General features: G+C 41.7%; 1 protein-coding gene and 1 long non-coding RNA gene across 4 annotated transcripts in view; one reads left to right on the top strand and one right to left on the bottom strand.

Moving 5' to 3' along the window:
• Positions 1 to 677, top strand: part of LOC110390357 — a 13023-nt gene extending 12346 nt beyond the window's left edge. For both annotated transcript variants that reach the window (XR_002433717.1, XR_002433716.1), the window contains one exon: positions 87 to 677. This is a non-coding gene — a long non-coding RNA (uncharacterized LOC110390357). The remainder of the gene's footprint in view (positions 1 to 86) is intronic.
• ELL2 (elongation factor for RNA polymerase II 2) lies at positions 4354 to 53497 on the bottom strand. 2 transcript variants are annotated; one of them, XM_021380446.1, is made up of 12 exons: positions 53283 to 53497; positions 43736 to 43783; positions 28125 to 28246; positions 23407 to 23570; positions 20613 to 20872; positions 17828 to 17952; positions 17422 to 17515; positions 15526 to 16090; positions 13258 to 13327; positions 8890 to 9061; positions 7835 to 7879; positions 4354 to 7705 (listed from the first exon to the last, which is right to left on the bottom strand). In XM_021380446.1, the coding sequence occupies exons 1-12, from the start codon at positions 53409 to 53411 to the stop codon at positions 7586 to 7588; spliced, it is 1914 nt and encodes a 637-aa protein (XP_021236121.1). In that variant the 5' UTR covers positions 53412 to 53497; the 3' UTR covers positions 4354 to 7585. The 2 variants fall into 2 exon arrangements, with proteins under 2 accessions (XP_021236121.1, XP_021236122.1); XM_021380447.1 differs by lacking the exons at positions 23407 to 23570; positions 53283 to 53497 and adding an exon at positions 45326 to 45375.

The following is a 64498-nucleotide window of genomic DNA, read 5'->3' as shown; positions in this document are numbered from 1 at the left end:
TCCTCCCCTTTTTTTTTGCATAGGAAAAATTGGTTATTTAAAATAAGAAGCCATGGTCAATGAAAATTCCTTTTTATTTTCAACAGCTAATTGCAGAAACTGAAGAAGATTTGCTGTGCTTCTGGAAGGCTCTTCTGATATCCTGCTCATAGGCAACTGTTGTAGAAGGAAGGATTATGTATATACATCTTTTCAGATAATCTGAATAAACTGTTTATGCAAGATGCAGACTGACAGTTGCTGAGGATATAAATCTCCTGTTTAGCAATCAGTCTGTTTGCCTACAGTGCTTGCCAGTGTGACTCTGGCCATTTCAGGAAGACTAGACTCAAGATGTGAAGATGTCTGGCCACCACGTCAATTTGGTTGCAACTCGTTTGCTGAGGTTTGCTGAGCCTCCATGTGTCATCCCAACTCCCTAACATGGAAGTAGCTGCTTAGCTTTGTCTCCTACCTCAGTATTTCTCACCCTCTGTCCTGTAATTGTCAGTGCCTTGGGTGCTCTGCATGCAGCCTACTTAAGGAGTTCTCAAGAAAGGAAGGGTGATACGGCCTGGATCTGATTGCCCTCCAGGGCAAGGTTTTGTGAGAAGAGAGCAAAGAGGGGCAGTGCCCCAAAGGCTGTCATCAGTAGCGTTCTGTAGCCAAATAAATAAAGACCTTCTTAGATGTCCAGGCCTGGGTGTCCTTCGATACTCTTCTTTCCATGAGTACTTTGGCTGGAGCTGACAGGTGGTCTGTTCTGTGCACCACTTTCTAGTGCAATGAGATGGGAATACTTTACAGAGTGTTGCCTTACTCAAGGTCTTCAGGGCTTTGGAGGTCAGCATCCTATACTCTGGTGTTTCGCTATTAGTAGCTCGTGTGTTTTCCTTATTTTTATACTGTGGCTGACATGAGCAAATGGACATGTCATGTAGGAGAGCAGGTGCTGCTACCACTGGCTCCTTGGCTGGGTGCAGTAGCATGGCACTAGTAAGTGTGGGGCATGAGCAGCAGCTGCGCAGGTGGTGCAATGATGCTGATCTGGGATGCATGCAAATCTTCCAAGACAGAAAATATACTTCTGGATGAAGCTGTGTCCCTTTTCTGCCAGATAGCTATTAAGTGGCTTTCATGGGGAAAGCACATAACAGTTGTGCTCTGGGCCACTGCCATTTTTCCCACACATCACACTATTGTTCTGCTGTCAATGCTAAAAGAAAGCTGAAAGGCCAACTCTGTGTGTACTGGTCCACATTTTTCTGCATTATCTTTATTTGCTACTGCAGCACTGCAAGATATTCTAGGGGCAACCTTCCTCTTGCACCTCTGAGGCACTGTGACCTCTTCTCTGCCAAACTGCAAAACTGCAGTCACCTCCAGCTCCCCATTCTGCCCATCCTGTTCTGTGATAAAGCTCCTCCTCAGACCTGGAGGAGCTTTATGAACACCACCTCTCTGCATTTGTTACCATCTGTCAGCCTTGTCCAGTGCTGTGAGTATGATCAGCATTTTGGTCAAGGGTCCTGCTTGCTTTATCTTATGTTTGCTGTCAATATTGTAAACCTGTGAGAACCCATTTGCCTTCTTTTTCTCAAAATATTATGTGGTGGAATTTTGACTGTGTTGTGACAAAAATGTGCAACTGCAAGCAATTTTCAGCAGAAAGAGCTGGATGGATGGTTAGAAATCATAAAGTTAAACAGAATGTGCAGACGGTAGTGGCGACAGCTGGCATCTTGTTTTCGACACTGGAAAAGATTATTCATCACCAAAGGCTATCTGGGGCCAGCTTGTGCCCATTGCTTAGTGGTAGTAGTAGATGATTTGATAGTGACAAGGTGGTTGCTGCCCTTGTTTGGAATGGTAGATCAACTTCTGGTTATTTTTCTACTCCAGATCAGCAATTATGGCTTCCCGCTGAAGAGATGTCCTTACAGGCTTTTTTGCTGAGTGGTTCTAGTATCCAATATTGTTACTAGTAAAACAAGTATGTTAAAAGTGTACATTTCATTAAACCTGCAAGGTTTTCCTAATCTGTGCATATGGCTGCCATGGTTAGAAAGGAGGAGGAAGCTCAGGCATAGTGGAGGAACACTGTGATGAAGCACAGTGAGGCCCAGAGACGCGGATGCCCTGTCCCTGGAGGCACTCAAGATCAAGTGGGATGGGGCTCTGAGCACCTGATCCAACAGTAGGTGTCCCTGTTCACTGCAAGGGGTTGGACTAGATGGCCTTTAAGGGTCCCTTCCACCTCAAACAAATTCTATGATTCTGGGAAGGCAGACCCTGGTTCTGGGCTTTGTGGCTGGGGAAGGAGTCCTGGTGTTTCCCAGTCTGAAAGATTATCCCGTGATCTGGACGTTTACCCAGGAACATCAGGGTGAAAATGAGCCTATCAAGTTCTCAGCAGACTTCATTCAGGATAAAGTCTTGAGTGCTGGCATGCATACAACAAGCAATTACATCAGTTCTTTTAAGCATTCAGTCACACTCTGCTAATGTGAAAAAACAGCCAAGAGAGCCTGAACCATGGGAGCCTCATTATCTGCAGAGGGCAGAGAAACTCATGTTCATACATGAGAAATTTCTAAAGACCACAGTATCTGTTTAGGTTTGTACATGCTGCTTTCAGTGATTTCCCATGATGAAGATCCTACCAGTGCCTTATGATCAAGCCAGTTTTGTAACATCGTAATGATTTTCTGAGTTGTGAGCACAGGTGGTTGGAGCACCAGAGCAAACCAGATCTGGTAGAGGCTGTGTTTACTGAGCTGTCAGAAAATCCACTGCTTTGCACCTTGGAGACTCCTGCTATGGGCACACCAGCAAAGAGAAGTGTCAGTGGCCTTCTGGCAGTGTCAGCGGGGCACAATGGGGCTGCAGATCCCAGTCACTGCCACCCCGAGGGGCACGGTGCTCAGCCCCAGGGTCCTGAGCATCTCCTGGCCTTTGGAAGGACAGGGTAGTTTCTGCTCAGCGTCCTATCTAGCACCATGTGTTAGCACTGTATAAAAATTTAAAATGTTTAATAATCGAATCATAAAAATAATGCTGAGCCCAAGTTGGATGGGACCCACAACAATCGTTGCATCCAACTCCCAGCTCCACACAGCACCACCCAGAATCCAAACCCTGTGTCTGAATGCAGTGTCCAAATGCTCCTTGAACTCCAACACTGGGGCGATGCCCACTGCCCTGGGCAGCCCGTTCCATGCCCACCACCCTCTGGTGCAGAACGTGTCCCTAGCCCCACCTCCGCCCCTCCCCTGACACAGCTCCATGCGGTTCCCTCGGGCCCTGTCGCTGCCACAGAGAGCAGAGCTCAGCGCTGCCCTCTGCTCCCTGTGAGGAGCTGCAGCTGCCATGAGGCCTCCCCTCAGCTCCTGTGCTCTGCGCTGAGTACACCCAGGGACCTCAGCTGCTCCTCATACATGCTGCCCTTGGAACTCTTCACCATCTCTGTATCCCTTGTAGTCCTGTTGCATGCACCTCTGCTCATGTGAAAAACATGACTGCATCTATATGTGTTATCAATTTTAAGATTTTAGACATGGCAAATATAACTTACTGGGTCAGCAACTTTTAAAAGTGAAAGCCTCAGAAGTGTTTAGGCTTTAGGTTTTCAAAGAGAGTTTGTGGTTTCTGCAGTGGCACGTGCATGGCTTCAGTTTTGGTTTCGTGCTGAAGAGTTTAGTTCTGAATGACAGCCAGAAATGCACACGGCTATCAAATACGTGGAATTTTCACACCCTAAAAGCAGTTTAAGAGTGCAGTGAAACATGAAGCAGACTAAGGATACCAGCTTGTAAAACCTTCATCTATGGCTCAGTTTTGCAACCAGCAATTAACTGTTCAGAGTGACGCAGCCATCTTGTACCAATAGCTACTGACCAACAGACAAACACATTCTGTAGCAGAAAACTCCGCATTTAGCTCACACAATTAGTGAGAGCCATAAGAGTACTGCCACCTTCTGCCCTGCCCCTAGTGTACACATTGGCTGGGCAAAGCCCCATGGCCTTCAAGAGCTTCCCGAACACCTGATTGCACTTGATATCAAAGTGTTTTGCCAGAATACTGCACTGTGAATGTAAAATAGAAGTAGACAGGAACCTCAGGCTCAGAAGGGTAGGAAAAAGAGCCACTGCAAATTGGCATGTGAACATCTTGCTTTTTTGGGTAAGGAACTGCACTAAGCATCATGGGTCATCTCCAGCCAAGGACGCCCTGGAGCAGGGTGCTCAGCGAAGGCTGCAGCAAAGCCCCTCCTGCTCTCTGACCTTGTTCTGCGATGGTGCTCACTTCCCTGCCTTGTCCACACCCCCCAGCAGTGCCACTCCCAGACAAGGACAGCCCCACACCTCAGGGTTGCAAAGTGAACATTTTTATTGAACTCAAGTTGATGCAGAACAGAAGGGCTACAATGGCTCAAATGTTCATTGACAGAATGCCCCGAGATGTTTCACGCGCGGAGTTTTAATACAGTTTGCATGGAAACAATTGAAAAAGTTTTACAATACTCTCTGAATCAGAAAGGGGAAGTCACAGCTCTGTTGTAAACCTTCATGTTTCCCAGATGCTGCCCTCCCTTAAACGCTTCCATATCCTTCCCCAGAAGGCAGCTATGGGACTGCTGGCCACATCCCTCTCCCCTCAGGTATACGAACAGAGTAGAGCAAAACTTCTGCGAAGAATTGTACTTCAAAGTAGCCGTAAGTCTTCACATGAATCCACATTAACATATCCAGAAAGACTGGTTGTAACAACGCTATTTAAAGAAAGCTAACGAATGAACAAGGTTACAATATCAACACTTTAATCCAACTTGTTAAAACTTATTGAAACAACTTTGCTTCCAATACTTACATACACGTTTTACAAAAAGCTTTCAAATATTTTTACTTTTTGATAAGTGACAAGATCAAATGAAGACTTGGAAGCAGTCAATAGTTATCTGCTTCCTGTGATGGTTTAAAGCATAGCTACTATTTCAAAAAAAGTTTTCTTTGGGCATAGTTTTCCCCCTACAAACCATAGCAAGATGGGAAACCAGTCATCATAACTTGTGATTTTTTTTTTTTTTCAGACAGCTGGAGAAGGCTGATGCCCCCTCATGTCTTGATGTTTTTTGAAACCGCAGTGAGATCCAGCTTCCTTTCGGGACAAGGAGCATCTGCCCCTCTACATCAGTCATTTGCTCCAGACCTGTTGTAGTGTATCCCCAGCCAGCATGCCGCCATCTGCAGTGCTTGCTCCTCTGAGCAAGCAGGACACTTGTATGGGGCAGGGCAATAAAGTCACAGGCCTAGAGTCAGTGGGCTTTTCCATGTCTGCCAAACAGGAATGGCAGCTCAAGGGCAACAAGAGATATGTATTGCAAAACAGTGCCGCAAATTTACATAGGCTGTTTGGTATACTTGCAAGGCTTAAGAAATGCTTGATGCAAATGAGCAAAACCTTCAATTAAGGTCTTTACAGTAGGTTGTCAGATCTCACGGTGATGCACAGTGGTGGACCTCTCAAGTAGCATTAACCTCCAGCTGCAACAGATACACAGGTAGTAAACCAGAAGATGCATGCAAATACAGGTCAATCTTTCACATAAAAGGAGGAGAAAAATTTGTTAACTACACTAATCTCAGTTACACAGTAGTAGTACAATGAATGGTAACAACACATTTGGACAGCTGTATACCAGCACTGCATGTCTCACAATGGCAGCTGAAGTCAGATCTGTACATACAGTTTAGATAAAGAGCACTGCACTACCAAAACAGATTCCAGAATAAGAAGCTTCCTACTATTTTAATCTGAGAAGACACTTCGTTGAAAGTTGGGTGGAAATCCAGCCATCCAATGCAGATGCAGCGCAGTTACCAACTCCTGCACTTAGACCTAGGCACGGCTGTCTGTATGCCTCAATGTTTGAGCCCAGATGAATGCAGCTCTTACTATTAAGCAAGAGGTCATCCCTTCACATTGCCATTTGAAATGTGTGGCAAGGGATGTGTTAAGCCAAGGGATCCAGAGTCAACTTGGCCTCAAATATGTCATACAAGTCATGCAACAGAAGGGAATGCCTCTGCATGCTACTTCATCTTCATGACTGCAAGATATCTGAATTGACAAATTTAAGGCAAAAATTCAAATTCTCATTTACTTGAATGCATATTTTCAAACATTTTCTGGTTTACAGTGATATACAACAGTTTGCGTTGTTTTTTGTTGTCGTTGGTTTTTTTTGTTGTTGTTTTTTTATGCTGGAGATAAAGTTTATTAGAGATACTACCACTATTTTGGCAAACATTCCAAAATCATATTTGTAAACATAGTGCTTCCCTTTTCAATTGGCTGCATTTTGAAAAGACAAACATAAGACAAAGTAAGATTTTGCTCTATTCTGACCAGATAACCCGTGTTTTCACATGACAAAGCAAGCGATGACTTAAATCAAAATAAAATAAAAACTGCATGAAATGAAAATTTGTGCTGTTTTGTGATCACAGTATTTCATAGTTAAATACATCTGTTCTTTGTTATATTCCTGGCACCCAGGACAAAAATCTTTAAATATACATTTCATGTAGGCAATAGCTTCTTTGCATAACTCTCTTCAAAAAATACTTTATAGCAGTATATAAATAGGTAACCTACATGTTTAGTTTTATAATCTTGCCCCAAAACTATATATCTGTTTAATTTTTTTGTAAAGTATCAATTTTACCAACATTAATAAAGCTGACAAACTATTGAAATGGAAATGCTCTCATCTTCCACAATAGAAGTAGCAATTTTATAGGAAAAAAACCTAGAGCAACACTCGTCAGTTGTTTTAACCTGAGCGTTTGGCCTACTTAGAGTAGTTGGAGTAGCAGCTTTTTTTTTCCCCCCCCTTCCTCATCATGCATGCTCACACCCACACATTTTTGCATACACACAGAACAGGCACACACTTTCAGACACTTGTAGGCCATGTAGTGCTTCCCAGGTGTTTCAGCAAGGTGGGAAGCAGTGTAGCTAATAATTTAACTACACTAAATACATGCAAGCAAACACCTTAAGGCAACCATTGCGATGGGGGCTTTAAGTTGCAGTTGTGAGTTTCTCTAGTAATGACGACGGGCTGTATATAGACTTATATACAACACCTTTTTAACCCTCCAAAACAATGTTTTTTGTGTTTTGTTTTTTTTTTTTTTTGTGCAAATTTCTAAACCTTCTACCATTTAAGGCAAAGAGTCTGCATTAACAAGAAAGGTCAGAAAAATAGCCTTATATTTATCCAAAAGTATTTCAATTCGCTACACTATTTTCTTAAAATGTGCACAACTTCACAGTAGGTGTACTGGGTCCCAGCACCTACTGATAAAATGATTTCAATGGACAAACATAAGTCTTGAAGAAAAAAAGGGACCAGAGAAAGCAGCTTCAAATATGCATATAAACAACATATAATCAACAACAACAGAAGTAGTCAACTCAAGTATACTAATACTGAAAAACGCAAAAGTTCAATCTTCTTAGCATCTTAGAGCAACTCATCTGGAATTTTAAATAAATAGGTTTCCATTCATTCACATGTGCTGGTCCAAGCAGAAGGCTAGTGCCGTAACTCGGACTGCTGTTGTTGGTCAAATTCACCTATAAGTCTTTTAATGTGAGACAGCTTGTTATGGAGATATTCACATCTGTGTTTCTCTTCATGGTAGTTGGGACTAGACTGTAAAGATAAAAAGAAAATTAGGGCACGAAAATATCTGAAGTTTCTTATTTCATGTCTTTTGCTTAAAAATGGCCAAAAGCCCATTCCAGCAATTTCTAATACCCACAGACCTGGTGCTACACATACCTGTTGTATCTTTCGATACTCTTCTAGGACTTCCTCATGAAGCATCTTAAAAAAAAAAAATGAAATGTGGAAACAATATGAAGAACATTTCATTACTACTAGAAAATACAACCAAGTAAAGCATTAAAAAGGAGTTTTACTCAAGATATTTTCTTTTCTAAGAGTCATCACTCTTCTGAGTCACAAAAAAAAACCAGATCAACAAACACAGAACACAGCCCAGATCTGCAATTAAATCTGTAAACAAGCAACAGGAAGAGAATGTGTTTGAAGATTCTCTTTGTGAAGTCATTCACGCCACAGTAAAATACTTGCTTTTACTCAACTGGGTGGAGTTCAATAAGGGCTAAATGACTTGTTACATGGTTTTGTGAAGCCACAGAAGTCAAGAGTTAGCCCATGTAGGGTCAAGACCACGTATGTGAGTTGTGTAAACCTTCTTTCCTTCGTCTGACTGAGCAGTACCAGCGATTTTAAAATACTCCTTGTGCTCACAAATACATTTGCAATCTGTGCAAAAACTTATAAAAGCTAGCCACATGCCACCAAACATCCTCACAGCACACACAAAGAATTGAAGAATTCTAGTACTGAGCATTTGGAATTTGCATGTCCAGATAATGTTAACTCAGGCTTGAAAGCTGGAATACCAATTATTTATACCCTCCTTTGCTAAAATTTACAGTTAGAAGCCAAATAAGTTTGTGGCTGTACATATTGTTAAATATACAAAATAAACATTTCCTCTTCAAATAATGGGAAATAGCAGGTTAGCAAAGCTTGGGGATGGTCCTTTGGTTCTTTTCCCTTCTCATCAGTGTAGCAGTACTCTCCTACCTCACCAGGATGCTGTGAGGTGGTCAGTAAAACTACAGCCAACCTGGTAACTCCTGCTATACAACTAGTTACTTGGTCTCTCTTGGACACTTTAAAATCATGTCAGAGTAATTTAGTGGAATACTAAACTGAAGCACCTGCCTATGCTGAAAATACAAAATCCTGTAGGAGGTAAGAGGGAAGTAAGACACAGTCTTCATGGTTTTACTTTTCTTTACCTGATATTCCTTGGACCCTGGAGAAAGCTGCTTTCGTTGTTCATCAAGCTTCATGAATTTTCTGGTAATACTCTCCATTCGAGCATGCAAACTCCTGTATTCATCGTACTCTGCATTGAAGTCATCCTTATAACTCTGGCGTTGCTCATAGGAGACTATAGCTATGTATTTTCTAGTAGAAAACACAAGTGCATATTCAATCTTATACCAAAGACACTTCATGGTATCAAACAGATGCATTGAGGGAAAGGTTAACTGCTGAGCCCTGCCCTGCCTTACCTCCTCTGCAAGGAAGGATCTAACCGTTCTCCTGAAGGTTAGGAACTGATTGCTTTGTCTCTGCCCAGAGACACCAGCAGGGGCCCAAGCATTTCTGCAGGATGTGCTACAAGCAACAAACTGATTACGTGACAAAACCACCAACAGATTCTCAAAACAGAACTTCAACTCCAGAGAAGAGCAAGGACTCATGGAGACATAAAGAAAAGACTGGAGCCAACCTATGGCTGTCCTATGCTGGAAGCCCTGCTGGGCATGACAACGAAGGAAGATGATTTGTGGACTCAGGACTGGTGTTATAATATGACTAGTCATGTTTGAACACAAATGGAATGGAATAGCTCAGTTGGAAAGGACATCCAAAGATCATCTTGTCCAACCGCCTGACCACTTCAAGGCTAACCAAAAGATAGAGCACGTTATTCACAGTATTATCCAAATGCCTCAAACACAGTCAGGCGTGGGGTATCCACCACCTCTCTGGGAAGCCTGTTATGGTGTTTGACCAACCTCTCGGTAAAGAAGATTTTCCTAACGTTCAGTCTCAACCTTTCCTTGGCATCTTTGTGCCATTCCCATCAGATAACAGGAACACAGCCCAGTGCCTCCCTCTGCTTCCCCTCCTCAGTGAGATGCAGAGAGCAATGAGGTCACCTTCTTACCTTCTCTGGACTAAAGAACCCAATTGCCCTCAGTCTCTCCCCACAAGACATGCCTTCCAGCCCTGGTAGCAGCTTTGCTGCCCTCCTCTGGATGTTTTTGAGGATCTTAACATCCTTTTTAAATTGTGGAGCCCAGAACTGTAAACAGTATCAAGGCAAGACTGCACCAATGCTAAAAGTAGTGGAGAAATCATCTCCTTTGGCTGGTCTGCGGTTTCTAATGCACCCCACAATGTAGGTTGCCTTCCTGGATGCCAGGGCACACTGCTGGCTCACAGTGAACTTGCTGTCAACCAGCAACTCCAAGTCCCTTCTCAAAGAGCTGTTCTCCCGCCACTTGTTTCCTAGACTGTGCCTATGTCTGGCATTACTCCATCCCCAGGTGTGGAACCTGGTGTTCTCCTTTGTTGAACTTCACGCCATTGATCACTGTAGCCCCATTCCCTACAACCTTGTGAGCTCTTCTGTTGAGACAGTTCATCAGCCAGTGTAGTGTGAACCTGTTTATCTCACAGTTGGACCGTTCCAAAGGCCTTACTGAAATCTTGAAAGATTACATCCATTGCCTTCCCTTCACCCACCGAACAGGTGATCATATCAGAGAAAGAGATTAAATTATTAAGGCAGGACTTTCCCTTCACAAGCCCACATTGACTGCGACTTTTAATAGCTTTGTTCATTAACTGACTTCCTATTTCCCCAGGACAATGTTCTATGTAACTTCTCCAGGGATTGAGGTTAGATTTACGACTCTGTAGCTTCCTGGCTCCTCTCCTATGCTCTTTTTGTAGATGGCTGTAATGCTGGCTAGTTTCCAAGTTTAGGCTAGTCAGCAGAGATCTCCCCAGACTCTCATGACCTTCAGTAGATGGCTGAGAGAAGCGCAGCATTAATGTTCATAATTCCTTCAGCACTCCGAGGTGAAACTCACCTGGTCCATGGACTTATGAACACTGAGCTGCTGCAACTGTTCCTGTACAATTTTAGTGACCACAGATAGAAAGTCATTGCTCCGTCAGTCATGATCCTCCATGTCAGAGGAACAGGCAGATGAAGATTTGCCATTATTATTAAATACTGAGGCAAAAAGGGCATTAAATGCTTCCACCTTCTCTTCTTTTGCTGGTGATCACCTGTATCAACTAGCAGTCCAGTGTTTTCCTTTGATCTCCCTTTGCTGTTGACATACTTGAAAATGCCCTTGTTGTCGTCTGACTCTACAGTGGCCAGCATCAATTCAAGTTGAGCTTTTGCTTTTCCTGTTTTCTGCCTGCTGCAGATGCAACTGAAGCTCTGTACTCTCCCCATAAATCCTGACTTTGCTGCTTGAGATTCTGTGTTTTCTGCCCTAATTCCATGATGGCTTCCCTGTTCAGCTAGTCCTGTCTTCTGCCCTGCTTGCTTGCCTTGCAGCAGAATGGAATTGACTGATTCTGGGCTTTCAAGAGGTGATTCTTGGAAAGCGACCAGCTCTCATGGAGACCTAGACCCTATAGAGAAAATTACCAGAGGACACTGCTAACTAGCTGCCTGAGTAGCTTCAGGTTTGCTTTCTTAAAATAGAGGGTGCTGACCTTTTTCTCCTTATGCCAGAAATTATGAAATCAACTATTTGATGATCACTACGGCAAAGACAGCTACCTACAACCACCTCTCCCTACTCCCAACCAACAAATATGGAAGGTCACCTTTCCTAGTTGACTCACTAAATATTTGTGACAGGAAATTATCTTCAATATGCTTTAGTATTATACTAATGAATTATGTAGTACTTGGAGGCAGAAAGAGGTGCTAAAATAAACTATCAAAATCCTTTAAACTGGATCAACCTGCAGGTTTGTTCAAGAATTCAGTCTTTTCCTCAAGACAAGGCAGATGCCTGCAACACCCCTACGTAACTTATTTCCAGTAAGGTGTTGCCAACAGGTAGATCATCTGTACAATTATTTGAAAGGTTGCTCCTTTCACAGAGCACTCCCAATCAGGACTCAAACAACTTTATGAAATCTTACATTATCTTTTTCCCTTTTTAGCAAAGCTTAGAAGCACCCAACTAAAATATCAGACTACATAAAATCGTTGTATGCCTCTCTATGTGAGGACAAAAGATTTCAAGGCATCTTAGAAAGCTCAGTATCGCTGCCTTCAGGTTACATGGGAAGCAGAGGTCAAAGAGCTGAATGTATTTTAACCCAGAAAAGCTTTGGAATTAAACACAGGTTTGAACTCTTAGCCCAACACTTAAAGCACTAAACCAGTGCTCTGCAAAGCCAGACTTACTCGGTCTGCCCACATTGTATCACTGCATGAAATACGCAGAAGCTACTTACTGTCTTACAATGTAAAGAATAATCCTTCTAACTGAAAATTAATTTTATTTTTCTAAAAAAAAAACAAAACAAAACAAAACAAAAAAAAACAACCCACAAAACCAAACATTTAGCAACCTACTGATTCTGCTATTATGCCATTTCAAAGCCAGTTCTTTAATGCTTTTCTTATTGCAATGAGGTATGAAAAATTTCTTTATATGGCAGGTACATTTTAACTTTTGGGCATGTTAATCTGATGTGTGATTATCTGTTAAGAAGCTAAAATTAACCGGGAATTCTTTCTTCGATTGTGAAGAGAGTAATACCCCAATCACTGCAGATACGCAACATTTCATACATAAGTTTAGCACATTTGTACCTAGTTCATAGCTATAATTAAGAAGCTAAAATTAAAATTTGAAGTTTCTCTCTTATCTCTAGGTCTTTGGTCTATGATTCTGTTGTTAAACTGGTTGTTTTGCTGTAGCTTCCAATTATCATTATCAAAGCTTTAGAAATAACTCTGATGGTTAACTCCTGCTAGTTCATACATACGTATATATATATATATATACACACACACACACACACTTTGTGATGCTGAACTTTAAATTTTGCTAATTTTCCCTCATCAGCTTCCCAACTTAGATGCACTAAACAGTGAAAACAAGATCTTCATTCAAACATTGCATACTCAGTATTTTGGCATTCAGCTCTCCTTTCGTCTAAAAAGAAAGCAGCACATGTTCATAAGTCTTTTTATTTTGGTCTTCAAAAAGAATGAAATTAAATGTGTTTTTTTCTTTTTAAGTCTACCGAAACATATTAAAAATTGTTCTTAAGATTTTTCCTCCCTCAAAACAATTAAGGGACAAGCTCAGATTTCAAAACTTACAGATAGTCAAATAAGGCAGCTGGTTAACTTAATTTAAAATGTAGCTTTGGAGTAATGGCAAGTCCTGTTATAGGAAATTGTCACTATAAATGAATTTGTTGTTATTTTGCAAGTACATTTTGGTAGGTTTTCAATATTGTAACTAAACTAGATTTTTTACAGGTGATTTTTCAACTGCTTCAATAAGTGGCAAGAGATTGTAAATTGTTACTTTACTCACTTGAAGTAGTCTGGTAGTTCATTTGTTGATGAAGGAGAATCTGTGGAGGCAGTGCAAGTTTTTTCAACTCCTACAGAAAAGCAGAAGTTTTGACACTTGTGATAAACAGACTTTTAATACAAATAATAAGAACATAAGGTGCTTGAAAAAAATCCTATAGAGTTATACTCTCACTGTAAATTACTGTAAACAAGCTCTACACATTAACAGGGCGCACACGACCTTCTCCACAGTACACAGTACTGCACTTAAAAAGAGGGTACGGCTACTTTATTTCTCAGGTTCAGCATGACCAAAGCATTAACCAGAGGTCAACTTTTATTAATTCAAGACATAACATGGCATTTGCACAGCAATTCAAGTTACGCAGCTTGAATAGCTGCACAATTAGATAGCTTGATTTATATCACCATTCAGGTTCCAGGGGACTGCAATTCGTAGACTAGAAAGTTGAAGTTCTTTTTATGCCACGTTTTTATCCTTCCTTTCCTGCCCTTTTTGGATATCCAAAGTGAGATTGAATTTCAGCACTCTTCTAGGCAGAAAAGTCAAGACAATTGTATATGGGTTACTGGCATTCAGGCTTCAGTAAACTGCAGTGAAGACATGTTCCTCATTCATGTAGCTATTCCAGGTTTCAAAGTTATTTGCACTTGTAAATCGCTCTTTTGCTCTTTTAGATGGCATTATAAAGGCACAGTATACCCTCTAATCATTTTTGAAGAAATATTTCACGACCCATCTACCTTTTTGATAAATAAGAACAGCTGCTTTAAGGAAAAATAAGCTGGAACTGGAATTAGTGTTCTTTTCTTGTATCTTATCTAACCTCTGTTGTTTTTTTTTTTTAATTTGGTGTTTGTTGGAAAGCTTAAAAAATAAAAAAACCTCTAATGATAATTATTATCTTACACTGCCAGTGTCTAAGCACAGTATTTCTGCTAATGCTTAGCCATTTTTACAGCAAGCCATCTAAGCAGTCAGAGGAAGAGTTATTTTATGATGTTCTACAGAATTTGATTACATTTAATATTAAAATTATCATGGAGTATAACAGGAAGCACAGTAAAAAAGAAGTATAGAAGTCAGAACAATATCTGAGAGAAATGCAACCAGTAACGCTAATGAACATTACTTCTGTGAAGAATTTTACTTTAAGCATTTCACTTCCAAGAGCTCAAGCAATACTTGCTTAAATGGCTCAGCCCATTTAAAAGCTTCAATGTAAGGATCAACTTCAGAGTTAATACAGATATTTATTTCCCTAGCCATTCAAAATTATATTGCTGGCATCTGGAGAAGGATGCTTATGTGTTTATAAAGTCAAACATGAATATTTCCAAGGTAATCTCACACTGCATGTGGGCACGGGGCAGTATAACTAGGACGTATGTGAAAAGACCACCTCAAAGCACATTTTCTACATGCAGAAGAATACTTCAAAGGGGCACCCTGCATGCTCTAAACATGCCTTCAAGCTGTGACAGCTAAGGGCCAAACCTGACTTCTAGCTTGCTTTAGTAGTGAGTTCCGTGGTTAAGGTGAAGATGAGCTTCCAGTACCGTTAAAACCAAAACTCTAGAAAACTATATGTCAGTTTATGTGGGTTTTGGACTTTCCATGAAAATGCAGATTGACATGAAACTTGTATTCCAATACATGATCAAATACATTTATGTCTGATCTGTGTGTTTCAGTAAACTACCATGCAATACCTATATATCAAGCTTTTCTAATTATGTGTTATTAGTGTGCAGGCTTTAAAATTTGTTGATTAAAAAATGTGCAGTAAATTGTAATGAGCTGTCAGTTTAATGGAAGTCAAATTAAAAAGTAAATCCATTACCTGTGTTTTTCTAGCATCTAGACTCTCCTTTTAAAGAGTTACTTTTAAATAGGCATCCATGGAATATTTCTTTGTTCTAATGATTTCAGTACTGCAGAGTGGTGAGAATTCTTAAAAACGTACCTAATTTTAGATAAAGCTCTGGCATAACAAGTTCAGTCTTTGCTTCTGAATTGTTTGGTGGGTTTTGCTTCTTTTTTTTTCTTTAAAAAGAAGAAACTGGTAACTAAAATGTAATGCGAGGGGAGACAAAAAAAAATTGCTTCCTAATTCTTCATTATCATAAAGTAGGGATAATGGTAAGGAACTTAAAATACAGCAAGGGAAAAAGTAAACTATTTATGTTTCTAGCTGTTGGTTTTACTAGCATCTTTTCATAAGGTCTATTCATGCAATAATTAGGAGAAGCAGCATACTAATACCTTCATCTGACTCCAAACCAGAGGGGCTTTTCACTGTGGCAGTCTCTTCTTTCCTAAGGTCCTTTTTGCTTTCAAATAGTCCTTCATCTTTCTGCTCTGTTGTAGTGTCCTGCTTTTCGATTTGGTCCTTCTCCTTATTCTTTTTGGCCTTCTTCATGGACTTCTTGTACGACACCACATCCGCCTCACCTGCAAATGTGGGATGTTCCAATTTACCAGCAGCAGGTACTGGGGTTTCCAAAGGAGTCCGAGAGGTATATTTTTCTTGCTGGTGCTTGAAGACGCTACTGCCACTTTGGCTGATGCTGTCTACAGGCAGATCTTGCGTCCCACGCCCCTCAGGTGTGCTGGGGGAGATGGAGCTGGCAGTCTGGGGAGGATTGGAGGCAGGTGGGTGGGCGACGGGCAGGGATGGTGGGGCAGATGCTGCAGTGGCCAGGGCTGCCTTCTTGCTGGGGGCAGGTGGGTGGCTGCTCAAGGACGGCTGGACTCGACTGGTGAGGTGGGAGATCCTCGGCTTCTTGTTCATCAGGGGATCAATGAAGTTGAAATCCAGGAGCCGTTTCTGCAAAATAAAATGGATTAGCAGCATTCAGTTGAATGAAGAACATCTTAGAATAGACAGCTATTGAACATAGATCTACCACCTAATGAAGAGATGACAAAGAACAGGTCAAAAAAACAGTTCTGCTGCAGCTGCCTCTCCAGCTGAAACATGGGTTCATGCTTTCTTCAACAAGCCTGCTGCACTTATGTTGATTTACAGGGTGGCAGCACTTGTAAACTGAGCACTGGGCACAGTTCTGTGCCATCTTGTTGTAACACAGTGTTGCTGTTTGATAGGAAGAAAATGAGGGAAGAATAGGTGTGCCCTCCCTCCACTTTTTAAACTCAAATATCTAAATGGTGCAAGATTTCAAGTACTTTCCAGTTTATCGTTCCACACAAGCTCAGGCGTACCCAAATTTCTTTGAATTTCAATTGCATTTACTAATATTCAGTTTCAGTCAAAGAAAACATCATACTTTTCCTCAAAGGAATGCATTTTACATGGATTTTTTCAAGCCACTTCTGAAGAGTTTGTGTTGCCCTTTTTTACTGATAGGAAAGCAGGATGCAAGTATCTTAAGTTTGAAAAGTCTGAGGAAGGCTGGACCCAGTGATCCAGACCTCCCTTTTACCCTGCATTCATAATGGATATTTAAATGATTGCAGCAAGAAGAAAAATATACCTCCGAATAGCAGATTGCTACTGTAATTTCTGCTTATTCTAGATTTTCCTAAGCATTACATTTAAACAGCAACACTCCCACAACACAAAGAACCTTGAACACATGCAATCATATAAAAAAATATATATATGCATTTACAGTATTCAGAATGCCTTCCTACACATCAAGATAAGCAAATCATGGGGCAATATAAAAAAACTTTAAGAATCAGAAAGTACATGATAATAATGGGCAGCCAACAAGTTTAGCCTCTACAGATGATCATATCTCCTGCAAGGTCAATGTGCTATCGATAGATAGGCGCTATGCTGACACCTCAGCTCTTAAAACACAACAAGGTTAGTCTCTGACCAATCTAGACATATTTACAAGATAACATGTACACAGGAACTGTCTGTTTTTCTGAATATTTTAATAAACATTCTGAAACACAGAAGACTAAACATAGCAGCTTTCAGTCTAAGTTATCCCAAGTCTTAAAGTCTTTGACAGTGCAACCATCTTAAAAAAAAAAAAAAAAAGTAAGCATCCAACTAGAAATAAATGTTTCAGATTTTCGTATGGCAAAGATAATATGAGTGGTTTGTATTACAGCTTTTACTCCAATATAGAAGCAAGTTAAATGTTATTACACTGTAAATAATTTTAAAAAGCCACAAAATACCTGGGAAGGAGAAGCTGATGCAGCATCTTTACTAGAAGTTACAGGAGATCCCAAATGACTGGTGCTGGTGGTATTCTGAGATGAATTTACTTTTCTGTAAGGATTACCCACATTTTAGGTTACAAGGCAAAAGTATCCATGTCATAGTCCTTTCATTACTGGCAAAACACACAGTTTCTAAAACTGTTTTCTTTCTCCTAGAGCACATGTGCCCAACCTGCTAGCTTTATGTTTTTGTTGCCCTCTTTTTTAAAGTTTTAATTAAAAAAAAAAAAAAAAAGTTTTGTTACTAGCATACATTAACTACAGTATATATTTTATATGTGGCCCACGACAATTCCTCTTTACTCAATGCAACCCAAGAAAGTCAAAGGGCTGGAAAGCCACGTTAGAGAACTGAACTTACCTGGAAAGTATTAACTCCAATGTCTGTTTATCAACTTCATTGTATCCAGGCCAGTCTTTCTGAATGTCTTTAAATAAATAATCCTTCAGAGTATAAGAATTATCCTTGGGATTCAAGTTGGCTACCTAGACATTTATAAAAAAAAAAAAAAAAAAGATCATTATACCCAAACGTAAACCACAGTAGTAAAGTACAGCTAAATCAACAGTGTAAACAAAAATCAAGCATCAGTTTTTAGAGCTGAAGGTCAAAGCAGTTATCATGTAATGAATGCTGTTCCTCAGAAATGTGAACAAACTTGAATACAAAAGTTTGGATATAAAAAAATACCCAAATGCTGCAAGCATCTATGAAATGTACTCTTGCGAAAAACTTTCTCTGCAGCACAAATCTCTGTCTTTAAATACAGCTATGCCAGAATGAAGTATGTGGAGAGGCCTGAGCTGCTCCATTTCAGAACACCTGCAGTCCTTGTGTTTGACAATACTGCGCTGTGAACGCAGAGCACAACAGTCCTTGGCAAATGCTTCTGTCACCACCTCAATGACTGCAGAAGGAGCAAGAACAGCTTTATTTGCCATCACTTGCCTTGTAAATAGAATCAATTTTCTTTCTCAAGTGACTGCACCACAAGAAACTATACCTTTCTATTGAAAAGGCTTACCTGATAATGAGAAATACACTTATTCTTTTAGTATAAAGATGAATTCTTCATCCATTCCATTAGTTTTAAGACACACTGAATGTTTACAGGTGGAGAAAAGGTAGCTATGGTAATACTTATCAAGTTCTATTTACGAATCAAGATATAAAGCTAACAGTGATGTACAGATGCTTTCTTTCTCTTGCAGACAGAGAGCTGACTGAAGCAAGCTGATGTCATGAGAAAGTCGCATGCCTCTGAAAATAATTTCATTTTTTTAATCTTCCTTAAGAATAACACACAGTGTACTCAAAAAATTCAAGTTTTCTCCAGCAAAATCTCTTGACTACTGACACCCAAAGTGCTGTTTCAGGCTTCCTACGCTGATACCTGCTCAAACTTTCAGAGAAAATCTCAAAGAAAAACAGTGTCAGTCCATTTCCCTCATACAAAAATGCTCAATCACTTTGCACACACCACCACCACTTTGTGCTGCTTTGATTATTTTCTCTTCTGTAATGTTTACTATTAAAAGGTGTGAATGCCAATGCCCAAAGAAAGAAGATTTAAATGTGTTAGGCATTCTTTATTTTTTACTGTCTGACACATTCTCACACCTGAGTTTAACTTTATTGACACTGTGGATAAATACTGCTAATTTGTGTGTGTGTGTGCCTCCTCTGCTTAAAAATAGTTCAAAGTAAACAAAACACAGTGAATCTGTAAACAGTTTGCAAAAAACTGAATTAAAACTGTATTCTCAGATAATGAAATCTATGCATATGAGAACTTAGCTTTGGTTCCTGTCTTTAGGCTCCTAGAAAACTAATAATGAAGATAAGAAAAATGTCAACAAGGCTTTTCATGGTGTAGTGCTGCTAGCCTGCTGATTTCTGAACACAAACTAATACCTTCAAGCAACTCAGATCACGTAATAGAAAGAGACTCCAAGAAAGTCTCTAAACATTGCCAAAAATAATGGAAAAGGAAACCACTGTCATATGTTTTTTTACTCTAGTGAGCTGACCTTCTGGAACTTAAAATATAAAACTAATTATTCATGAAGTTGATAAAATTCACATGTAAGAACATGGCTCTTTAAATTGCTTATCTCTGAAGTAAAAAAAAAAAACCTGTCATTTCTCTGGACAAACTAAACAATACTTAACTTATTTGAACAACCACTGTTTATAAATTCAGTGTAGGATCAACTAAAATTGCATAAATATTGAGTTACTCACTGTAGTAGTTTTCAAAACTATTCTAAATGCACAGGAAATACTCCCACTTTACACACACAGTACAGTCACAGCCTATGGGATCAGGCAGTATTAAAAACATCATATGCTATCTTAATGAGTCTTATCAGAACTATTCTGTTAAAAAATTATCAGTACCTGACACACTTGAATATAGAGCTTAGAAGTCTCACTTAACATCATGCTACAGGCCTACTGGTGATTTTGATGAATATAATACAGAAATACAAGGGGAACTCAACTCAAACGGGCACTGGAAAAGCTAATCCACAGGGAAAAAGCCTGCAAGAAAAATAAGGATGGAATCCACATGATAGTAAAGCAGTTTTTTTTCCCCCAATAAAGACTGGTGCCTTTCTTACTGTTTGCTAAGACTTCTTTCACTGAATCACAGTCCTATCAGATCCCAAAAGGATCCAAGGAGCATGAACAGGTCACCAACTACATACACGTGAAATAATAACTTATTTCATTACTGGACTTTGCTCCACATAAATCTGAGGCAAGAAATATTAAGAAGAGCTATGTCAAGCAGTTGAGAGAAACATGGTCAGGTTCTCTTAATTACCTAGTTCAACAGTTTCCTCTTCAACAGAGGGAGGAAAAAAAAAAGGCATTAGGCACAACAAAGCAAAAAATAGTTAATTACTGCCTGCCATCCCAGCAAAACAAAACTAACCCACACGTATCTTTTAATCTTTCCTTCCTTCTCTTTGGCTAGCATTTTGAAGAATGTGTATAAAGTCAGTTGAAACACTTAAATGGTGAGAGGATTATTTAAGGCGTTTATTATTTTCTCATTTAAATATAGGAGTAACACATCCCAAAATTATGACTAAAAGAATAGCAGGAGTAAAAAAAATGCTGGCAACCACGATCCCACCTGCTGCAGGATAGCTGTAAGGGAATTCCTGTCCTTCAGGTTGACACCATCCCTCTGCAAACGAGCAAGTAACTCTGGTTTCTTGTAGGTCTTCAATGCCAGTAAGTGAATCACTCTGTCTCTGTACGGTCGCTGAGAAACAGCATTGTTTGCGTGAGTCTTCCGTATTGTATTTGCTGGGTTTATGGGTGTTGACCTCTTCCTTTCAGGCACAGGATCTGGAATGCTTTGTGGTGCTTTTCTTATCTGCACTCTTTTTCCTAAATTAGGAATTTAAAAAAAAAATAGAAAGTGAGAGTTTCGGAGAAGACAAGGAAATTGATTTTTGAGAGATTACTAGGCCAGATAATCTGCAAGGACTGTATTAGGTTACATTTTAAGATCCACTGGTAATATACAGAGTAAAGATGCTTTAAGGTAGGAATAAAGAAATTTTCAATAAAAATCAGGTAAATCAATATACTGTTAGGAAGACTTTACTGGTATATTTATATAGATACTGATTTTATTATTTTTCCAGCTTACGATCTTAAACACTGAATAAAATAAATCAGATTATTTTTGGAACAATACAGTTTGAAGAAAAGGCCTTCTGTATAATTAAAGTGTTCATCATTAATGCCAAGGGAGACTAAGTCTAAGCAAATAATAGCATTGCTGCTTAAAGAAACTACCAACCTGATGTTCATCACCTGACCTACTCACTTAAAAGAGTAATGTTCTCCCTTCTTATTACATATGCCCATGTACACAACATCAAGTTTGGCAGAAACAATACATAAAAATCTGACTGCTCTTGGAGCCATGACAGTGAAGTTTTTAAAGACAACCTGCAGAGCATTTTGGATCAAACTCCACAAAAACACGTATTTCTCAACCGGAGGAACAATGCAACAGTGCTTGCAAACAGTGAATCCAGAATGTTAAAGCAACAGCACTCAACCAGTAACTTGAGTTTCCCAGGAAAAGCCCTCAACTTCTCTACTCTGTTTTTAAATAAACAAATAAAAAAACCCTGAAATATTACATAAAATCATTGTTGTAAGTTATTTGGAATCCACCAGAGGATGTGACACAAACTAGGCATTTTTCAGATGCTAACAATTCATGTTTGGTACACAAGGGAGGCTAGTCAGTATGTGTCATAAGAACTGAAACTCTACCTCTCTTCCATCAGCCATGCTTGGAATTCAGGAAATTTCAGAAGTCACAGGAAAGAGAACAGCACATAGATGTGTTTATATACTGCTATTCTCAGGAACAGTAAAAATTTATTGCCATTTTGCAGTGAAGGCCAAATCTCTATAACCTTTCTATCTCCAGGTATTGCCCTTCTGGTTTTCAAGAACAAACCTACCTGCAAAAACACACGTGACTACGCTTCTGGAGCAGCATGAACTTGCCAGTTGTGTATTAATGCATTTGAAGAGTTGCAACAAGGTAAACATAATTTAGATATGCACCCCTGGCACTACAGATAGTGTATGTGGTGTTCAAACAAACACCTTCTGAAGTTACGTCTCCGAATCACTTTGAAAAAATCAACCAAAAACAGAACCAAACATTACCATGTGTGACAACCCCAGCTCCCAATCTGCTGCACGAAGCATGCTGAAAGCCACCCTCTGTGCCTCAGCAGCAATTTAACCCTGTCCCACCTGATCTTTGCCTATGCCAGCCTGAAACAGAAACATCCCCAAACACCATCATTCTCCTCCTGTTCATCTTTAGACCCCATTTATTTAACTTAAAACATTCAGTTAGAGCCTGTTTAAGCAACCATCAAGAAGAACACAGATAATAGCCATGTAAAATGGAGCTTCTCCAAGCAGGAGTTGTTGCAGAATGCAGCAGCATGGCACATCTCACCTTGCAGCCCGGACAATGCATGTCCCAGTCCCAGTGTTAACCCATGCCTAGCCCTACACCCACAACATGGGCCACCTGCTCTTCATTTTGCATTTCAAGAAGGTTCTGCAGACAGAGGAGGCACAGGAGCATGCAGCCTGCCATGGCAGGGGTGTCCATGCCAGCAAAGGGACAAAGCCCAGCACATGCTGGCTTTTACAGCACAGAGGCTGATACGGCCTGTCTAGATCACTGCCATGTCCTGCCACGGCACTGCGTGCTCATCGGGGCTCTATTTCCAATCACCTTCATGCTCCTTGGGGAAACAGTACACAGAATGGTTTAATGATGCAGTGTCACCTGTGCTTTTTGTTCTGTGCAAAATGACAAAATCCACAGGCAGATGACAGAGTTATTTTACTTTGAGTATTTTTTTATGGAAAAATATGGTCTTAGAGTAACAGTCGCTCATTCATGATAAAGGCATGAACAAAATCTAGTTAGCATGTATGAAAAGCACATTTTTTCAGAACAAGTATTTGAATTTGTGTAAGAGACATCCTTGATGTTATTATTATTATTATTATTTTACTATTACAAGTATTGGTTTAGCACAGTATTCTAAAGTGATGTTACAAAACCAAAACATTAGTTACTAAAACAGAGAAGATATGTATGTGCGAAGTTAAAACCCTGCACCTCCATGGTCAAAATTTTAACCAGCCAAGCAATATAGCAATAAGGAAGGAAGAGCTGGCAGGCTTTCCAGAGGAAAAATAAAGCTAACCTTTAATGCAGCAACAGATTTTAAATCTGCAATATGATAGTGAGCCACCTAGAACTGGGTCTTTTGAACACATAAACTTTGCTAACAGTATGATGAAAGGACCAATTACTGAATTTGAAAACTTACAGACATCTAGTAGAAAAGGAAATACAACCATACCTAAATATGGTCCACCAGGCTTAATAACCTTTGCACTTCGATTGCGTAATTCCTCTTCTGCTTGGGTCATGCGCTCTTTGGTCATCTGATAGGAATCATTTGTTGCACATACTGTAATTTTATTCTGTATAAGTCCCAGGCTACTCAGTTGTGAGGCTCCAGAACTATAAAAACATTGAAAGAAAATGAGCCCAAGCACTATTTCAAGTCTAGAAGTATGGTTGTATTAGAAATCTGAAAACCTGTGCTAACAGGCAAAGAAAAATGTTTTTCAATTCTCACCGCTAGGTAATATACATTTCAAATCATTCTGCAAATCAAACATCGAAGTTTTATCAATGTTATCTGTCAATATATTTACAATATTCTCATAAAATCACATTCTAGAGGCAAGCTCAGGATAGTATGTGTGGCTACACAAAAAGCTACTGTAAACTACTCAGATTACAATGCAAACTAAAGCAGTTAGACTGGCAACCAAACTATATGCCCATCATGTCTTTAAGCAGGCAAACCCAACCAGCAGCCCATGGACTGCATGCGGCCTGGCACAGCTGGCAGTGCCTCCCAGCCCCTGCCCTGTACCATCATGGTAGTGGCTCTTCACAGCGGGGCGGCCCCAGGCACGCACCCATCACACAGCAATACTGGTGTGCTATTAATGCTGTGTTGACTGAAAGCAGGGCACGGGGAGGGCAGTGCTGTGCAGTGCTGAATCAAGTGATGGCAAATAATTGTATGCATTGTGATATACTGGCTAAACACAGCGCTCTAAACAGCAGAGAATATGCAGCTGTGCTTTCAGTTTTGAAAAAGGAGTTTTACAATAGGTTTCAAGATTGCCAAAAAAAGTCATCAATTTACGTTTGTGACTCCATTTTCAGTTGATATACATACACTACCTGCAAATTTTCAAATGTAATGTATAAAGTTGCAATGAGACATTCAACTCAAAAATCTGATCGTCTCTCTTTACCAGACTTTCACAATCTCTCTTAATAGAGAGAAAAACCCCTTGCTTCACAATCACACCTTATTCACAACATCAATTTTTGGTAGTACGTACATTTGTGAACAACTACTTTCAAGGATAAATCTCTACTGAACACCTTGAGAGCTCACTGAGAACTGCAACCACTGCCATCAAACCTGTAGGATGCATCAGTTTCACAAAAACAAGGTCAAATATCCTACTAGTTTTATGGTTTTGTTCCTCTCTCTCTTTTTTTTTAAGGTTTTAAGAAATATATTAAAAACTAAAAATGCTTTGTTATTTATATATTAACAATATTGTATATTTTACAAGGGCTGCTCTGAAAGTAATGCCTCCTATTTTATGATGTTGGCCCGCAACGTCAGAGGCAGATGTTGGTGGTATGGCAGCAGAGGTTGGACCTTCCTGCCAGTATCCCATTACATTTTATTGCTGTGTGACAGGTGGCAATAGAGGGACAGTCTGACAACATGGCATCTGACATGGAATTGCAGATTCAGTAAAAGTGCGCAACTGAATTCCTCCATGTGGAAAAAATGGCACCCACCGACATTCACTGACACTTGCTGAATGTTTATGGAGACCAAACAATGGATGCAAGCACAGTGAAGCAGTGGGTGGTGCATTTCAGCAGTGGTGACAGTGGGTCACCTCCTCTGGTGCAGATTTTTTTATGAACGCAGCATGCAGGCTCTTGTTCATCGCTGGTGAAAATGTACAGCTAATGGTGGTGGCTGTTCTGAAGAAGAGTATTTAGTAGCTGAGAATTTGCTCTATCAAATAGCATTATTGTGCTCTTTGGATCTATTGAGTTTCCATGAAAATAAACAGGAGGCATTACTTTTGGAATAACATGTAAATGCAGCCCAATACAATTCCTCTTCTCTCAGCGTGGCCCAGGCAAGAAAAGGCTGGACACCCATGCCTTAGAGCCTTCTCAAGTCCTGCTCAGTGCTTAGTTCAGCACACACTTGAAAGTCACCTGCTTCCTCTGCCTGTCAAAGACACATGACTTGCCTATAATTGTTTAAGTCCCTCCAAGGTTCAAGAGAGGTAAGCCAGACCTCCCCTAAAGCTTGTGTGCTATTTGCTATCCTGAACAGTTTCAGGCTTCTCTGCTGACTTGGTGCTTGACAGCAATTTGCAGCACATACGGTTTAACTGTTTCTCTGGGGATTTGTATTTAATAAGGGACACTTAGAACAGGAAAGAATGCAACAGGAAAGAATGCAAGGCCAAGTGTGCTATCTCCTCAGCAATGTTCAGGTGGGCATCAGGTTTCTGAAGGAGCATAGTCCTCTATGATTTATGCCTTGCATTTGCAGCAGTTGCAGACATCAGCAGTGGCTCATGGACAGAGGTGCTGACAGCAGTTCCAAAATAAGCGAAGAGGGAGATTTTACCCAGAACCGTTTCCTCATTTCTCCTGAGTAAGTTTAAATGCATTCTTACAGTGCAACACATCCAGATGAGCACATCTGTAGCCTATACAGCCCAACAGCAACTTAATTTAGCCTGGTTTAGTGATTATGGCTGTTAACAACTATTTCGTGCAGCACTCACCTTGGCAAAACCTCTGAACAGAGAAAGGATGCCAGGCTGCAAAAGCCCAAAACGTTCTGAACAACCCTAAAGATTATTTGAACCATCTAGTAAAGGTTCCAGAAAGAAAGGCTGAGGAACAGTTGGCATGTAGTTTCTTAACTTACTAGTTGTTTCTGAAAGTCACAAAGGTGGACCAAGCCAAGCCACTGCATAGTATTTCAAGATGATACAGTGACAATTTTGTCCAACCAAAGCCCAGAGCTGTATTTTTGGCATTATTTCTTGCTCCGAAATCACAGCATTTACAATAGAAAATACTTCTTCCCTTCTAGAACACAAGTTCTATCTAGTGCACATTTCCTCATTGCTGTCTTTATGCACCATAGGGATTGAGCATTTCAAGAAGGACCATCACCAACACCAAGGCATCATGCACTGGTCAGCGGCGTGTGGTATGGTACCACCTTCTAGGACTGCAGTTACCTGACATGAAGTCAAGAAGATAAAAGGGTCCTGCATGGCAGGGCTAGAGCACGGTACAGCTCCCAAACGAGCTCTGAAATATTCCAGAGCAAGAACAGATGGAACAGAACTCAGAAAAGGTTTACACCATGGGAGCTAGGGCACTGTGCAATCTACTGTAGCTTGGACTGCAAAATTTGAGCCAGTTTTGAAGCCAGACCCACCTTCAGCAGGAAAACAAATTATGAATTATTTTTTAAATGATTCTGCATAAAATACTTGGTCAGACCGAGAGCTGACTACAAAGGAACTGATGAAAGCTCATCTGAATTAGATTTTGCAGAGCCATATTCAAACTACATAGGCAAATTATTTGGAATTATTTCTAACTAAAAGTGCTTAAAAAATTTAGTCTTGCTTATAAAATTAATTTAGTTTAATTTAACTGAAGCTGCTCCTTCCCAAACAACAAAGAGTCCACAGAGATGCTCAGTAAAACACTGGAGTCAGACCTGAGCACCCCTGTACGTTGCCTACATAAGGAGCCTGATGCAGTATCTCTCAGAATAATTATGAGTCTTCCACGACGGCTCTCCTGAAGGTCTCTAAGGTTTTCTAACTGGGACCTGGCAGCAGTCAGCCGCTGCAGTAGGTGTGTGGGACTTTTAATCAGACAAAAAAAGGAGAAGAAGCAAGACCTCTCAGCCCAACATGCACTCCTGCAGGCTTACTTTGTGCCTCAGCAGCTGTCTGACCCCTTTCAAATACAAGTTGAACAAAAAAAGAAACACCACAACACACAACTCCAAGCCTGAAACCACTAAACCATTCAGCTCTTAGTGGTTCCATCAGTTACATGAGTTCACAGAAAGGCTGCACTGTAGTAGGAGAGAATTAACACAGAGGAGGAGGATGTTTAGAGGAGATCTTCTGTCAGGCAGAGAGCTATTCAGTCAGCTCGTTTTCATACTGCTGGCAAAATTCTCTATCTAGACAAATCCCATGTTTCCAGAGCGAGGGCAGAAGCTTTTCTGTGACCACGAACATGATTTGCAGCTTTTTGAGCCATACATGAGAGGCTGCCTGCTATCAGCTTCCAACGTGAATACATGAAATCTGCCTACAACTTCCTAATAATCAAGATGGACAATTGTTCACATCAATACTACACTGAAGGCATTGTTCTAGGGGCTGAGGCAAACCTGACACAGAAACACAGTATTTTCTTGGCTATTAGTTATACATTAACACTTTTCACTTTGACTGAAATGAACCAGCACAAAGTGCTGCTGTACTACGTTTGGGCTCTGAAATGCAGCAGTCATGCAGTTATGGGTAAGGTCACCGATGTAGTTCTTAAAGTCAGACAACTATCCATTATGGCTATCCTAGTAGCATGCTGCCAGTTATATTTACACACGGCTGGAGAATGGACCTGGTCTAGCTTGAATGATACTGAACTACAAATGCTTTTAAAAACAGCAAGAAGAGGTGAAAAAAGTACTCTAAGCTTCTTCTTTTTAAAGCAAAACCGAACAAACTCTAAGTAAAAGCAAGTATTTATAATGAACAAAAAAATTATGCTACTGCTAGGAATTATTTTTTTCACTGCAGCTCATCACTAAGAGCATGCCTCTGTTAAAGATTTTTGCTACATGCTCAAAGCCACAGAATCTGCTTAAAGGTGCCACGAAAGAAAATGTTAAGTAAAACTTACCTTGAGGCAGTTTGCTGGACACAGTCAAAGCTTCCCTGAGGGTTATCTTTGCCAACATTTGACAAGTAGAAGTTAAATGTATGCGATTCATTTGGGTGATCAACTTTGGGAATTTTAATAAGCTAAAAGGAAAAGAAAATGTTTATGTAAGGACTTCCATCTACATTCCTTTGCTTGTGATTAGCTACAATGTAAGAGCCTTCTTAGAAGTTGCTTCTAAATGAGAAAATGTTTCCATTTCAGAAGTTTTATTATGTTTTCAGTGAGGTCACCAAAAAGTCTGATCTGGCATAATTCTACCTCTGAAAACAGCACCAGCTATGTTCAGCAATTGTAATTGTACCAGAAAAGCTAGTTACTCAGCATCCAATTCAGCAAATCATTCAAGTAAGAAGTAATCTCTTCTGATTTAGTGGAATTAATATGCATGTGCTTAACTTTATATGCAAGTGCCAGAGTACAGTTAAACAGACTGAAGCTCAGCTATCACAACAGAGCAAAGCAATGTGCACAGCCTCTGACTTTGTGATTTACGCAGTCCTAATGAGGCATGTACTGGAGTCAGATACAAGAAGAAACAGCAACACTCGAACTGCAACACTGAACAACTATCAAACATGAACAACTTCAACAAACAATAAAAGCCTTTTTCCTTTGCTTAGCTCTAGATTTAATTATTTGCATAAATGCGAAGTGTAAATAGTTTTTGATACATTTAGTCAGAAACAACAAAACTTGATTTCCTTGGCTGAGCTAATTATTTAGTAAAGAACGTGCCATGTTCTGCTGGAGCTGAAAAATGTAAATATGGGAAACTGCAAAAATGTTTATTGGTAGAAGCACATTTTTCAGTGTGCTTTTTAAAAAAACAGCCCTTAAGCACACACAAAAAACTACCATTCAAATACCTTATTCTGAAGGTAAAATTAGCTTGCATTAAGTCTAATAAGCTGTTCTGAAATTTGCTTGTTCTGAATTTTTAATGGAATATTAAACAGATATTGTAAACAAAAGTTTTGAAAAACATTATTCAACAGTCTTAGAAATCTTTCTCTTATCATTTTGCTTGTGAGATTGTCCAGTCTTCATAAAAGTCAAGATCATTCACACAAAGTGCTAATATAAAACTAAAATACTCCATTATAATTTATATTTTAATCATCAATACTGGCAGAGCTTAGCAACAGCTTGGTGCAGTGGCTGGACAGGGAGAAAGACAAGTCACCTGAACACTGTACTCTTTTACTTAAGATCAAAAGTAGTAGTATTCTCAAAAGAGCAAAGTAGGCATTTGAAATAAGATAAAAATAAAACAATGTACCAGATGCATAATCTTGGATGATATGCGCAGCTTTACCTTGCAACTATTAAGAAGATTACTACAGAGTAACCATCAACCTAAAAAGACCAGAGGGACACAAATGACACTAAAATTCTACATTCTATAGAACTATCACTGACTGAATGTTTCAACTTACTGATTTTACTATACATAGCAGGTGTGTATGCATGAATTTGACAGCACCATAAGTAGCAGACTGGGGATTCAACACACTGTAGAAGAGGTGACAGGATTTCAGCCTGATGTAGTTTTTGAAAAAATGGTAAATATGTCACATGATAGGTCAAAAGCTTCCCCTCACACAATGCAACCAAACAGACAGAAGTAGTACATATGCTCGTACTTCATTTTCAAAATGCTGGGGGCAAATCTTTATTTTCTGCTAAAAGAATCTACATGCATGCAATCACCATAAGAGTTAATATCTACATAAGATATTTGCATCTAAAAGTCTGGAAGAATTATTGTGGATATTAGATCATGGAACAGCTAAATAAGTTTTGATGTGAAAATGTCAAAATAGAAGTTAGCCTAAGAATACATTTTAAAAGATGTTTGTTGGTGTTCCACTCCCTTCAGCGAAGTATCATTTCTTCTAGCTATTGAAAAAGACATAGACAAGGTATGAAGAAAAAAAACAGTTTGTCTCCCTGCAGATAGAAGCATACAAAGCAGATCACCATTTGAGCTCAAACTGAAACCCTGAATCTCTTAAAGCTTCCTGTCATTCCCTGCCACCCACTTTTGTAAGAACATCACTGACAATGACTTTCCAACTCAACCAGGAGGGCTTTAAACTAGAGTTGAAAGGAAAGGGCATCCTCAAACCATCCCACTTTGAGGCAGACAATAGTAATGGATGCCCTGGGCCTAGAGTAGGCTCACAGGTCAGTGAGCCTACTCACTGTCAGTAAGACAGCACCTAAGGTTCAGGATAAGGGAACTCTAATTGGTAAATCAGTCTCAGTGGGAGCCCAACTCAACTGCCTGCACACCAATGCACAGAGCATGGGGAACAAGCAGGAGGAGTTGCAGGCGCATGCGTGCCTACAGGGCTATGAAGTCACTGGCATCACTGAGAGGTGGTGGGATGACTCTCACAACTGGAATGCAGGAATAGATGGTATGGACTCTTTAGGAAAGACAGGCAGAGGAGAAGGGGAGGGGGTGTTGCCCTCTACATCAATGACCACCTGGAGTCCATGGAACTCCACCTGGGGATAGATGAGGAGTTGACAGAGAGCTTATGGGTTAGGGTTAAAGGGAAAGCAAATTGTAGTGGGAGTCTGCTACAGGCTGCCTGATCAGGAAGACCAAGTAAAAGAGGCCCTCTATAAACAGATAGGAGCAGCTTCACATTCACAAAACATGGTTCTCAGGGGGGACTTCAGCGACCCCAGTGTCTGTTGGATGGACACAATGCAGCAGGGCACCAGAAATCAAAGAGGTTCCTGGAATGTGTTGATGATAACTTCCTCTTCAAAGCAGTACAGGAACCCACAAGGAAAGGTACTATGGTGGACCTTGTCCTCACCAACTAGGAGGAGCTGGTGAGTAATGTGAAGCCCAAGGGTAGCCTTGGCTGTAGTGACCACAAAATGGCAGTGTTCAAAATCCTACGGGTGTCAAAGAGGGTCTGCAGCAAGCTTGCTACTCTGGATGTCAGGAGACTTGGAACTCTTCAGAGAACTGCTTGGCAGGGTGACACTGGAGAAAGCCCTAGAACGGAGAGGGGCCCAAGAAAGCTGGTTGGTATTCAAGGACCATTTCCTCCAAGCCCAGAATCAGTGCGTCCCAAGAAAAAGAAAGGCAGGCAAGAATGCCAGGAGGCCTCCATGGATCAACAAGGAGCTCGTGGATTTACTTAAGCTCAAAAAGGAAGTCTATAGGGAGTGGAAGCAGAAACAGGTTACCTGGGAGGACTACAAGAAGTTGTCGAAGCAGCCAGGGATCAGGTTAGGAAAGCTAAAACCCAGGCAGAAATAAATCTAGTCATGGACATAAATGGGAACAAGAAGAAATTCTACAGTTTTTCTTTTATCAGTGATAAAAAGGTCAGGGAGGATATGGACCCTCTCTGGTAGGAAATTGGAGACCTGGTCAGACCTGCACAGAAGGCTGAGGTGCTCAATGACTTCTTTGCCTCAGTCTTCACAGGCAAGGGGTATAGCCACATTGCTCAAGTTTCAGAAAGCAATGGTAAGGATTTGGAGAGTGAAGATCAGGCTCGAGACCATCTAAAGAACCTGAAAGTGCACAAGTCCATGGTGCCCGATGAGATCCATCCATGGGTTCTGAGGGAACTGGTGGATGAAGTTGCCACGCTGCTGTCCATCATATTCAAAAGGTCATGGCAGTCTGATAAAGTTCCTACTGACTGGAAAAGGGGAAACATAACCCCCATTTTCAAGAAGGGAAAAAAAAGAAGATCCAGGGAACTACAGGCCAGTCGGTCTCACCTCTGTGCCTGGCAAGATCATGGAGCAGATCCTCCTGAAGGCCCTATTAAGGCATATAGAAAATAAAGATGAGGTGATTGGTGGTAACCAACATGGCTTCACCAAGGGCTAGTCATGTCTGACAAACTTGGTGGCCTTTTATGATGAAGTTATAGAGTCAGTAGATAAAGGAAGAGCAACTGGTATCATCTACCTGGACTTGTGCAAAGCATTTGACGCTGTCCCGCATGACATCCTGGTCACCAACTTGGAGAAGAATGGATTTGATGCACGGACCACTCGCTGGATAAGGAATTGACTGGATGTTTGCACTTAAAGAGTTGTGGTCAACGGCTCAATGTCCAAGTGGAGACCAGTACTGAGTGGGGTTCCTCAGGGATCTGTGCTGGGACCAGTGCTATTCAACATCTTTGCAGGTGACATGGACAGTGGGATCGAGTACACCCTCAGCAAGTTTGCAGATGACACCAAGCTGAGTGGTGCAACTGACATGCTAGAGCGAAGGGATGCTATCCAGAGGGATCTGGACATGCTTGAGAGGTGGGTTCACGCCAACCTCATGAAGTTCAACACGGCCAAGTCCAAGATCCTGCATCTGGGTTGAAAGATTCAACATGTGCTGGCAATGTGTGCTTGCAGATCAGAAGGCAAATCGTATTCTGGGCTGCATCAAGAGAAGCAAGACCAGCAGGTCAAGGGAGGTGATTCTGCCCCTCTACTCTGCTTTCATGAGACCCCACCTGGAGTATGGAGTCCAGTTCTGGAGCCCTCAAAACAAGAAGGACATGGAGTTGTTGGAGCAGGTCCAGAGGAGGGCCTCAGAGATGACCAGAGGGCTGAAACACCTCTCTAGGAGGACAGGCTGAGAGAGCTGGGGCTCTTCAGCTTGGAAAGAGAAGGCTCTGAGGACACATTATAGTGGCCTTCCCGTACCTGAAGGGGGCCTACAGGAGAGCTGGGCAGGGACTGCTGGTAAGGGCATGCAGCGACAGCACAAGGGGAAATGGTTTTAAAATGGAAAATGGTAGATTTAGAATAGATATAAGGAAGAAATTCTTTACTGTGAGGGGGGTGAGACACTGGAACAGGTTGTCCAGAGAGGTTGTGAATGTCCCCTCCCTGGAAGCATTCAAGGCCAGGCTGGATGGGGGCTTTGAGCAACCTGGTCTAGAGGGAGGTGTCCCTGCCTATAGTAGGGGGATTGGAACTAGATGATCTTAAAGGTCTCTTCCAACCCAAACTATTCTATGATTCTCTGATGATGAGGGAATCAGCTACTGCCACTGCTGTGACAGGTTTCTACTCATAAACAAGTAAAACATTCTAGAAACTTACTTTCCTTCTCATGTTTTCAGGACATATTTTTCAGAAACTTTGCAAGAACCAAATAATCATTCATCAGGCAATCATTAATTTGGATGAAGAGGAAGCAAGAATTTTGGAAGAATTTCTGTGCTTGAATATTTCAGAAATGGCTGAGTAACCAATCTGAGAGTAAAAAATTAAATTTTTATCTTTAATTCCAAAATATTATTTAATTCGTAATAAAGCAGATACAAGATTCTGATTTTTGGGATTTTTTTTTTAATGTAAAGTTCTTACCTGTTAGGAATCACTTTTAAAGAACTCAAAACAACAATAGTTAGTGGGTGATGGGGTTGCTAATTCAGCTTGACATGGTGTTTCTTGCAAAAGGTAGCAAAACCCGTAAACTGAAGGACTCAGCAGATGCTGTAACAGCCTGTGAAAAGAACCCTTTCAGAGTATCCACAGGTCAAGAGCTTTCTCCCTTAAACAAGGGAATGCACTGAAGAAAGTCTGCCATATTTCTGATAAGCCAGTTTAATAAACTTTAGAAAAGTTCTGAGGGAAGAAAAGCATTTTAATTTATATTTAATGCAATTAAATCAGATAAGATGATTTCCCATACTCCAGTTCAAATATAAAAGCCCAAACATTCAGAAAACTGAATGAAGTATTGAAACTGTAGATGATACAAAGCAGGCAGGGACAAAATACATGAAGATGGAGTTAAAATTCAAAGTCATCATGAAAAACTGGAGAGCAAGTTTGAAAACTGGAGCATACCACCATTCAAAGGCAGCTGTGCAAGGTATCTTATTTTAGAGTAAAAACATGGAGATCAGATGTCTACAAATGCAGCTTTTCAGAAAACACTCTACAATCGTGCAGAATATGAACACAAGTCAGCAGTACTGTGGTTTTCCAGCACCTGGATGCAAACACAAATACTGCAGTAGGAAGCAGCAGCCTGAACCATAGCAAGATGGCCTGAGCTGCACTTGACAGCCATGTCTTTTGATTTGTTTTCCAGTTCTTTGCAGGTTACTGCTGCTTTTGCAGTTATTCTATTAACTTGCCGATAACCTCTAGATTTGCAAAAATGACCCCAAATGCTTGAAATCCATTTTTACTGCTGTTGACACATTTGACATTTCTTTCTACATCTTGCAAGACCAAAGTAGTCTGACTCATCAAATTCTGGAAATAAGGCCCCTTTTTTAACAAAGTGTCCTGCTTTTACAGTATAAATTTATATCATACAGTTCTGAGAAATTCAATGGGCAGTTCAAGTATTTTTGGTTTAATCAGAATTCAGATATTGCATTCAGCTTGAGAAAAGCAGAGGGGCGAAAAGTTTGTTTTTCCTACTTGAGCTATACTTGCTGAAGAAGTTCAAGGAATTTTTATTAATAAAGTACACATTGCAAATGCATAAATCTATAATAGAAAATAAACTTTAATTTGTATCAGGAAGTAGCAGCGCAAGCCAGTTGTCAGTGCTTTTGTTTCAGAAAAGCTGCTTTATATTTATTTTCAGCCTTCACAGACAATGAGCATCCCAGTTGATCTAGTGGGCAGTGACAAATGCCTTGCTCACAGCAAGGCATTGGAACTGAATGGGTTTTAAGATCCCTTCCAACCCAAGCCATTCTGCGATTCTACAGTAGGTGGCTTTCAATACTTGGAAATTTGCTGTATTTCCCAACAATGAAGAAGAGTCTTTCTGAACTGTAAACACTCAGCTTGGTACAGTTCATTATTAATAGCTGATCTGTGTTCTTCCCCTAGAAATAGAGAAGTCTTTGCTGCGCTCCTTCAGTAGACCTACTTTATCCTTAGCAGCAGACTACCAGATAGAGCAATGAAAGAAAATGAGAAAGCCCTGAAGAGAAGTTGCATGTAGGCATGCCTTAACTAAAAAAGTGCTTGAGTTGTGTCTAGACACAGAAACAAGGTCACTTTGAAAACAGCTGTATATGAACACCATTCAAAACATCTCCCCCTGGTTTAGGCACCATTCTAGTGAAATAAACTGCGCGTCTCCCCCCTCTACCCTTGTCCCACTTTGAAGCACATTAACAAACCGGTCTGAGTTCCTACATCTATAGCCCATATTCCTTCCAGAATACATACCAGCACATGAAGACAGAGCATCATTTTTTGTTCTCACAGATGCCCACCTCACACAACTAAACATATTTATCCTTGGCTGGAATACAGTTTATCTTCCTCATAGTAGCTAACAACTATTCATGCCTAAAATTCCTAGTATCTTCGTACTGCTATAAGTATCACTCATCTCTTGCTTCTCCAGCATGGCAGTCAGTAGACAGCACTGGGAGACTGCAGACATTGTGGGGAAACAAAAAGCTAAGATGTAGCTTGTGTAGGGAGGTGAATACTTAGTTTTCCCATCAGGTTCTGCTCTCTAAGATCAGCTGTTTGTTTCAAACCCTTCCTTTTCTCATACCTCCCCTCCGCTTTACTTCAGAACTGTCTCCTCACATCTGTGTCATCACCCTCATTCTTCATGGTTAAAGGAAACAAAGTTTTTATTTAAAGTCTTTAGTGAATGCAATGATTAACAGGCTTTGTGAATGGTGGCACGTTAAAAAAAAGTGGTCAGAAGCCACTACAGAAGAGTTATTACCCAGTACTGGGAATGAAATAATTGCTTGTTTAGCTTATAGAATTTGCATTACTTTAACAGAAGTGCAAAGGAAGTCTTAGTATCAATGTCAAACACAACTCCCTTGGCTAACGGAGGTGCATAAGTCTTTGTTTTCTGGATCCACACTGAAAAGATTGGAGTGGCTGAGCTGATCACTCTTAATTGAGGGCAGCTGCAGGAAATTTGCTCCTTCTGTCTCCATTTACATAAAGAAAATGATTTCATCTATGTTTGCACACAATTCAGAGACACAAATTTAATTAACTTCTAGAATCTTCTCTCCCTGGCAGATTATTCAGATGAGCTGTGCAGTGAATGACTGGATAAGGGATCTACTGCTTTCAAGTACTGTAGCACAGACAAGTTGCAGGCGTCATTGCACCTACCCTGAACACATCAGCAGTCTTGGTTCTGTTGCCAAATGCAAAAAAAAAAAACTCTTAAAAAAAATAATTGTTACCAGTGCCTGAATCTCCAGCATTGTTATTATCTTTTAGGACAGGAATATCAGGAAAGACTCTTAACACCACTTATGTCCATTTAACAAAATACAGTGTGCCCTTACAATGCAGCGAAGCCTGCCAAACAGGTGGTTGCCAGCAAGAAGCACAGCTCCACCACCACACATTCCTCCCACTTCCCTTGGGACAGCCCTGGTATCACGCCCATACCAGTCCTGCAGACCGGCCTTCCTTTCCTGTAGCATCACTAGGTACATCACAAAACCACTGCTGCATCAGTGGGGAACAGAAGTGCCCATAAATACAGGAAAGCGTAGAACAGTAAGGATACCAAACTTATTTGTCTGTAACAGTACAGTGAGAGCTATCAAGATACCAACTTGGATATTCTAAAGGAAATCTCAGTAAGAACTGAGCTAGTACAAGGTTCCGTTGAAGAAAACAAAACAAAAGAAACAACCCCACACTTTCAGCACAAGTTGTAAATGACAAATGGGAGAACAGACATCCTCCAGAGGTTTAGTTTTAGAATTTCTACACTTTTGAAGATTGAGACTTTAGGACAAAACAGCTTTTTGCTGTTTGGAAACAAAAGACAAAAAGAATTAAAGAGGACTTTTCAGTCTTTCGAAGTGAAAATAAGCTTCCATGTCCGAGTGACAAAAGTCACAACTCAAAACCAAATCTGATATTCTCAAAGCAATTGTCTGCATGACCTATCATCACAGCACCACTATGTGGCACACAGTGGGCGCCCTGTCTCCTTCTCCTTCTTCCCAACCAACTGCTGCAAGACAAAGCCCACATATGCAGAACCTCATGCATTACCACACTGCTCTAATGTGTGCTCTGAAAGGCATGTGTGCCCCAGACTGGTTTCCCTGTAATCACCTACCGGGCAGTGTTAAAAGCACCTGACCCTCTGCAGCCTACCTTAAAACATTATCTTAAAATCCATGTACTCAAATTGGTTTGCAACTTTTTACCATTCAATGGGTTAGTAATAAAGGACATCCACTAGACCAACTCATACCCTTGACTTTGACCTCTTCTTCTTCGTCATCAATTTCTGGATCTATCACTTCTCTCTCCCACTCTGACATATCATCCTCATTCGTTCTTTTATTTTAATAGCAGTTTTCATAACTTTCTCTGAACAATCCTGTGCAGACTCTCTCTTTTCAAAGAAAGCACTGCAGATTTTTTGGCTCATAGTTTTACTTAATTTCAGTCTTTTGCATCATTCCTGACAATGCCACGCACTGCTGTAATGTCCTTAATTCAGGACAGGCATATTATGCTTTCCAAGCCTGAGTCATTTCATCTCATTTGTTTCTGAATACATCTACCTACTCTCTCCTCTGGTTTTCACAGCCAGCAACCTGTCACACACATTGAGGGCATTCACAGTGCTCGATTTTTGGGTGCCTCAGCGCAGCAGACATGTGTAAGCCCTCCTCTTCCTTTGTTTCTTCTCAGAATCACCCCAACCTGACCCCTCTAACCAGCCCTGCTCCCACAAGTCATTACTTCCACAAGTGATGTCTGGAAGCCCACAGGCCTGGACTCAGACCTGCTCCCTGTCCTGCACAGGTCTCCACACCAACACTCAGCTCAGTCTGTGAGCCTCTCTCAGATCCACCACTTGGTCAGAAATTACTGAGTGACAGCTGCAGAGCCTTAGAAATCAGGTTCCTACTCTGAAAGACCTTTTGGGTTAATCCATTTCCTCAGCTGCCTTCCCAGCTGACGTTTACTTGCAGCTTTCCCAGGTCAATGCTTCACTTGTCAGGAGGCAAATGCAGGCAGTGAAGTACTTCTGCTGCCAGGGAAGGGCTCAGCAGGGGTACTCTGTCAGACCTTATAAAACTTCCAGTTGTACAAATCCCATGAGGGATGATTTTTACTATGGCATCATCTGGCTTTTGACTACAGCAGCTTTTGCTAAGGTACCTTGCTCCAAGCTTAAAACTTTGATCATTAGATTGCATTAATGCAGGTGTCCAGCCAGCACAGCCAAGGAGACAAATGTGTTCCAGAAACCTGCTTGACCACAACAAAGCCTCAAAAACCTGCTCTTGTGAAAAAGAACTGTTTATCACTGACTTCTATTGTTCTCATTTTAATATTAACAATTTTTTTGCCAAAAGCTGTTTTCTTCAAGGACAAAACCTCATCCTCCTCCTTTACTAGAGGCAGACTACAGAAGGTCAGTGGTCATTGCCCCTTTCTAAAGGGAAATTAAGACGCCTCAGCCTGTCTGAAGTAGTATTATTACACATGGCTGCCTTGCAAACAAATTAAAGTGCCTTATTACAAAAAATCTACTCGAAATGCCTTTTACTAATTACATCGATCTGTAGACAAATGAAGTAACCTAAAGGGAAAAAAAAAAAATTCTAGTTTCGGACCCTGCCCAATTCCTTCCCAACACTAGCCTTTTCTCTAAAAATCTAGTCGTTGCTCCCTCGAGTTTGCCTTTGTGGATCAGCTCATCTTTACAGGTCTCGGCACTAGGGATGGTGCTCCTTTCAGTGACACCCATCTGCTGCACAACAGCTTTCCTTGAATGAGGACTGCAAACAGCCTTTCCAACACGTAGAGCCACACATGGGCCACCCTCCTGCAACAGAGAAATGGCACACTTAGCTCTGCTGCCCTTCTGTACTGTTGGCAGGGATGCGTTAGAGCCCTTCCTCCTCTCTGACAGCTATGCATTTCTTGCCAGAGTGATAACTCTCCTGGCAAGCAGCACAAGAGGAGCCAGTTCTGCAGGAAAGCGCAGTTACAAGTACTTACTAATGGAACGCTTTGGGTTTTCTTGGTCCAGGCAAGGTGGACAAGCATCATGGAGGGAGATAACAGGATTTGCACACGAAGTAATTACGGTCAAGAGAGGACTAAAGATTTGTATAGGCCCAGAGACCATGAAAGGTAACTACTGTTCCCAGACTAGTGCCAGAGGATATGTTACAGCAAAAATGAGCAAGAAAGAATACCACCAAGATGACACAATGCATTGCAAAAACATGTAAAAACAGTGGGCATTTCATATTGCTCTTAGAAAAATGTTTTTTTGCCAAAGAATAAACCATCATTCCTGCAACACACGGAAGAGTATAAAAGATGCATTTTAAATTGTAATGGATAATTGAACCAAAACTGATAACATTTGGTAAATTTACAGAAGTGGTTGCTACTCTCCCCAGGAGAGCCAACTCCATCTTTGGGCACAACACTGGTGTTCAGGGGAGCCAGCACTCCTCCACCAACACTTCAAGCCCCCACAGATCATGTCCCTAAGATCAATAATATTGATTTTGAATTGTTTTGACAACAATCCTGAACAGCACTTAGGTGGAAGTAGGTGTTTTGGTTTATCTAACTGATATCATAGCAAGGGTATTTCCCTTAAGTCATTTGGAAACCATCAGAGGGGCAGTAATGAACATGAAATAATACAGCATTTGACAACAGAAAAATGAAATCATTAAGTCTAGAAAGAGATATATGAATGAACATAATTAGATATTTTTAGGCAAAGAAGTCATAACTTCTCAAAAGCTATTTAAATTGTCACAGGACAGAGTTTTTCAACAGAAATATTTTCACTCTGCAAGGCAGATGAAGCATTTAATCTAGTTATAAGCAGTTAGATCAACTGCTAGAAATCTAGATCAACTGCTAGATTTCAAATGTACTGCTCAGTTTCCCAAATCAGATGACCTGTTTTGTAAGCTGAGAGGAGGAGGAGCATCATTGTGCCTACTGCTTTGCAGATAGGAGCTGAAGCCCAGTCATGCTGAAGGCACACGCACCGCAGCAAGAAAATGGGCAAGCTGTCAGCTTTGGATATGGTGCAGTTGCCACAAATTTTGTCTATACCTAGGAGAGGAATAAGCACAGTACAAGACATGGCAAAGAAAGTTAAAAATACATGAGTGAAACCACACAAGGAAAGCAGGCTTGTCTAGAACTCAATGCTAATGTGGACTGTCTACTGGGCTAGAAACAGAAGGTCGTTTTATTTGTAGCTATTTTTCAAAACTTATCCCTAATCTGCATTACAGTGATAAGACAGTTGGCAATACTGAAAATCCTCAGAGATATTGTATCTAGAACAGCACAGCTCCTACACTGACTGAGAACATGTAAGCCAAAATGTTTAATTACAAGGTATTTCCCAAAAGCTAATCTCTACCATCTAAATGACCTACATCTTGCCTTTCCTCATCACCCCCAAGCTTCTTCAGATGGTACCACACATTACGGTCCAGATACGTCAGAAGTTAATGTTCGCAGTGGAAAGTTCTCTCCATCAGGGGCCCATTTGTGGACTGGTGTGTTCAATACTTGTGTATATTTCACAAGTCAGAAATGACAGAGTTCTTAGCTGGATGCAAACTGTACCAGTACCGCTTCAGTGGTTATCACACCAACAGCACCTAGAGGCTAATTACACAGCACATACAGATATTGTTATCATATACAGATATTGTTATCATTTTGAATGCGCATCCATCTTACTGCATCCCTAGTCTTTCTATGGCACCTTCTGAGACTGTCAATACACATCCAGTGCTTTTCAGATGCCCTCAGAGTAACTTTGTCCTAAAAGAGATGAAAAGCTAAGCCTGCCAGTTTTTCTTTCTTTATTTATTTACTGAGTAAAGTAGCCACAGCAACACAGCAACACAGCAAGCACCATTCCTAGGTCCTTTTTAGAACATACGCATGAAGCAGAATTTCTTACCTTGCCTTTTCTAACCTAAGGCTCTTGTCTCAAGCTTCAGCTTCTCAACAACTTAATCTAACATGGCACCCGACAAACTCAAGCCAGAGTGCTCCTTTCGTTTCTCCACTTGAGCCCCAACCATGGAGGAAGGTGAGTAGAACATGTAACTAGAGATGAAATACTTCAAAACCCAGCTTCTTTTAAAGACAAATCCAGCACTGCATCCTGGAGTTACGCAGCTGTCTGGTCCCACAGACACCGAGAACATACACCAAGATGGAAAGGCCCTTCATGGCAGCCCAGATAGCTGCCTGGCCTGCAACTCCACGCGTTCTGGAAACACTTAAAGCATGGCAGCACAATACAAAGAAAATGGAGTCTCGTCATCTACCTTAATGAACTTAAACTATTATACTTATGTTAGACACTTAGGACCTAGAAACGTCCTGGAATAAGTTCCTTAGTTTGCACTGACCCAATTATGGGTAGATTTGAGAAGTACCACAGCAGATTTTTGCTTCTGCAGCAAGCAGTGAAGTTCTATCAAATGTTTCCATCTCATGGAGTATGGGAACAGGATTCACTGTTGAGTTTTATAAACAAGAAAATCCAGCATTCTCTCTTGTGTTCAGTACCAGCCTGGGCTTCCACAGCACTCTGCTGCACTGACCGAGTAGATTACTGAGCACAGCTGTTAGGACATCTGTGCATCACACAGTGATATTATAGGGATTCAAATGCACCACGATGAAAAAAACAGATTTTTACAGAAGAGAAATAAAGCCTCCTCTAGCCTGGTAGTTCCTGAAATCTCACATGCTGCTCCTGTAAGACTGATACTTGAAGATGTGGGAGAAATAAGGACACGGACTTTTGCAGAGAAAGAGGGTACAAGGTATATCAAGTGTGCTAGCAATTTTTTCTTTTGCAGTATATCACTTTCAGAACTTCATGCCGATAGGTTAATTATTTATAATCCCATAACTTATATTGAACTAAGCAAAACCATAACTTTTTCCAGGTTTTGTAAAAAAGAATAAAATGCACTCTGAAGAATGGTTATACGGTCCTACAAAGTAACAGAGGAAAAATGTAGGCAAGTGCCAAAAGGGGATGATGATGCAATTGTCCTGAATGCCTCCCTGCTTGTGAGCACTCACTGATGAAAAGCTCGACATGAGCCAGCAGAGCGTGCATGCAGCCCAGAAAGCCAACCACGTTGTGGGCTGCATCAAAAGCAGCATGGACACCAAGTCAAGGGAGTTGAATGTTTGCCTCTACTCCGCTCTCATAAGACCCTACCTGCAGTGCTGCATTTGCCTCTAGGGCCCCTACCACAGTAAAGATGTGGAGCTGTTAGACTGAGTCCAGAAAAGGCCACAATGATGATTAGAGGGCTGAAGCACCTGTCCTACGAAGTCAGCTTGTTCAGCTGGAGAAGAGAAAGTTCTGAAGAGACCTTTGTGGCAGCCTTCCAATAAGTACCTAAAGGGGGTCTGCAAGAAAGCTGGAGAAGACCTGTTTGCCAGGGAGCGTAGTGATAGGACAAGAGTAATGGCTTTAAACTGAAAGAAGATAGATTTAGACTGGGTAACCCAGAGATGCTGTAGATGTCGCATCCCTGGAGGCATTCAAGGCCAGGCTGGATGGGGGCCCTGGGCAACCTGCTCTTGTGAGAAGTGTCTCTGCCCAGGGGGCTGGAACTAAATGAGCTTTAAGGTCTCTTCCAACCCAAATTATTCTGTGATTTGACAATTTGGGCAGGCTCTGTGAGCCACACAAAAGAAAGGTGACCCTTTCAGCAGGATCACATCCCTAACACTGATTCTCAGCCCACCAGGTCTAGCCCACTGGACCAGGACCGTAGTTTCAGACACTCTGGACAAGAGTATTACCTTTCACTGTCTTTAAGACTTTATCCTCCTCTAAACTCTTCCTTGCTTTCTCCACATAAGCATATATAGAAAACTGGATCTGTTAACTGATCTGAATTAAAGTTAACAGCATAAGAGGTGCAATCAATACTTCAGTCTTTCACAGTGAGTTTTTAACAGCCTCTTAAAGTTAAAATATTAAACTTCAAATCCTAAGACTTATTACAACCTGCACCTAATTTTACGTTCAGCTTCAGTTCTCCAGTTTGTACTTGCTGATTGTTTACCTGGATTTCTGGCCTTTAAAAGGCCACATTTCCTTACTTTTTTTTCCCCTTCAATTCTGTATCAACAGGCTTGAAATATTCCATTTTATTTGAGTTTCAAAAAAGGTTCAAAAATCATCAGTACTCTCCATGGTATAAAAAAATAACCTGCCCACCCTTCACACCTGCACTTCTGCTTCGCACCTTGAAAACAACTTCAAGTCAGATTTACAATATTAGACCTACACTGCTTAGCTATTGACTTATAAGTTTATACATTTTCCTTTCAAGCTTAGGCTAAAAGTTGATAAAAACAAGTAAAAAGAAGTACACGGGACCATGGCTCTTTTCCATATTTAAACACAACTCTTGAATAAATATATAATGAAACACATGGTGTTGAATGCATCATGAAAGTGTCCACAGGACTTCTCTTTTTTAAGAAATAGATAATTTCTGGATACCTTTTCGTATATAACATAAGTACAAAATACTTACCCCTTGGCGTCCTTGAAACTGAATTGAAGGTTGAGAAGGAACAAGATCCTGCAAGACAAAGAAAACACGTAGAAAGTAAGTAAAACTGCATACACTGTTAAAAGTTATTTTGCTGCACAAATTAAACATGTGTGGTAGATTCATTTGCAACAGCCAGCCTACTTCCCAGAGGCCATACCATGATGCAGAGCAGCCATGCAAGCAAGGCCAGGGTTCCTCCCAGCAGTACCCAATACACTGCTGAGGAGGAGTTCAAGACCTGATGTTTTATTAGAAGGATACCTTGGCACTACAGGGAGAGAATGGGTAAGAAAATTAATGCTTGGCATTGCTGGCACTGAAAGGAAGAAAAACTCCTCCTCTCCCCTACCTATTACTGAAAAGAGTCCCAAGAGGCCTTTTTCCCACTCCCAAACTCTGTCTCCATGCTGGTCACTTAAGTTTTTGGGACATGCTTATTTTCTGAAGAGCCTACTCAATGGTACCATTTTTACATGCACTTGAGTGTTTGGATTTTCTACTCTGCAGTTCAGCTAATCAGTTAGAGTAGGTTTTACCAATGAAAAGATTCATTGTAACCAACCAAACAACAAAAAAATAGGGCTCCCCCAAACAGTCCTCACCTCTGCAGCAAGGAATCAACTCAGAGAAATATGTAAGAGAATCAAGAACAACAGGAGCCACTTCTAACTTGTCTCTATAATTTCACAGCAGTAAGTGAAGCCTGTTCCTGAATCACAACGATGGAAGCATCCTGCACTTCTGCTCTCACATTACAGCTTATGAAGACTTACAGATGTTTTTAGGGCAGGGGACCAAGAAGCTTGCTAGTTGAAAACAACTGTTCTTTGTCGCAAGCTGGCTTCTGGTCAGATCTACTCCTTGACGAAGCTCACTGCACAACAGTGAAACACCACTGTCAGCAGGAGCACGCTGATAAGAATATCCCATTTAGCAGCAATACTGTGCTCAGCTTTACTAAATCTTGAAATTACACTGCTGGACAGAATAACATATGGTCTCTGTGCTGACTGGCATAACTTACTAGGCCTTGCCCACAGGATTTTATAGAGATTTAGTCAGCCTCCTGCCATCACTTACAATGAGAGTCATACCAAAGGATAAAATTCATATTAGTACAGATCTTACTCCAGAAAAGCCAGTTTTTATGGAATCTAAATTGAGGTGCCCTTCAGTTGCAACTCCTGTCCACTGCTGCCTCCAGCCACATCTTGCTCCTCTATGCCTTGCACTTGTCTTGGTTTTCAAAGTAAAATTCATCACACTGATACAGCAGCAAACTCCTGACTCTGGAGTTGGTGATGAAGCAGACCTGCTTGTGAGGGTGCCTGTGGCTGACAAATACAGCAAAGGTAAGCTGCAAGGTGCATGGTAAAGAGCCAGGCAACACCCCAAGCAGCAACAGGCCAGCAGGCTGCCACCGAACTTCAACCTCATGTCTTTAAAAATAGCTGTGCCTATTTTTCATGATAAAAGGTTCACACAGCACCTCCAGTTTCACAGCAGCCCACAATACATAAAACCATAAGCCCTTAAACAGTTTGCTGAAGATTAGCATACTCCACAGACCTTTCAGCTTCGATCTGGAAAGTAGCAGAAGCCATCCAACTTTGAAACTATTAAGAGATTTTTATCAGCTTTTCCAGCTCCTGCAAGTAAAGTATTTAAAAATGCAATGTGGTAAACATATGAAGCCTGACACAGCTATAAATCCCAACCTACGTCTGAGGTGTCAGCTTTCCAGAAGGAAACTTTGTTCCACACAAAGTGACGTAGGAAAGCACTTCACCACACGCTGAGTCAGACATCCCAACTCACCCATCATGCAGGCTAACGCTGCAGCCGTCACTGTATTACACAGGCTCATGGAACCTGACATCAGCTAGTTTCTGATCCAGTCAAAATGTGCCGGCTGAACAGCAGCGTGCCCTACTTCAGTGCAAGAAAACGCCAAGAATCTAAATTTAGCTGAGTATCAGTGTGCCCTCACGTCCTTGCTGGCACGTTATCTGGGGAGCCAGACCGCCCCGGCAGGGAGTAGACAAGGAGACAGCCTTGCAGCCTGGCCTGCTGCTGCTGCCAGGCCTCCACTCCACAACAGGCCTAGGCCATGCCTGGTGCAAGAGCAGAACAAACAGCTTTTCTACTCATCACTTGCTCCAGCCCTCACTCCCTTCAATTCACAGTCTGTGGGGAGCACAGGTGCCTTGCCACTTTCCTGAGCCATTCACCTCAAACCTCCTCACACTGACCAGTGATGGAGGGCACAGCCCCAATCAGTTCTCTTTTGAATCTTTTTATACATCTGCTGCCCGTGAATTTGCCTAATCCTTTTGTGAACCCACATATATTTTCTGCCTCCAGCCTTCTCTGATAACTCTATTCACCCTACAGAAGGGTGGATCTTGTTATCTGCTTTAACTTAATTTATCTGTTTGATCAGGTGCCCTCTTGTTTCACCCCAAAACTAAGTCCCAGCTTTTCTGGTCTCTCAGGAGGTATAGGCAACTGATACACCCACCCTTGATTACTTGAGATTAAGTGCAGAGGAGGGCAGCTCTCCTCCCATACATCCTTCTGCAGATCCACAAATCAGATTTCTACACGGGACTCATAATGTGGGTGCACAAGAGCTTTAAATAGCAACAGCAGCAAAAGAACACATCTGTATCAGTCTCAACTCCAGCACTAATTGTAACTGTCCATTCCAAGCCTTCCCTTCTGTCACGGAGTTTACTTGTCCCTATCTATGTTGGGGGAAAATCATACGCTGCTATTTTTTGCCACAAGCCCAAGTCAGTGATGTCCCTGTGGAGCTCCTCAACATGAGTTCCTGACCACCTGAAAAAACTGAGTATCACCTCCAAGCTTTGACATCTCACTAGCTTCTCCAGACAACTCCTGAACATGTGAAGTGGAACTGCTCCTCAGAGGGATGCCTGGCAAACCAGACCTGAACTTGTTTCCACCCTAAAGAGTGACCACAAAGCCCAACCTGTGTCTTCATGTCCCTCCTCTGGTGCCAATCCAATGGCAACAGCTTAGGTTCAGCTAAGCAGTCCTCTGAGCTCACCCCCTCCCTGCCCTCGAAGTCAGCATTTCTGGAGATCTTGCAGTTCTGCAGCCTGGGGGCAAGCCTAGAATCCCACCACGGTTATCAGAGGAAGTGATCCTGGAGAAACTGACAGCACTTGCAACAGCTGAAGCAACGTACACACTGTCTCACTGAAGTGAGAGTAGTAAAAATCAAAGGCCAACTCAGCCAAAAACCAAGCTACAGACAGCTGCAGGCACATTTCACTTTAAGCAATCACTCTTAATTTGCATTTGAAAAATTTATTTAAGAAAGAATAAGTTCTTTCTTAAATAACCAGTCCTACATAGGACTGGTTAGAAAAAATTATGTAGAGGAACATCTACATTCAAATTTTAAATCTCTAAATTTTGGGGAAAAAAAACTCAAGAGCTACCTGGCTTCTTTTCTCCAGGTTTGCAGTTCTGCTTAATCGTCTTTGGGCAGGGACTATGTCTGCTTGCAAGACACAAGATCTGCGCGTACACTTGGTGCTTGGTAAATAACTCTGATATTTATAAGGCACCACCCTTGTATACGAGGTTAATTATCTACTGTTTTCCAGGCACGCTGACTCAGAGTGAATAGAAGATACCCTAACATCAGCACATGAGAGATTGTGATGTATAATAATTTTATGTGTTTTAATGATTTTAAGAGCTACCAAGCAGAAGGCTAGTGCATGATGCAGTTGCAAGATGCTGATGCTTATCAGCAATGTCAGCTTAAGAATTTCCTCCCTCCCCTCCCCAACCCTTCTGCAGCTTCTCTTTGCTGCTTGGGGCTGAAAACTGCCTGCTGGGCCTATAAGAAGTTACTTGTTAATTTGCAACATGGCCATGCCTCAATACAATTTATGGCAAGGAATTAAAGAAGAAAAAGTGTTTGGACAGAAAGACCACATGCACTGATAAAGTTGATTATATTATTACAGACGCTTGTATCACCAACACTGAGGATTATTCCTTCCGTACACATTCCAGCCATCAGATCAGTCACACCATGCTTCCCAATTACTGAAAGGATTGAGAAATCATAGTAGCCAGCCAGGCTTTATTTTAATGAAGTTCAGAATGCTAACTCCAATCTCCAAATGCTTAATATATTAAGAAAATCATGCTGTGAGTTGGCAAAGCAATTTTAATTCATGGATCTGGAGACACAACCAGACAACTTTGGCAGCTGCTCTTGGTTGGCTTGTGGGCTTTTTTTTTTTATTTTAAATACACAACCCCATCACATGATCTGGACAATAATTAGTAAGCTGGATAACCCAGAACAGTGACAAAACTTAACATATGACATACTAATATACAGTAAGGATTCGTTTACTATGAAAAATCCAAAGACACTGTGCCCATAATCATAACAAAGTTCTTCATGAAGATAAATGCAGTGGTATTTGTATTTGCCATAAGGGTTTATTACTTCATTTTTACAAACAGTAATATGCAAAGATTATAATCAACAGTATTTGGTAGCTCTGGGCATCAAATGTGAAAAGCCCTCTTTCTGATTTAACTGACATCTATACCTCCTGCATCTTTCATAGTGAGAAAGACTAGCTCATAGCATGTATCAGCCACAGCAGAGCCTGCTGCCAGTATATACTGTACTGCCTGCTGCAAGCAGATCTGCCTGCCCTGGCATCAGCAGCGGTACTAGGGCAAGGCAAGCAGGAGGAGCCTGCAGCTGCACAGACGTAATGAATGGACCATCTTGGCTTCACATCCCTGGTGTGACACCCCCAGCGTCCAAGCAAAATCAGCATCCAAGCAGGGAAAGCAACAGATGTAGTGGCTCAGAAAGTGGAACTGCCACTCTTATGGAAGCTGGCAAAAAGATCCACTCAGTAGTTCTGGAAAATAAAGTTGTACTCTTGCTACATGGCCATCAATTGTTTCAGAGCTAATTGCTCCTCAAAGAGGAAGGTCTAGTTCCTTTCTCTTCCCACTCCCAGGACCCAGTTCCCCCCAGCACTTGTGGATCTCTTCCTTAACCTCAGTCAGCTCACTAACCCCAAGCAAGGCACCCTGGAAAAAAAAACAAAAACATATTATGTGGGTAGTCTTCTGCAATTAGAAGAAATTGAATTGGATTTTTTTCCCCTTTCAGGTGCCACGAAACCTCCGATCAATTCAAGCTACCTCAATTTCACTCCAGATATTCAGCTCAATTACGCCTTCAGCGATTATCCGCACAGGGTGCCAGTAAGGTGCTAGCCTTAGATCAACTCCATGACAAGGGTGGGAATAATCTCATTTGTTAAGACAGCATTTAACTGCCCTCAGCTTTTCCTGCAGTCCCATGTCTCATCAACCACAACCTTCTGACATCTGAAACAGGATATACATCCTAGTCACCTTCATACCAGATCTCTGATTTATCCAGGGCACGGTCCATCCTGTGCATTAGACAAGGTAAGAAATCTGTAGGAAGATAATGCAGCAATAGCACGGGAAGAAAAAAAAAATCAATTTTTTGCGTCTGAGAGTGGATTTGCTGGTTTGGACATAGTAGTGCTCATACTCAGCATGGCAATCGCTCTTCTCCCCAGTTCAGTTTCTCTCTGATGACACAAGCCCTCATACTAACAACCTGAAACCTGTGCCGGAAGGGTAGGCAAGCAAAGGATGAGGATGGCGAAAAGGGCTGCTGGTTTTCTTTAGCAGTAGGCCTGGCTTAAACACACTCCAAAAGACAGCAGTATTCTTCCAACGAGGCAGTAAGACAGCATAGCAACATATATCCAACAATTTGCAGGAGGAACAGGGGTGTAAGCACTGCTTAAATAGACTAGGTCATCTCCATTTCCCCTCCACCACATGGAGCCCGCTGTCTCTCATAGAGGTGCAAGCACTTGCTATCACTGTGTTCTTAACTCACACCTGTCATGCACTGTCTCTCTTCTGTTCATCTACTTCGTAGGAACTGTATGGAATAAGATTTTTTTTTTCCCCACTAACAAATTTGTTCCAAATCGGACTTGTAACTTTGTGACAAAGGAAAAACATGCAGAGTGGTTATCACCTAGTCCTTGCTGCCACAAGAAATTAGAGTTAAAAGAGCTTGTGAAGATGCAAACGCATTTATAATGAATACCTGTATAGCTTAAATCAATTAACTCTGCATTATCAATTGCACTGTCTAAAGAGATAAGAAATCTTAGATTTCAAGAAACCAAAAGAAATACAGAACGCATCATCAACTCTCACTGCATTTAGATGGGCAACATAGAGGCAGAAATATAGAGACTGGCATGTGAACACTACAAATTTGACAAGACTAATGCTATGTCCACCTTCAAGCTGACTGATAGGAATGCAAAAAGAAAAACCTGAGAGATCTAACCTATCTAAGAGCATGAAGCGCATTCTCATTCCAAGTAGGATGTCACTGGCAAACTTTGAAAGGCTAAAGCTTTCAAACAAAAAGTCATTTCCTAACCCTGCAACCCAAACCCTATGTGTCTGAGACACATGTCAGTTATGGGGAACTTCAGCCCTGGCAAATGAAATAGAGCAGACTCCTGTGATTTCTATTGCTCGGAGTGAGGGAACATCAGACAAACATGCATTTCATATGCGTACTGACTCCAGAACTGCTGCAGCTGGAACATCCAAATGATGAATAAAAACTTAAATACAAAACAGATTTGCAAAAGTCAGAATTATCTTTGAGCATAAGAAGCTGAGATTTTAGAGGCAGAAACGAGAAGAAACGAAATGAAAAGAAACGAAAAAAACTTGCTTTAACAGCACGCAGAACTAAATAGACATCTCCAGTGCTTTCATCTGGAGAACCACAGCTAGGACATGACTGTAGACAGATGTTCCCTCTGAAAAAAAGTTTTATCAGCTGCAGACACAACTGTCCACACCACTCTGCAGAAACTGCTCAATACAGTGTTCCCTAATCTGCTTCAGAAGCAGTCAGTAGACTGGGACACGCCACCACCTGCAAGAGTGAAATTATACACTGTCACCAAGCAGCGAGAAGCTCTACAGCAAAATGACTGTTTCTGCTATACCTGTTCTCTTTATAGAACTTTCTGCACGGAAGATGCAGCTGCATACTATAACTTGAGCTAATCTAACCAGGTAGCTGCCACCAAAACATAGAGGCTGCACTTGTAGCACTTATTCTGGCCATGTGTCCCTCTATCACATCAGCACTTAAAGCTCTTATCCTTCCCCATCCAGCACTACTCTGGCAGAAAAAAAAAAAAAAGTCCCAACAAAGGACAAGTAAATAAGTTGGTTCAAAACAGTTCCAGAGGACTGCACAAGGGGCAGGGAGGCAATGCACCATGGCCATTAGAGCTGCTCTGTGTAGCTAAGCCCTCGTACTCACCAAGGGGTTCTAGTAGCACAGCCATGACCCTTAGGGATGTGCTGCTGAAGGCCCTGCTACACTGCTCCTGTGTGTCCTCAGAGATATACACACTGCACTCTGTGTTCCCCACTGCTCAGCCGGGGCAGCAGCTGCATGGCATGGCTGTGGCTCTGAAGGCAGAATGTAGCAACCACCAGCACCAAAGTGAAACTCCCCGTTGAATAGAAGTTCGTTTAACAAACAAGTAGTCGTGCTTTAAGTTCATACTGCCTCAGATGATGCTCAAATACTGTGAACCATGCTGCTCAATATTATCTGAGCAAATCCAAACAAGAACATCTTCCACCATTTGGATCCAGCCTCCTCCTCCAAAGGCAAGCAGGGTACCTGCCCTCACCTACAACAACCTGCACAGATCGGACTGCTGAAGGCACTGTTTCAGCTCTGCACTTCTTCAGGTGAAAGGGAAGTTGGATTTAAGGATTTAAGAGTACACTGGAAAGCAAGCTAAGAAAATTTTTAGGAAGGTAACAAGATAGCACAAGTGCTTCAAACTTTACACAAAGTGCTGAAATCTGAATGTTAAGCAACCTAGCGTACAGAGCCTGCTTACAGGCTGCCCAGGTTCTAAAAGTGATGGCTAAATAGGTCACTTGAGGGTTATCATGATTCCACACTTCTACATACTGTTTCAAGAATTACTTGTGCTGCACAGATAAGATCTTTCTGCACAGAGCAAAGGCAATAGCAGAGCTGTGGGTCATCTTTCCTGCATTCACTTAATAACATCCGCCCTTTCTCAGCAATGCTGACTGCAGGCCTTCGTTATAACTTCTTAAGTAAGAGCTGAAATGGGTCAGCGATGCAAGTAAGCACAAAGCTGGTGAGAAGAACTGAACTGCTAGCTGCAGGCCATGTGCTCTGCCCTCCTTGGGCACTGCAGGGACACAAACCAGCAGTTTGCAACTGGATCTATTTAAAATACAGACAATGGAAGCTGATGATGTCTTCTCTCTTCCCCATTCCCCCCACCCAGTGCAGAGATTCCTAACAGATATTAAAACAACAACGACCCCTACAGAGTTTCTCAAATAAATGAGGTCTGAAGACAGCTTTCTGAGTAGCGTCACAGCAGATTTTGGCCACTGAGGAAGTTAGAAGACTGTGATTTGGTTCACCAGTTTAGAAGATGACCATTTTTAAACCTAGAAATTCTAAAGGCTGCAGTACGAATGCCTGAAGTTTTATGCTCTCCACATTACTCTGTCACTGGTCACAGATCCAGTGGCACACACTGACTCCTACAGGATCAACTGAGGGAAAGCAGGTCTGCAGAATGAGCTCGAGGTCCATTTACTGAAGTTATCGAGATGGTGAAATAGTGAAATAAGAAAAACGATTTCATTTATTTTCATGATCATCATCATCACACATAGTTCTGTATTCAGCTGGCAATACCCTGATGATTAGGCATTTATTTTCTGACGCGGAAAGGGATTCTGCTTTAGAAAAAAAGCACAGGCAGGCAATTTACCAAAGTTGTTACGCAGATCAGACAGAATTATACTGTTCTCCAGGACAGAACGCAGGTTCACTACCATCAGTGCATACCCAACCTGCCCCAAGTTCCTCACATGCAGAGCTGCCCAACTCCCAACCGCAGCATCGCACGCACCGCTCCTACCAGGTGCACTACCCCTGGACCCCACTCCTGAAGGCACGGTGGACCACTCTGCACACGAAGTTGAACTGCTCGCTGCCTGCAGTCTGGCCCCCATCAAAGCACCCTTCACCTACACCGCACCGGCTGCGGGAAAGCAGCCTTTTCCAGGCGCACTGAGCTCATCCCAAATGACCACCGTACGTTGGTTTCAACGATCGAACGCCGCAGCGCTGCCGGCAGCCGCCACCCAGCGTCGGGAGCCGCAGCCCGGTGCGGGCGGCGCCGGCACCCAGCGGGGCGGGCCGTGCGGGCAGCCGGCACCCGCCGCGCTGGCTGTGAGTCACAGCGTGCGGGAGGTGCGGGGGAAGAGCGGCGGAGCGAGCCGAGCGGAGCCGAGATCGCCGCGCAGCGCCTGCCTGGCCCCGCGCCTCGCCGCGGGACCCGGCAGCCCTCACCTTGCGGCTCTGGTAGCCCTCCAGCGCCCGCACGGCGGTCTCGGTCAGCTTGACGTGCAGCACCGAGATGTTGTCCGCCGCTTTCCCGCAGGACACGGCGTAGCGGCCCCCCTCCCGCAGCGACGCCATCTTACGCGCCCCTCTTCTTCCTCCTCCGCGGCCTGCCCCCGCGCCGCCGCCGCCGCCGCCGCCGCCCCGCTACTGCCGTCGCCGCCGCCGCCGCCGCCTCCCGCCACCGCCTCCGGCCGCCACCGCCGTCGCTACAGCCATCGCGGCGCGGACGTGACGCCGCCCGCCCCGCGCCACGCCCCGCCCTCCGGCTGCACCCATTGGCCGAGCGCGGCGCCCGGGCGCGGCGCGTTGGAACGTCACGAGCGGTGCTCCACGTGCGTGCGCGTTGCGAGGCAGCGCTGGAAGGGTTAACGTCGTGTGCTGCGCTGCTCCCTCGAAGCGCTCCAAGGGTTTGATGGAATCCCTTTGCGCCTTCACCAGCTCCACCATTTCCTAAAAAGAGGCAAACCAATAGAACCCAGAGGAGCTTGGACGTGCTCTGCTGAGAGAGAGCCAACAGTTGGTTTGGCACTGACCAAAATTACGCTCTGACAGCTAACTGCAGGTTGCCATCTGAGTTACTTAAATGCGTGGAAAGACATTTTACAGGCAGCTGGAAACAGCTTTACTTTCTTTGACCCCATTTCCAGCCTCCTGCTCACCTTAATCAGCAGGCCGTAAAAAACCAAACTTGTCCTGTCTTTGTGGGGTTGGGTTTAAAACCAAATATGTTGTTTGTCATCTTTGAGGGCATGGATTTTCGTGACATTAATTCACAAATTCATCTTTATCTTCAAGACCACGTCCATTTCTGTCCTGGCCTGGTTTCCTGGCTAACACACGGTAGTTCTCCAATTCTGTCCTCATCTCCAGTAGTTCTGTTCTTTTATTCTCTGCTAGTTGTCAGAATCACAGAATATCCTGAGTTGGAAGGGGCCCACAAGGATCACCGAGTCCAAGTCAGCTCAACACAGCGCCACCCAAACACAAACCCTGTGTCTGAGAGCGGTGTCCAAATGCTCCTCAAACTCTGGCACTGGGGCTGAGCCCACTGTCCTGGGCAGCCCGTTCCATGCCCACTGCCCTCTGGTGCAGACCCTTTCCCTAACCCCCAGCTGCCCCTCCCCTGGCACATGCCGTTCTCTGGGGGCCCTGTTGCTGTCACCAGAGAGTAGAGCTCAGTGCAGCCCTCCACTCCCTGCGAGGAGCTTTAGGCTATGATGAAGTCGCTGTTCCTTCCACACTATACTAAAATACCTTCACGTATCCACATGCACCACATACATCTCACACATCCCATTTTCTTCAGGCTGTTTCTTAATACGTGCACCTCTTTAGCTTTTCCTTTTTCTTAAGATTATTTCCTGGCCAAAATAAGCATAGGAAATGTGGAATAATAAGAAAGCTAATGGTAACACCGTCTCTTGACCATAAAATCTGTGGCTCCATCCATACTGTCATTTCTCATTTAGGGATGGCTTGCTGAGTCCTATAATTTGTATAGGTTTAGGTGTGTCTCTTCAGTGCCCTGTTGAAATCAAGGTTGCCTCTGTGTGATTCTTTGCAAGACTGGTTCTCTGGTATGTAAATCTTCCCTAGCATGAATGCATTATTATATAAATAATAATACCACAGGGACCAGTAGGATACAGACAGAAGACATCAGAGCTGTCTTCAGAACAACTCAGCACAGAGGTCTTGATGTTGTGCACTGAGATACATCTCACCAGGCCAAAAAACACGCAGCATGGGGTAATGCAAAGTCTTTACAAAAAGGAGAAGGTAGAAGGAAAAATGTTTTTTTCTGAGTGTATTGAATAGAGTTCATGCTTTTGGTAATCAAAGCATCCATCCTTCTCCAAGTTCACTGCTCCTTAGCACCCAGTTACAGAGTGTAAATAATCTTCCATATGAAATAGGGCATTTCTAATCAGTCAGCTAGCATAGAACGTGGTCCCAGTGCCTGTTATTATCGGGATCAAAGTGAGCATGGGTTCAGTGTGAGACTTAGAAAAATAATGGACAACTTACCAGACTGAAAACTGAACCAAAGGTTGCTTCTTTGTTTTGCAAAGTGAGATTGCTCAGCCCTGTTCCAGAAAACAGTCCCTGGAAGAAAACCTTGCACTGGTCTCAGTTAAGCCAACAGCCTCACATTCTCTGTGCTGTAGGTTTTTGGATCTTTAGGGCTCACCTATATATGGAAGAACCCATGATCCTGCCAGTGCATCATGAAGTTGCATCTGTGTAATTAGATGTATGATTGCATGCTGAGCTGCTTAAGCTGGCACAGCTTTATAAGTCGACACCTTCAGGCTGACAACAGGTTTCCTTTTCCAGCAAATTATTTCAGCTTTTTTCTAATTCACTTTGCAAAAGTGAATTAAGAAACATGGGTCCAAACTGCTTTAGTGGCAGATGATAATTGAAATAATTTCTTCCACTGGCACAAACAGATAGGGAAGGAAGCATTTTTTCCTCTCATTTAAAGTGCCGACTCCATGTTCAGAAGAGCTTTAAGATTTATGCAGTTTCTAGATTTTCTGATATTTTTTTTCAACTGCATTTTGAATGTGTCAAGGTAAGAAATCTAACTTAATTTTCAGAAGTATAGCTACCGGGTTTTTTGTTGTTGTTATTGTTGCTGTTGTTGTTTCTGGTAGTTGCTTTGTGTACATAGAGGCCAGTATCTGCAGGTAAGGTTTGCATATATTTTATTGCTGGTTGAAGTGGAAAGGGAGCATTCATCAAGGAAAGGAGGTGATTATGCTGCTTATTCTTTGTGTTATTCCCCCTTCCATGGCTTGTTTTGCCCTAGAAGAGCTGCTTGGAGAAAGGAGCTGTAAAATAAGAAGCGTGGTAGCTGGGCAACAGAATAATTCAGCCATTGCCTATCGAGGTGTGGCAGGCTAGCATCTATGCCGAAGTATGTGGGGGGATATGGAAAAAAACAGATATGATTCAGAGGTGCACAATTATACTCATAGAAAATATAACAACCCAAGGGAAATGACAGATAAAAGCGGGCTATTTTCCTTCCTTCTAGTGCTTTTCCCATGTTTCATTCAGTACTGAAATGAGGCAAAGCACTTTTCATTTTTTCACCTCTGTAGAACATTTATACACACACGCGCCCAATTAAAGAGCAAGCATTAGCAGCAGCATTAGGGCATACAGCATTTCAGCTTCTGTGCTGCTGCAGCACTTGTTTTACTTGACAGGCAGTAGGGATCTGGCTGGAGGTGCAGAGATGCTGTTGCCAAAAATGTGTATGGCATGGCCTCCTGTTAAGAAACAGGAAGGAGATGGTAACATGCAGGCAGAACATCTGCGTGCACTTCAGCAGGGCTTGCTGGCAGTTCTCTGACCCACCTTTGGGCATTTGGGGATTTTCTTCCTTCTGTCTGGTTGTGGCAGCTGCTGCAGCCACAGCTCAGATGGTGCATGCTCTTTCTGCAGGGCACAATCGTAACTGCTGCATTCAAGGGAAGGAGGGACAAACACCATCCAAGTACTGAAGAAGCTGCCCATGTCACCAGCTACATTTGCCATCACACTTGTTTTTTTCTTCCTCTTACAATAGTTTTTGTAGTTTGTTATTCATGGCTATGTGATGACATCAAATTCAAAACCCACTGAAGCACGTGGCCTACTTGGGTAAAACAGGATTCCTGAAGTTCTTTTGGCTAGCACTTACTCTAATGAGCATTCTTATAAAATTAAAGAAGCCAGTGTTTGAAGAAACAGCCAATTAATGTTGGAAAAGCAGCCACTTGTATTATTTGTTCTTTCTTGAACATGCCTGGAGCTCTTTGTAGCTGGTGAAGCAGTGAAGGCTGCATTGGTAACTCATACTGCTGGAGGAGTGGCGAGTGATGTGGCCATACTCTGTGGTCTGCCAAGAAAAGCCTCCATTTCCTCAGCATGCAGCTTAAAAATATACTTCCAGCAACAGTGAGAACAAAATCTTCCAATGTCCATAAGAAGTAATTACTTAGTTTTTGGTAGTCTTCAATAGTAAGGTAGTTATAAGATAAGAATCTCAACATGTTGCTTTAAAATTCAATATCTTAATTGAATTGATTTGCAATATTGACTTTCTAATCTCCTTAACCGCTTGTCTAGTTCTTGCATTCCTCTCATAAAAATTCTGTCTGCCAAACAATCTATGCCAAATTAGATGCCTCCTATCCCTTGTCAGCACCACAGCTGATGTCGTATGGCCTCCATACGCATGGTTCCTGTACATTCCTAGTCCTTCCTAGTCCTAGTCCATTCCTGAAAAGTCTGTGTAGTGCTAACGTTGAAGTTGCCTCATTTGTGCTTCTGTTTTTCAAAAACTGTTGAAAATATACAAAAGCTGAAAAATGTTTAGTGATAACTCTGTGTCTCTTCCTCCTGAAATTCTGCAGAAATGTGAAATGGAGATACATCTGCACAATGTATGCTGCCACTTTTCTTGACTCCTATGATATCCCCTACCACTACATATTCAATTTATTCTGCTTAAACAAAACAAAACAAAACAAAACTGTGCAGACAAAGAGTTAGCTGGGTAAATTGTATCTTATCTTATGTACCAGCAATGTTACATGAAAGGTAGAATACACCTACTGCATGCAGCACCTTGTTTTAGTGAAATCCCATAGCTGTGATATGTTTTAAATTCTGCTGGATAACGTGGAGTTGCTAAGGTAACCAAGATTTGAATGAAGAAGTTGGAACATGAATCAGACAGTATACACTTCTGTAATCAGTTATATACCAAAATAATCATGTCGAGACGATTTGACATTTTTGAAGTAAATCTTGCATTTTTGATTAGGAGTAGCTTCAGATTTACGTAGTTGCTGAAATTATCTTGTGTTTTGCTACCAATTTTCTGCTATATAGTAGGCAGGGGGGATACCTTTTTTGTGTACTGTTGAGACAGGAGGACATTATGATTTGGCTGAGTGTTTGAAAAGCTGAATAGAATGAAAGGTCTGTAAGATTTTGCTGTTGCTGCTGCTCTGTTATAAGAGTCTTGTGTATTTTAGGCTGTGATCTCAAGAGGCTGGTTCTGCTGATGGTTTGGTCTGTATGAAGGAGTTTGCAGGACAAAATATAAACTAAAATCACATCTGTCTGAAGTAGAAACGTTATCAAACACTTGTTCTTTGTCCTAAGAATTGAGTTAAATTCACCTGAGTAACAGCAAGCGAGCCAGCCCAATGGGAGCCCCAGGCCAGTGGCCAGAGTGGCATAAACACTGGCTTGGCGAAGAAAAGTGAGGGACACATTCTTGTGACTACACTGCTGCTTAACCAGGCCAAAGCTGCCCTGTCAGCTTCCCTTGCAGCCTTCTCACACTTTCCAATCATCTTCCCAGTGTCTTCGGGTCCTGCCTTGCATTTCCAGTCTTAAAAATAGACTGAAAATTAAAATCAGAAGCAGTCTTGTTATTTCATGAAAAGCAGCAGAGCGGACAGACCTAAACTCTGGTTTCCATTCATTTTGCAAGTATGAGTAATAATCTGTAATATTCTTGGTTTCTCTCCTGAATGAACTCTTTGTGATGATACTTTCTGTAAATAGACAAGCACAAGCCAAATGTTATTAGAAGAAAATATACACAGCTTTTTCTTTTACTCCTTGCTTTTGGTTTTAGAGATGAGAAGATAATGTAATTGGGTGATTTTCCCAAAACTGTGAAGATTTTCCCAAAACTGGAAAAATAGTACTGTGATAGTGAACTGTAAGATGTAAAGCTTTTTTCTTATAAGAATGACACCTGATTTTTATTTTTTTTCTCTTTATTTTGAGGATATAGAATCATTAAAATCTTCCAGATTCCTTGGAGTTTCTTTTATTACCACTTTTAAACAAGTATATTTTGTTTCAATGCTTGAATAAAACATAGACAAACATGAATCCGAAGGATTTTTTACTCTGTACCACATTTTTGTAGTTCTAGACAGAGCAGCCTTGATGTGCTTTCTTATGGAAGAGTTCAGCAGTTAAACTTGCTTCTTGTCAAAATAAATTGTTAAGACCTTATTGTAATTTTAGTCCATAAATAGAAGCACAGCCTTTTTGCAATATAATACATGTCTTATATGCCTCTGTTGTGCTGGAGAATCATTAAACCAATTAGAGACATGTTTTTCCTGACTATAATTTCTCTGAGACTTGCAGCCTGTAATTTATGTGTAACTTTGTATGTAGTAAGACATTTGTGTTTTTTTCTGTCTTTCTCCACATCACTCTTAAAAATAAAATTGTCCCAGATGGTGAGATACTGTTCTTCAAATAGGAATATGCAGCTCTTGGTTTCTTTACAAAACAGCAGTTACTGCTGTAGTAATAAGATTTGTTTGTCCTTCTAGCCGGGAATAGTTACAGTCACCATTCAGACGCCTTCAGCTCTGTCAAAATGCCACAGTTACTGTAATTCTGACAATTGGAATTGTGCGTTCCACTTTGCTATTGTTTCTACCATTGGTTAATTATCAGCCACTCACTTTGTCGTATTTTACATACATCAGTGAACTTTTTAAAATATAACACTTTTTTTTGTTGTTGTTTAAAGTAACTTTTCTTCTCCAGTTTTCCTTTTTTTTTTTTTTTCCATCTTCTTTATATTGTAAGTTTGGATTTTTTTTTCCCTACTTTGTTGAAGGGAAGTTTAAATTTAGACATAGGCTGGAACTGCTGAAACCAGCTTATTTATATTCAGTTGGTTTTGGTTTACATTTGCTCTGTGAAGCTTATTCATTCATCCAGAACAGTTAAGTACAACTTGGAATGTTTGCCTTCCCCATTAGTTTCCAGTCTTTAAATTTCTGTCATGCATTTGAAATGAAGACATGAGTTTTCATGGTCTAAAAATCAGGTACTCCATGTGATCTGCTGCATTAGACAATTGATTACACTATGCTGTATTATGAATAACTAAATCCATAAGTAAATGCAGTATTATTAATAACTTTTTTTAAATGTCAGGAAGAGAAAATTTGCTGTGTACCAACACCTTATCATGTGGTGTTAGGAGTGAAATTCTTATTCCACATGGGCTACTGGAAAAGCTGCTGATGGCTGCGGAAGAATGCAGATTTCATCCTAGGGACCACTAGGACCGGGCAAAATAAAAAAGTTGGTTGCTTTGGTTTGGTCTGATCCTTTCTCCTCCCATCCCTGGTCCACCACCAGACTGTGTTTCACTGCAAAAGCAATTTTCCTTGATGATGAAGACACACAAAATCCAAATTCCAATCCTGGGACTTGTTTCAGTGGTGCTTAGAATGACGGAAAACTAACTTCTGATGAGAAGCTGGTACATACTATGCTCATGCAAGTATATAATAGCAAGGACAGGGGAGCTTTGTTCCTGCTTTTGGCAGTGACATACAGGGAACATAATTTCTTGGCACATAATAATTGTTTACCTACCTTTGTAGTGTCTTGAATTACTCTTGTGGAAGTTATGCAGTAGATGTGAAAATATGATTATTATAAGATGTCTGACTTACTACAAAGTAGAACTGGAGAACAAGAGGTTGGGATTAACTGTGATGTTGTACACTAGACTAATTAATTTGTCCCTAATCTGGAAAACCTTTTTCTGTGTGAATTACCAATCCTGAGAGTAGTTTCATTGCTAGAATGCCACCAAGCGTGAAGTCCACCCTAGGATTAATTACCAATTAGTTCTCCAGGTAATGTGAGATGATCACGAACAGAGGGCCAATCTTTGGAAAAGGCCCTTCTGGCAGCATTATTCCTGCATGAGCTGCATGCCATGGAGGTGTGTGTGCTGGACCAAGGGCTGCTTTTTTTTCTGTAAGAGAGGCCTGTACAACCACAAGCAGTCGAAGTTTTGTTCTGGAGGACAGGAGATGTAAGAGCCCTCTCTGTTGGGGCAGATAACAGCTCTTGCAGGTCACCCTGCAGTTTACCACTGCTGCAGCACTGGAGGAGCTAAGGAGCAGCTTGTTGGAACATTGCTGAAATGAACAGTGTGGAAAAATTAATAAGCAAATGACACTGAGGCATTCTATCTGCTTGCACTGCATTAGTATCCTGAAGCAGATTGTTCATTAGGCTGTTAGGCTGACATTGTCCCAAAAAAAATGTTGGAGCACTTGCTTGGAAAGGTCTTATATAGAAATGTCAGGCTTGTAGGCTCCTGTTTATATACATACACATATGCTTCTATTTCCAGGACACCCATGGAATAAATCTTACAGCCTCAATTGTACAGTAGATCCCCGTGGCATTTCATTAGCATCTCTCTAAGTCACTTATTGTCATCAAAATCCTTAATGACTTTGCTCAGGATTTCATTAAGTTAGGAGCAAATCTAATTAGCTTCTTGGTGTTAACCAGAAGTGCCCTGTAGCTCTTTCTCTGGACCAGAGGCTTCACTGACAAGATAAAATTAATGTCTTCACCTTTCAAGGACACCTGGCTTGTAGGGGACCTAGCTCTGTCCTGAAGGGATCCTGGCAAAGAAAACCCTAATTCTTTTGGGGATCCTCCTGCAGCTCTCAGTGCTTCCTCCAGGCAATCATGGCCTCATTTTCCAATTTAAAAGTTTCTTGTGTAGAACAGACAAACTCTTGCATCTGTTTGTGGGTTACTCAACCATCCCTCAGTGCCAGCAGGTGTGCGACAAACCTCCTTCCAGCCTATTCTTCAGATGAGGCAGAGATTTAAGCTCCAGGAAATGCTTTTTATTTAGTTTATTTATCTTTCACATAAGTATTTTTCTCTCTGAGTAGTGCGATAATGCTCCTAGCAAAACATAATGTCCCTCTAACCTCTGTTGTCATTGCAGAGGTGCAGTTTTCCCACCTTGGCTGATGGCACAGAGCCATCTGTCACCTGCCAAATCAGCACAGTGACAGCTGGGGCACCTGGTGCTGCTTGGTTGCTCTTGTCCCCTTCTCCGTGATTCATTCTGCTCTCTTGTAACAGTTTGCCTTTTTCTTAATCCCCAGAATGATGAAGCATGTACTACCTCAATATTATTAGTGCCGTGTATGACAAGAAAATATGTATGTATATACCTAGTTATGTTTTACTTTAAAAATCTGGTAGAAATATGAATTATCAGTCACCAGCTGTTCTTTGGCCACTTGCATCTGATTCTTCTAAGGGAAACACAAAAGGCATTTTTATGGCTGGGTTAATCAGAGAGTTATTGATGCTCCCCTGCCTGGAACAGCTCACTGCTCGTGCTTCAGAGGCAGTGTGACTGCATGGTCACCCAGACCAGATCACCACCCCTGCTGAAAACTGACCTTTGCAAATATGCTGGCAGTCAGTTGGCTCAGAAGGCTGAATTGGGTAACTCTGCAGGTAAATGATTGCTAATGCAATTACAAGCAGAAAGGGTGGAATATGCAACAGGAGACTGGGCAGAAAGATACATCCATGCCTTCTACTAACAGTTCCTAGTTAGACTGGATTAAAGAAAATGACAGATCTGAGCAAAGTGAGAAGTTTACAAAGAACAGTAACCACAGCTCCTGAAATGAGGGCTATATTGGCCTTCTGTAGGAGACTGAGGATTTGTACTTTCTTCCATGAAGTCACTTCCGTGACACTTCTTTTCCTTGTGTCGAAGCCACAAATGTGAGCTTCCAGGCTTAATTCTTTTCAGCCTACTATAAGCATTTTTTTGAAGAGCACTATGAATCCTTATATATGAAGGAACTAATGTGAACACCTCTGGGAGCTTAATAAGCCTAAAAATAGAAATTTGTGTAAATAAACATGCCAACTATGAACAGGTATGCTTGCGTGATGCAGTTATGGCAAGGGTTGTTGTAGGGACAGCAACAGTGCTTGGTGATTATATGCAGTTCATCACCAACAGCTGTTGCATCAGCAGGTTAACAGATCAATAAAGTAACCCCAGTCTTCAGTGTTTGACCCAGAGGTGTGCATTTGACACAAAGCTGATAGACACCGATTATCTCCTGCTCGTATGCACAAGGTGCCTGTAAAAGAACTGGTATAACCACTTTCTGAGTCTGTGTGAGGTATCCTGGCAGATGACTGGTGCAGCTAAACGGTGACTGTCATTTCTAAATGCCATTCTTGTCATTTCCATAGGGTTTTTGAATAGGGTTGAGAGCCAGAAGACACATATGGCACACTCTGGAAACTTGCTTTTATGAGGAGGTCAGGAAGCAGCTCATGAGAAGGAGGCAGAGTTGGTTTCTGCTCCATGCTGGGATGGGTCTGTGCTGACTGTGCACTTGGGTCTCCTGGCAATCCACTGGTGATGTAAGGAGCTGTGGCTGCTGCCTCTCTCCCTCTCACAGCTGAAGTGGGCTTTACCTGCCATTCCTGCTGTTTGAACTACCAGTGAGCTGCATGAAGCTCTATAGAGTTTGCCCATGGTCCAAAACAAAGCAATCTCCAAATCTGCATCTGAGTTTCTGGGCAAACCTCTGGAAATGTCTCTGCACTTCTGCTAGAAAATACCAACTTCAAATGCAGTTATGCTGACAGTGAAGTGAGACACTTGCTAGCCCATCACTGAAGGGCAACACAAGGCACTGCTTCCAGTAGTTGCATATGGTTGCTATTGTGTTTTGAAAGTGTAGGAAATTTCTTTTTGTCTTGGGCTTTGTAAGATGATTTGCAGAAAAATTCTTTCAAGATAGGGCTGAAGTGAAGTGTAAAGTGATTCAGCAAAACTTAGCAATGTTTTTAATGAGGACAGTAGTCTTTCTGCAGAAAATTCAATCAGACTCTTGAAATTGCCAACTACTTATTAGTATTTTAATGACTAAATCCTATTTGGAATTATGGAGTCTTTCTTCCGTTAGAATTAGGGAGCATTCAGTACACTGTGATCTCACGATAATAATAGATATAAATATAGACTTAATTAAAAAGGTGACAGTCAATTGCAAGTACAGAAAAGGCAGGAAGCTGGAACACAGGAATTTCTGTCTGAACATGAGGAAACACTACTTTGAGGTGACAGAGCACTGGAAAGGGACCTCAGAAGGGCTGTGGAGTCTCCTCTGGAGATATTTGAAACCTGCCTGTACACTTTCCTGTGCAACTTACTGTAGGGAACCTGCTTTAGCAGAGGATTGGACAAAATGATCTCCAGAGGTCCCTTCCAGCCCCTAACACTGTGTGATTCTGTGAAATAACATCAA

Source organism: Numida meleagris, chromosome Z (genome assembly GCF_002078875.1).
Source record: "Numida meleagris isolate 19003 breed g44 Domestic line chromosome Z, NumMel1.0, whole genome shotgun sequence".
NCBI classification, from domain to species: domain Eukaryota; kingdom Metazoa; phylum Chordata; class Aves; order Galliformes; family Numididae; genus Numida; species Numida meleagris.
Note: the sequence above shows the minus strand (reverse complement) of the source record. Positions and strands in the feature narration are given on the sequence as shown.

Excerpts from the sequence above, each read along its gene's own strand:
- ELL2 (XM_021380446.1), bottom strand. The coding sequence starts at position 53,411 with ATGGCGTCGCTGCGGGAGGGGGGCCGCTACGCCGTGTCCTGCGGGAAA. Across the intron at positions 17,953-20,612 it reads TTACAGCTATCCTGCAGCAG|GTAGCCAACTTGAATCCCAA; the intron begins GTGGGATCGTGG and ends ATAAATGTCTAG. Across the intron at positions 16,091-17,421 it reads CATCAGCTTCTCCTTCCCAG|AAACGGCTCCTGGATTTCAA; the intron begins GTATTTTGTGGC and ends TTTATTTTGCAG.